The sequence below is a fragment of the Anastrepha ludens genome, chromosome 5, assembly GCF_028408465.1.
Source record: "Anastrepha ludens isolate Willacy chromosome 5, idAnaLude1.1, whole genome shotgun sequence".
In the NCBI taxonomy this organism is placed as follows: Eukaryota; Metazoa; Arthropoda; class Insecta; order Diptera; family Tephritidae; genus Anastrepha; species Anastrepha ludens.
In genome coordinates this window covers 10,359,230-10,431,318 of record NC_071501.1, presented here as the reverse complement: position 1 = coordinate 10,431,318, position 72,089 = coordinate 10,359,230, and the positions used below count along the sequence as shown (strand labels likewise).

The 72,089-nt window shown below is 38.3% G+C and overlaps 2 protein-coding genes across 2 annotated transcripts; both read right to left on the bottom strand.

The window, feature by feature from the left end:
* Nucleotides 1–386: 386 nt before the first annotated feature.
* LOC128863197 (uncharacterized) lies at nucleotides 387–1,143 on the bottom strand. The gene is made up of 2 exons (XM_054102217.1): nucleotides 1,035–1,143; nucleotides 387–926 (listed from the first exon to the last, which is right to left on the bottom strand). Exons 1-2 carry the CDS (start codon nucleotides 1,071–1,073, stop codon nucleotides 543–545), a joined length of 423 nt encoding a protein of 140 aa, XP_053958192.1. The 5' UTR covers nucleotides 1,074–1,143; the 3' UTR covers nucleotides 387–542.
* A 64,759-nt stretch (nucleotides 1,144–65,902) lies between these two features.
* On the bottom strand, nucleotides 65,903–71,111 carry LOC128863520 (laminin subunit alpha-1-like). The gene is made up of 3 exons (XM_054102726.1): nucleotides 69,196–71,111; nucleotides 66,377–66,715; nucleotides 65,903–66,278 (listed from the first exon to the last, which is right to left on the bottom strand). Exons 1-3 carry the CDS (start codon nucleotides 71,109–71,111, stop codon nucleotides 65,903–65,905), a joined length of 2,631 nt encoding a protein of 876 aa, XP_053958701.1.
* Between the last annotated feature and the right edge of the window lie 978 nt (nucleotides 71,112–72,089).

Below are 72,089 nucleotides of genomic sequence, written 5' to 3'. Positions count from 1 at the left end.
TGTCTAAATGTGCTATTTATATGACCATGTCTGAGTGTAATTAATCCCATATAAATTAACTTAGTTAGGTCTAGTCCATGCTAGTCGCCTTGGTGATTGAAATTAGTTATAGTTTTACTCAAATTTTATCTGCTGTGTTTGAAATACATTTTTGCAAAGTCCTCAAACACGCCCTGATTGTGATTTGAGGTAGTTATTAAAGGGGAAGAAGGGGTTTCTTTTGGACTTGGTCGGTAAATTCATTTCCTTGTATTAGGATTAGTCTCGGGTAGTAATCTATGAGAATATTCTTCACAAAAATTGGCAAAATTGGCAAAAATTGTTGCAAATGATTCATAGGCTACTAGCGCACATTCATGCAAATGTTTAAAAATTAACCGCTTCGATCTAATTGCTTGCGCTGTAAAATCGTTTATTTTAATACGAAAAAAAATAACTCAAAGCTGGTCCACATTTTAATTAATGATAACAATTTTTAAGTAGTTTTCGTATGGAATTTAAGAACGATAGTCACTCGTTATTAATAATCATTGTGATTATAATCATTCACCCACGTGATATTTCTTCAGATTGTCTCGAAGCCTCGAATTCAATATACACAAGTGCCCGGGAAGTCCATGTACCTCTGCCCCCTCGGGTATAGCAACACAATTTTTAATTATTTCCATATCTTCAGCATTATTTGGGTCCACGGATAAAAATGCGGCAAGTCGTTCCACATTAGGTTGTCCAGTTTTAAAGTCCCATAAACCCAATTTATCAGCCACACAATCCATATATGAGTTTACCTCTGGTACATCCGGGTACTCTAAATTTAAAATTTTTACAAAGTATTTACTGACCGTGGGGTTTTGAATCAAGCATTGTAGGCGGTTCTTTGTGAGTTCTTCAAGAGGTATTGATTTGACTTGCTCTTCGGCAAACACCTAGAAAGGAGTAAGCTTTTAAATGTCCTATTTTGCAAAAAAAAAACACACAGTATCCTTTGTTTGTTTTTCGGTTTTTAATCATGTCACTACAACAACAATACATACCAAGCCAAACAGGGCAATTAGAACAACGTAGAATTTCATATTTTACTTCGCGACTTTTACGACTGATAGCTTCTAAGTGAAATACCTCGTATTTATACTCACCGAAATCTATTATCTATCGATCTTATAAAAGAGATTAATCAATAAAGATTTAATATGTAGAGAAAAATAATCTCATTTGCACTATTCGCATGCGGTTGCATTGTGTAGCATAATAAAACATATTCACCTTTTGTGTGCCTGTGCGATAAGCTAAGTAAACAAATGCAAATATTTGTTCTAAAAGGAAAGCTCACAAGGGAAGTTAAGTAATTGACTCAAAGTCCGATTAATTTTTGTACTTGGGGGTTCAAAAATATTTTCCAGGGTTATCTGTTGGTGGTACGGGCTAGGTCTGCCTTATGCATAACGCTCATTTGCCGTAAGGGTGCCATAATCCAAAAAAACCAAAGTGCCGAGAAAAACGGATGCAAAGTTTTCAGTTTACCATGCCTTCCCAAGTAACAGTAGAGATTTATTTTCAAATTTTTACCCAGCATAAAGAAAGAAACCGTGGTCACTTTGCATACTTCTCAGAAAAATTCTATCTTTTTTGTTTTGATACGTGGTGTATGCAAACTAAATTTTTAGTATTTTGCACCTGTTTCATGTTTGCCTATTTTAAGAAATACATACATACATACTCTGATCAACTGTAATGGTCACTGTTGGATCACCCTAATGTGATCGACTAAAAAGCCCTGTAAAAACATAGTCTTTTGTAAATATACATTAAATTTAACCCTTTTGCATCATTCGATGGAATAATTCGCGAACAAAGACTTTCTCTTATCGCCAAGAGCGCAATAACCCGCAATTTTTAACAGTAATAATTTTTTTTTGGTTAAAGTTTGAGGAAAGTAAATAATTTCGGTAATCCTGTAATATTATTTTTAATTAGAACAAACAGAAAAGTCTTGCCGATGCTAGATATTTTGAGTACATCGCGCATTTTCCGCGGCAATGCAAAAGGGTTAAGTTACATACATACCTTCTGCTCATATATGAACGAGACTGATTTAATAAAACACAAACGGTTAATTATTGTTCAATTTTTATTTTATCTCCTTCAAAATAATCACCATTGGAGGCGATACACATATGCCAACGTTTTTTCCAATCATCATAGCATTTCTGGAAGGCCGATTTCGGTATGGATTTCAGTTCCTTCTTCGAATTCTCTTTTATGACTTCAATTGTCTCAAAATGTTTTCCATGGAGCGGCAACTTGAGCTTGGGAAACAGGAAAAAGTCACATGGAGCCATATCAGGCGAATACGGTGCTTGCGGAACGATATTAACATTATTTTTGTTCAAATAATCGCGAACAAGACGTGATGTGTGAGCTGGTGCATTATCGTGATGCAAGAACCATGACTTGTTGTCCCACAATTCCTTCCTTTTAAGACGAATGTTATCGCGCAAACGCTTTAAAACGACTAAATAATATTCAGCGTTAACCGATCGGCCTTGCGGAAGGAACTCCGAGTGCACCACACTTTCGTAATCGAAAAAAACAGTCAGCATAACCTTAATTTTTGAGCGACTTTGGCGTGGTTTCTTGGGTTTCGGCTCCTCCGGGGAGCGCCATTCCGATGATTGTTGGACTGTTTCGACGTCATACTTATAAACCCAAGTCTCGTCACCAGTTATAATGGCCGGATGTCCGTATCAGTCCTGGCGAGCATTTCCTTAGCGACAGTTTTGCGTTGTTCTTTCTTTGTTCAACTTGAATTTCCATCGTTAAATTCGAAAAACACACTCGAGCTTGACTTGTTTACAGTAGCACAGAAAACAAACTATGTGACATATCACGCTGAAATTTGCCATGTAAGCTTATAACAGTCCTACCAAAAAACAAAAAATTTATTTTTGCCATATGTCATCCGCGGACCGTTTTATTGATAACGTCTCGTTCATATTTGAGCAGAAGTACATACACATGCACTTACAAACATTGCATAATGATCATAATCACAATTCACAATTCTCTCTCTCACATTTGTCAACTAGTATTCGCTGATTGCTAATAAATCTCTCTCTAAATCCTCTGAAGTGTAGCGCAGTGAACGCCAACGTTCTCCGTGTAGCGGCCGTGCTTTTTGATTTTCGCGTGTTCTCGTTTGTTTTTTTCAAATTGGTATTTGTTGCTATTTTTGCAAGTCGCGTTGACTGCCTATACACCGTCGTCCGTAACCTACACAAATTTTCGCAGCAACAAGAAAATGGCTTCTTTAGGCAGTGGTTCACCGACTGTATGAACTTAAAGATCGACATTCGTTACATTATTTGCTTGCGAAGGGGAATTTTCGTTTCTTGCAAGGGGAACTTACGGGAACTCAAATATAGTTTCCTCTTGCTAAGGTAATGTGCGTTTCTTGCGCTTCTTCCAATTACACCGGTACCAAGTACCGCTGATTTTCATGCGCTATTCCTGTTAGCAGAGCGTCACAATACCAACACTAGCATCCATTCTCCGCTGCTGCTCTGCATTCGCTACTTCCGCTACGCTGCTGCCTCAGCTACCAGCTCTGCGTTTGTTACTCTCGCTTCACATTCACTGCCCTTGCACACTGTTCTGTTAAATTTTGCTAATTATTGAAGAATAAGTTTAATTTGCGACTTAGTTTTTATTTATATAATATATTTGTTTATGTTGCTGCAACAACAACAAGAACTAGAAGATTTCCGTCAGTGCCACCCAGTTTAGACCGGTGGTCTAGAAATTTCAAAAAATCGATTTTTTGATTTTTCGATATTTCAAAAGTATGGTATCTTACAAATATACTGTGAAATTTGCATGCTGAAACTCCACTTATGATATTATAGCTTCTACAGCCCACTAATTAGGTAGAGAGCGGTCCGCGCGCTCCTGTACCTCAAACTTTTAACTCATTTATCTCGAAACGACTTTCTTCGGCCTGGTGTTATCAAAAAACAAAAAAAAAACTGTTCTACCGAATAGAGTGAAATCTTAATATGGTGTTCACAACATCAATGGCTATCGCTCGCACTAGAATCATATTATTATTTCATATTTTTTTTATTAAAAAACTGAAAAAAAAAACGATTTTTAGAGTGTGAAGCGGAAAACCGAGCCATTTTGACAAATTTGTTTTTGTTATTCTAATAGCGGGACATAGCTACAGTCATACTGATTAATAATTTTTTTGGTTTTTGTGTTTCAGATAAATAAAAGAGCAAAAATGGACAGCACCGTCCAGGTCCAATTTTTCGGGAGGGTTAACTTCAGCACCACTTTTAAAATTAAAAAATTTTTTTTTTCCTTTTCTATCTAACAGAAGTTAATAAAAAGCCTAAAAATTTAAATTTCATTTTTCATTTTTTTATTCTAAAAAAAATTCGTGAGATTACCCTAAATTTTCGAGCTGTAGACCACCGGTACCTCTTTAATGAAGGAAAATGAATCGAAGTAAAATGAAATGAAACGAAATAAGTGGGATGTAATCAATGTAAATGGCAAAAAATTAATACAAATGCAATTGAATGAAGGTATATGAAAAAATTAGTCGAAACGAAATGAAATTGAATGAAGGTAAATGGGAAACATGAATCGAAATGAAATGAAATTAAACTATAAGAGATGAAATGGAATTAAGTAAATAAAGTAAAAAAATTAAGTGAAAAAAGCAAAACGAATTGAAATGCAATGGAATGAAAATAAAAGGCAAAAAATTAATCGAAATGAAATGAAAAATATGAGTTGAAAGTAAATGAAGTGCAATGGAAAGAAATTAAATGAAATGAAGTAAATTAAACGATGGCCGCCGTAGCCGAATGGGTTGGTGTGTGACTACCATTCCAAGTACGTAAATTCGAATCTCCGTGAAACATGAAAATGAAGAAAAAGATTTTTTGTAATAGTGGTCGCCCCTCGGTAGGCAATGCCAAATCCTTGCGCAGTTAATTGTTGCTCCTACACATAAAAACTATGCTGCTTTCGTTACAGCAAAAACCTCAGCTTGACACACAGTGCAATAGTTAGAGAGGTTGAACGACTTTTTGCTGCTTAGTTTCGCTCAATATATGCCAGCGTCGAATTGCTCTTCAGTTTTGATCCATCGGTAAATACATTTATGGTGCTGCTCCTCGGAACCTCCTGAAAATTGGAAGAAAGTAGAAGCCAGACTCTCGGGTGTTTTTTGCCAAATTCTGAAGGAGAAACCTGGTTCAGTTCCTTTCAGTCGCGATAGAGGATGCTATCTGATTCATGTGAAGCTTATCGCTTGCGTCGATCAGAGATCAACTGATCTTTATAAAAAAGCCATTTCGAAGTGAAATGAAATGAAAAGCGAAGTGTGGCATGGGTGAAAACTTGAGCTAATTTCAAGGCATGATATTCCGAGTTTACCAAGAGCTAGCGTCTGGTTACCAGCGGAGCCATCAGACCCTCAATGATCCTTTAAATGCTTTGCGTATGTAATCCTTAGCTTCCTATATCCTAAAAGCTAGACGACTCTAAGGGTGAGTACCGAAACGCTACTTTCCTAGTCAGCAAGGATTTGGTGGAGGCACTGACGTGATCTGACGGTGTAGTAAGCTACGGGATTTCGTCCATAACACTGAGGGTCTACAATAAGGACAGACGTCTAATTCAAAGGTCCCGGTTGGAGCTGAGATAGGCCTCACGGCGGAATCTGACTTTGATCCAAATACCGCGACAGCGCTACGAAGGGCATCTGCGGACGGCAGTATCTGTTCCTTGTTAGACAGGGCGCTTGATACTACTCGCACTGATGAGGAAGAGTTACTGGCACCAGACTCGTACGATGCTAACAAAGCGGTGGTGGAGATGAAGTCCAGTAATCATGATGCTATGGGTTCTTCAAATTAATCTTTAGCATTCAAAGGCTGCGTCCACCAACCTCATAATCCACCTGTCAAAAGATGGACATCATATTGCCTTCATTCAAGAACCATGGGTATCACATGGACTTGTGTGCGTACTAAGGACGCAGAAATATAAGCTGATGTATGCACACAACAAAGGTAACCCTAGAACGAAGGCCTAGATGGCCTAGAGCGTGTGTGCTAATAAGAAAAGGGATAAATGCTTTCATGCTCTCTAACCACAGCGACACCGATCAATTGACCATCAGCCTGGAGTCAGGAGACGAACGGCTGTGGCTAGATTAGGTTAGATTGAAGCGGTTGTCCTGTGGGAAACACTCAGGCTCATAGCCCATCGTGATGCGACGGAGATGCCAAGGAAAGCTCCCCTTATTTCTCCCAAAACCAGTGTGTGCTCTTCAAAAATTTTAGAATATCGCCTTTTCTGCAGAACTGAGATCTTCCAATTCGTAAAAAAATTATCTGCCTACTAGAATAGTAAATCTCCGTCTGGATAGAGAAGGACAATGGCACAGAAGGTGTAAGATTGTCTCTTCCGCTTCAAGACAACTTCTACAGAAGTATGCTTGTACACTAGGTCGGGTCGATTTGTGGGAAGGCAAAAAAAGCGCCCAATGCTCTGTGAAAATCATATTCTAGGGATCAAAATAAGAGACTTTGCCCAAGGAACCATACCTCTAAAACGAATTCTGATGTGCCCCAATTTGGGTCGAACTTTTTAGTTTCTTTTCCCATGTAAAGGCCAAAAATGGTGATATTTTGAAATGATTGTATGGGGAACCCAGGGGAGTTCCGGGGGTCGTGCCACTGGCATGGGTGGATCGGCCGTCCAAAGTTAGTGGGGGTCGGTCATACATTTGGACTCGATTGGAGCACTCTAAATGGGTCAAAGTGGGATTTTTCATTCCCGCCCTATTATACACCCATCCTTTGGGCGTGGCTACCTATTGGGTAGTGCCCCATTATGACTGAATTCAGTGTGTTAAGAATCTGTTTATTTTGGCTTAGCAGAGGTTCTGTGCGTTTAGTATTGAGAGTCGACCACACACAGTTGACGGGCGATTTTGCAGGTGGCTTCATTACGCCATCTTTCGTTAGCTTTCCTTATGATTTCTTCAAGGTTGAGTAGCTTTAATGTTTGTAAGTGTATGTCTATGTCATTGTCTATCTACTCATCGATCAATTTGGTGCCGAGTCTCGCTAATTCAGAAGCTCTGCAGTTACCCTCAATGTCGCGATGGCCAGTAACCCATATTATCCTTAAGCGAAATGACTCAGCCATCTCGTTAGGCGGTGTGCGGCATTACATGGCTATCTTGGGGGTTGTCGACTGATTTGTGGGAGATTTTATCGTCGCCTGAAAATGTAGCTCCCATTTCCAGATATCGCATCACTCTGTGCCAGTGTCACGGTTTTCATTATTGCCACCAGTTCACACTGAGCCACTCGGACGGATGCGGCTATCTTCCGGTTACTTCAAATTAGGACCTCAGTAGGGGCCTTTACAAGACATTGTCTCATAGGAAAACCTTTAATGAGATTAGGCGTTTATATGCACGATTTCTATCGTAGGCCTTTAGGAATGAGGTGGATTTGGAAACAATTCAACCTTTGTTTTGCAAATGCCCGGCTCTTGCCAGAAGCAGGACCCGATATTTCAGATCCTACTTCCTAATGAATATGAATGATCTATACACTTTAGGTATCAACAACCGTTTACGCTTTGTCCAAAACTCAGGCTGGTTCAATCTGGATAGGGAAATGTAGCCCAGCCCCTACGGCTCACAACGGACCCATCTTGTAGTCTAAGTGGCATCGCTGCTCCTACGTGGAATGCGGCAGTCAAACCTACCTAGTTACAAGCTTAAAAGAGCACACCAACAAAGCTTTAATTATATCAGACCGAAGGCTTAACAAACTTTTGAGAGCACAAAAATATGTTTTTCCGCATAATAAAGTGAACTGTAATGAGGGCGGTTAGTTGAAAAAACGATTTTAAGTGAATAATGCGTGGTATGAATCAACCCGATTGCTAGTAAAGCACAAATTTTCTTATAATGAATCTTAAAATTAAATTTTTTGATTATTCTTTACGGGATTATATTTCACATAAGATAAGCAACTCCATGAAGTTAAGTACCTCAAGTTTTTCTTAAAAAGTGTCTTAAACCAGCGAGCAGCTTTGAGAAATATTAATTAATTTTTATCGACTTCCTGTTTTTAGTTTTTCTATTTACAGTCCGTAAACAAGCAAACAACACACGAAATTATAAGCCAATAAAATCGAATCTACATGAAAGCAAAGAAAAAACAAAAAGATCTAAAAATTGCAATGTTTCTAATTTCCAATACGACCACATGCGGCTAATCAATTAAAAATTGTCAATAAGATTGCAATATTTTTCTCGTCTGCTTAATTAATACCAACACTGGGTGTATTTACGACTCGTAGTTAATTAACGCCACAGTCTTTTGCTTGCTGTGAAAACTTCCATGAAACAGCGTCTCAAATGTTTCTACAACAAGAAAAAATGCAAATTCATGTTATAGGATTCTCGATAATATTCAGCTAGGAAGGCTTGCGTCAACAACGATGGCTCCTGCAGCTCTAATTGCATATAAATAAATACGAGGGGCGTTCGATAGGTTGGCGACTGAAGGCACATGGTGACCTTCGCTTTACTAATCCTAGTGGTTGCGGCATTCAGAGGCAAAAAATAAATCTTTTTAATAAAAATTAACCAGATCAAGCGTCTCAGAAATTAAATCATTACGTCTTCAGTATTCTAGGCGATGGTTAAAAAATTTCCTCATAAATGAGAGTGAGAGAGAGTTCAGTGAAGACGTCTTCCGACCAACCTATTAGTAACGGCAGTATCCAAATAAGGGGTCTATTGACCGACTGCAGTTTAAATTTATGAAAAATAGTACAAGAACTGCCGGCTGCCGTAGCCGAATGGGTTGGTGCGTGATTACCATTCGGAATTCACAGAGGTCGTTGGTTCGAATCTCGGTGAAAGCAAAATTAATAAAAACATTTTTCTAATAGCGGTCGCCCCTCGGCAAACCTCCGAGTGTATTTCTGCCATGAAAAAGCTCTTCATTAAAATATCTGCCGTTCGGAGTCGGCTTGAAACTGTAGGTCCCTCCATTTGTGGAACAACATCAAGACGCACACCACAAATAGGAGGAGGAGCTCGGCCAAACACCTAACAGAAGTGTACGCGCCAATTATAATATATTTTTTTGTTTTTAGTACAAGAACTACAGATCTAAAAAGGAAGGTATCATACAAAGTTTGCAAATGAGACAGCGGATGAGTGTTATAAAAGTGGTAAAAATGCAACAACTGCAATACTGCAGAAATAAACACTGTTCACGGAGAGGATACCGTGAGTGTAAGAACTGTGCAAAAGTGGTTTTCAAAATCCCGAGTGGTAACTGCGACCCACGCGCTAGTCGTCCTGAAGTCTTTAACTCCGACGTCTTGCTCGAACTCGTGGAAGCTGAGTCAAATTCGACAGTCGATATGAAGAATGAGAGTGAATGTGTGTTCTCAACTGCTGCAACGGCTTGAAAATGAAAGTTTTTTGAACCGTATCGTTACAGGTGATGAAAAATGGATCCTTTACAATAATCCTGTTCGCAAACGCCAATGTTTAGATAAAGACGAAACACCAGAACCGACCCCTAGAGATGGCCTTCACCCCAAGAAGATTCTACTGTCTATTTGGTGGGATATGGCCGGTATTGTTTATTATGAACTTCTGGAACCAAACCAGACGATAACTGCTGATTATTATTCCCATCAGATATCAAACCTGAATGAGGCGCTTAACAAAAATCGACCGTCTTTAGTGAATAGACGCAAAGTTTTGTTTCACCACGACAACGCAAGACCTCATACCGCAGGCAAACATTAGGCAAGCTGAACGAGCTCGGATGGGAGCTAATGCCGTATCCACCATACTGTCCGGATATTGCACCTTGTGCGTATCACCTTTTCAGTGGACTTCAATCCCGTATGAGTAACAAGAACTACTCCTTAAAAGAAGCTATAAAAAGTGATATCGAAGCGTATTTTGGCTCCAAGGACAAACAATTTTTTGGGCAAGGATTTAAAAATTTGCCTAAACGTTGGGAAGACATTGAAAATAATGATGGAAAAAATATTATTGATTAATAAATACTTTAAACATTTTTTTTACTCATTTTAAAACCACCTTTAAAAAACGCACGAACTTATAGACTGACCGATACCTCCCAATGACTTCTGCAGGAGTTGCGAAGATGAAGAAGAAATTTATTCGGTACAACACCTCCACTGTGAATGCCCTGTACTTCAAAGAAGCTGTGCTAAATATCTTGGCCTGAAAAATTTGAGGCCCTGGAAAATTTACAAAACGTTTCACTGGAGGGGCTTCTTAAAAAGATCTAAGTGGTTTAAACAACTTAGTTAGCGGATGGAAATCAAATGCAGACATAACAATGGGCGTTATGACCATCGAGTATCTTGCCATGGACAAGCAACCTTGCTAACCTAACGTAACCTATACATGGGAAAGAAATAGTGCGAGTTGAGCGCAAAAGCGCTCACAACTCTCCTGAGTTGCAAAGAGTTGTCGAAATTGAACACGGTGCAAGATCCAGTGATTCAGTTGGTTAGACTAGCACTAGACGCTGTCGTTGGCTAGAAACCTCGATGGAGATAATACGGATTGATCAGGCGCATTGTCTTGATAGAAAACATCTAGCCTGTGCTTCCACCATTCGACTCAGATTTTTATTTATTATTTCACAGAGTTCAAATAGAACGTGAAGGTCTAATGAGTCTAGTGAATGTACCGGATCTAACTAGTTTAATAATTTTTTTGACATTGTTTTCGGGGTTTCCCTAAAAGGGCGGCACGGGCATGAGTCATCTTTAACGTCTGTCTGGTCATTTTAAAAGCGCAGACACCACCAAAGCATAGAGATGATTTTAAGCCTCAAACTGCAAGTCTACGGCTGTCTGATTTGTTTACAAAAGAGAGAGGTATTGTATGGGAAAGAGAAAGCTTTACGCTAAACCGCTGGCGGCCGCTGACCAAATCTTGTGCATGCAAATATATGGTATATGAAACTTGACTGAGGTAATATGAAGTAGAGTCCAAACTAGTCTTAAAGGAAAGAGAATGTTTCCATGTCAAGCGCTCCAAGTATTTTAGATATTCTCGGCAATTCTTCTTAAAATTTGATCAGTTTAAGAATACTTGGATCACTTGACATGGAATCGCTCATAGGTAAAACCAGCCGAAAAACTGTAGTAGAATTTCAAATTTCAAGGATCAACGTCTAGTGGCTACCCGTTTCCAGTTTCTAGCACAGTAAGAGAAAGAAAAAAAATTAATCCATTACATGCGCAAGAGGACTACAATGCATGGGCTCAGGCACAGCTGTGCGGAAAGGACGTGGCTAGTTGGTACGCATGGTGCTACCTTTCCAGTGTACCAGTTCTAAAGATGCCCTTTATCTTTTGTTCTCGCATTGTTCTCATTGTCAACAGGCGGAGAGAATAGAAAAAGGAGAAAGCGAAGTGCCCGCTTGATTTACCAATTTATTTGTATTTGCTCTGCCGAGAGTATTGGCAGAGTTAGCAACAATGCTTTTGAGATATTTTACCTCAAGAGTTAGCGCAGAGAGAGCGGCGTCTTTGGATTCAATCTCAGAGTGCAAAGAGCGAATTTCTGCACTAAGGCCATCTGATGTTTGTAATAGTATGCGACCATTTTCTGTGCTTAGTGCAGCTATTTCTTTGACAACAACAAGCAATGCAATTTCTTGCTTATTATTATGCAAATTTGTGCATTCATATTTCTCACTATTTAGGAAATTTTCTCTGATGGTACTCACTTTCCGCTTATCAGTGAATTTGCCAAACTCTCTAAATTTAGCAGATAAGATTTCAGAGAGGGGTAAAAAGCTTTTGCATAACGAAAGAGAATTTGGAAGTACAAGAGTTTCATCTGGGGGATACCTTTGAGAAATATTTCATGATTCTGCATCAAGAATGATAGAAAGAAGATTGCGACCATCAGAGAGTACGTGACGTCACGTTTGCTGAGTTGTGCAGTATTGCCAACCATTTGCTCTTCGCAAACCCTCAGATTTAGGGAGGTTCTAACTTTTGTTAGAGTGCTATTTTTTTTTATTATTGATTCATGTCAAACATTTTTTTAAAACTTCGTCTGGGGGGGGCGCTTTCAACCCTGCACCACACTTAATTAAAGAAGTGCACATTTTAAAAACAATTTGTCACGCAAACAAAGTTCTTTAAGTGATTCAATTAAAATTTGGTGTTTTATTTTCTTTAAATGGGCATTTTAGTGCGTTTTTATATCCAAAGCTAGGCAACACTGCAGTAGCGAGACATATATTTGACTACCGAAAGCAGAAGAACACTAACAACAACTCCAATCGCGGGCAATGCCACCAGATGTTAAAAAAAGTAAAGCTAAATAAAACTGAGTGAATTATTTAACTAATTTTTAAAAAAATTATGTATATTTTACAAAATTATAAACATTACATTTTAATTAGAACAGCCTAGAAAATTGTTATGAAGAAAGAACTAAAACTCCGAGACTAAATAACAAAGAAAATGCTAAATAAAGTTTCGAAAATGGTAATCTAGCCATACTGGAGCTAATTCAAATTCGCGGAGAGCAAAAAAACGGGACCACGATAGGCGCCACCTCATTATTCTTTCCATCATGATTTTGCATAACCTCAAATATAGCCAAATTCTGATTTTGCATATTTAAGCCGAAATATCTTAAAAACGTGACCTGGTGGTTCTATTCAGAGTTCAGATTCAGATATAAAACGTCAAAGGCCGATTTAGTACCGCAAAAAGTGTAGTCTGGTGATTGACCCAAAATTTGTGTCGGCCTGTGTTTTCTAGAGACAATCTAGGATTGAAGGCGACAATTTTAAAGAAAAAAGTAAGCAAAGACTCAAAAGCTACATATATAATAAAAATACAATATATCTCAATGAAGACAGAAAGTCCATATTCAAAAATAAAAATTATAAAATTGCAATTTCTCTCATTAACCACCTTAGGCTATGCACTTATCGGTTGCCCCTCGTAGGTGTGCGTGGAAGATTTACTTATATGTACACACATCCACACAAGCAAACATGCATACGTATGTGCGCACATACTTACATGGATGCATTCTTAGTTTTCTGCAGTTTTCGATTACAAAATTCACACGCCGATTTGATTTTAGTTGTGTTACTTGTAGCTAAATCAAGGCTTGTCTGCAGGATTTTATGCTTGTTAGCTGACATGAAGATTTTATTATGTTTCACACTTTTTATACAAACTTACAAAATAACAGTAAATACATATGCACATACGCGTACCGAAATTCACATCGCAGATTTTCGCGCATTTTTATGATATTTTACGAATTTGCATAAACTGGCATGTCATTTTTAATTGCTCAACCTCCTGCTGACAAAGTTGACAGTTGTTGGGTGCCACCATTGCTACTGATTTCAGGAGTGTAGTGGCTGTTGATACTCCACTGCGGTTGTTGCTATTTGCCACAACAACAGTTGACAATTGCAATGTTGCAATCAAAGCTTGCCTATCTGTCTGTCTGTCTGTCTGCCTGTCTACTCAGCGCTCAGCTTGTTTATGCACTGATTGAACAGCGAATAGTTATGGCGGGTTTATAATAAAAATTGTTGTGGTTAATATTTCAGCAACAATTGGTACATGGTGACCAAATGTCTGACCACAAAGTGCGTCTATGTATGTATGTAAATGTGTAAATGTGCATATGGATTTGTGTGCATAAATATCAATGAGTACAAATTTGCATGAAATATTTATGCTATGGATTTTTATTTGTGCAAATTTGTCACCGCAAATTGAAGAAAAGTGTAATAAATAAATTAATTACGGTACCATAAAAAATTCTGTTATGCGCAATAAATAATAATCCTTACCAGAATTGAAAATTGAATAATTTTCAGACAACTATGGAATGTACAAATACAGTGCAATCTCTGCTAATGGACACCTCTGTTACACGGACATTTTTTCCTATGCCAAGTCTTGGGTATCGACACAAATTACTCTCCCTTGAGCGAATACCTCTCTTGGGCGAAGGTTGAGAGTTGACTGGCAGTGAGTATCCGGAAGGAAGAAAAAATTCATCGTACTTAAATTTGTAGTATTAAAATTTTTATTTAACAAAATATTTTAACCTACCCTCCGTAAATTAGTCTCATGAAGAATTCGATATTCGACATGGTGATTGAACGAAAAGTACTCAGAAGAATTTTCGGAGCAATCAAAGAGCACGGCGAGTGGCGGATAGGATGGAACGACAAGCTAGATCAGCTGATAAAGGGCGAAAGTGTTATACGTTTCATCAAAGCGTAGCGCTTAAGATGGCTGGGTCACATTACAAGAATGGACGGCACGAGGGCGCAGAAGAAAATCGTAGAAGCCAGAGCGTTCAACACTAGAGCAAGAGGAAGGCCGAGAACAAGATGGACCGACGAACTAGAGGACGACATCAAGAAACTTTGGATAACGAACTGGAAAAAAGTCGCAAGCGTTCGAGACGTATGGAGGTCCCACGTGCAGCAGGCCAAAGCTCACAAAGAGCTGTAGAGCCAAAATATGATGATGATATGGTGATATTCGATATAAACTAAATAAGTATACTGATTTGAGACGCCGACGATTGCACGATAATGGCGTCGTGCAATGACATTGGTGGCCTATGCTCCAAGGTAAATGACTACCTCGCCTGCCTTTCTCGCTTCTTCACTGCGAGGAGCTTACAACTTTCCCCACTAAATCCACGGCGACAATCTTCACCACCTGGACAAAGGAGGTCAAGCTACAACTGAAGGTAAAAGTCGACGACACACCAATTCCGATAGTTAACAACCCCAAAATATTGGGAGTTACCTTTGACAGCTTGCTCTGCTTCTCAGCGCATACAACCGCAATTGCCACTAAGGTCCAAAATCGCAGCAAGGTCCTCAAATCGCTTGCCGGCAGCACTTGGGGAAAAGTCAAGGAAATGTTGCTGTCGAATATCAAAGCAATAGGCAGACCGGTTCTAAACTATGCTGCGCCTGTCTGGGTGCCTAGAACCAGTGATTCGCAGTGGACGAAGCTTCAGACCTGTCAAAACACTGCAATAAGGACCGCGACAGAATGTCTCTTGATGTCCCCGATACACCATCTACACGACGAGGCGCATATGCTGCCTGTGAAGGAGCATACCAAACTGCTCAGCAAGCAGTTTCTGCCAGGGTGTTACCGTTGGCCTCACCCATGCAGACAACTGCTTGAGCCTGAGCCACCTCCTAGGCATGTCAGGAGGCATTTCCTCAATTACGCGGACGAGATCCAAGACTAAACAGACATAGAGCTATTGGATCGGACAGTGTACAGACAGACCATTAACGACATTCATCGGGAGACCAATACCACCTTCTTAAGCTCCCGTCCTTCGAATGCCATTATCGGAGTACAACCACACCCCATTGCAGACGAAGAGCTCCAACTTCCCCGAGAGTCCCGCGTAACCTTGGCACTTTTACGTTCTGGATACTGTAGAAGGTTAAACTCCTACTTATCCGGAATCGACCCCGATATACTAAACATATGTCCGGCATGTGAAGGCACCCCGCAGGACACTAACCAACACTAACCACCTTTTCATATGCCCCATCAAACCCACTCATCTAACACCCCTCTCCCTCTGGACCCAATCGGTCGAAACACCTAGTTTCTTGGACCTACCGTTAGATGAGTTAGACGAAGACGACCGGTGATTACATTACACTGGCAGGGCAAAGTTACTGCTACAACAACAACAACAACTGATTTGAGATTTAGGTTGAAAAACCGCTAGTGGTCAAAAATGTCTATTGCTACTCACGGAGACTGCTCAATGGAAAGGTGTGGCAACTTTTCCAAAAATTTTGCTCGCTTAATTTTCAGTTAAGTTCTCTAAACTGAATAAAAGTCCATTTAATACGATTTCTTCATATATTTGCGGCATTCATCGGGCTTCCTATTATTAAAGTGAGAGGTGACTCTGTATTCAGAAATACAATCCCAAACTGTATAAAACGATTTTCTACGAAGCGACCACTTTGCCTACGCTGTAGTTTGCGAAAGTCATCAAGCCAAATGAGGTCACTTTTTGCTTCTTCAGAAAATATAATTTTTCATCACTCGTACCCTTCTTTTCACGGCTTTCTTTCGGTTTTTAGACTAGCATATCAATTTATGTTAAACAATTTTGAGCTATGCGAGTCGATATATTTATCGAAAATGAGGCCTTCAATTCTGTTTTAATCTCGTTTGCTTTTCTAAAACGGTCTTGAAGGCTTTTCTTTCAAATAGTCCGATCTACGCGTAGATTAGTGATATGACGATTTTTTCCGCTCCCACTAATGAAATTATAATAGCCTTTTGATATCCAAATAGGTATGTTTGCTACGGTCTACTAATTCCCAAAGCAGGTTCGCAGTTTAACTCGAAGATTGACGTTGACTCCCAGTTTAACCGAAGTCCGATACAGCTTTGGACTTAAAATCAGGGTCTGCAGTGACAGTCAAGCTGCTTTAAAGGACTTAAAAATAACCCAGGACCGTAAGTTGATGCTGAACTGCACTGCAAGGCGGGATGGACTTGAGCTTATGGCTCTTTGTGGTTACAGGCAATAAACTGGCTGATGAATTGGCGAATTGTGATTCTTTGCAGCATAGAATTGGACCGGCGCCAATATTAGAGACACGCAAAGCGGAAATTGGAAGGTAGACTAAAATATTTCAATAAAACTCATGAGAAGCGTTAGTGTGGTACTGACACCAGCAAACTATTAAAGTGTTTCCTGAAAAGGCCTGACAAAACATGGTAGCGAAATTTCTTTTCAAACAGAAGAGTATGTATTGAGCTAGGCGCTTTGATAGGACTAGACATTAGCCACCATAGACATAATCGACGAGTGTTGGTTGAAGTGGTGATTTATCTAGAACCCAACTTGCGCTTCCGCACCATTTTTTTGCCACATCCTCTTTACCAACTTGTTTAACAGTTACTTACAGCAAGACTATACCCAGTCTGTGCGGTTCAGGAACCTTATCAAGTTGCTGACATCTAAGCCTGACAGTTATTCGAGACTCTCGCACAGTGGTTTGCCAGGGTTCAAATTCTCTCCTTCCATAGGGCCAAGCATTCACAGAGGAAATGGAAAATCGTTTAAACTGTGCCAGTGTGTGTTGTGAGGGATGCCCAATTTGGCTGCTTGTTCTCTGACAGACCAAAAGCCGAAGATCTTCCTTTTGGAAAACGATGATAGCGCAAAACATTTTTTTTGCTGCTGTCCGACCCTCGCCAAACTTGAAAGGCCCATGTTTGGGCCGAATGTATTGAGAATGGACGAGCTATATTTTCTTGTTCTCGATAAATTGCTAAGACTCATAAAAGAGTCTGAAGAAAGAAAGAAGAGCAATTAATTGTACAGAATTGGCTCATTTGGAATTATCCGCCAGATTTGAACGTTATTGAGAATCTGTGGTCGGTTCTATATAAAGAACTTCGGAACTGGCCTGAAAAAGGCGTTAAAAGAGGAATGATAAAAATTTTTTTAATAAGAAATTGGTGGAATCGGTTTTAAAGACCTCCAAGCTATTGACAGAAGGGAATGCCTTACAAAATAGTACTTATTTATTACTACCTTTTTTTTGTTTTTGGTAGGAGGTTAAAATCAAAATGTCAGAAACATCATCAAAGGCGCCGTCGCACCAGTGCTATGTGGGGCATGCTCCCACTAACAATATAACATTCCTCCTCCTCGGCTGATTTCCCCCCTGGGACCGCTATAAACATTTCATCAAGGTGGAGCCGCGTTTATGTCTATTAACACAACCCAGGTACCTGCGTCCAGGTCCTTCTCTTGTGGACGTATGGAGATCTTACGTCAGCGATGGTGTCCACTCCCCCCACTGTTTTCATACGTGGTTCAGGAAATGGAACATCGGAAAATTTGCGATAGCGCAGTATTTACGAACTATCGTCTTGTCTTCTGTCTGATATTATTGTGAGTGATTGACTCAAGTGTCTGTGTTTGTCGTCATTCTATCCGGAAACTGTTCATCTCCATTTCGCAATTGCAACTGTAGCTGCTGTTGCTGGGTCTTGCGGTCCCATTCGATGAATTGGAGTCGTAGCATAATTTTTCCAGCAAACGCTCGAACCGCCACCCATTTAGCATTGGATGAGCACATGTCCTGTACGATGTCATTAGGACTAGCTAAGTGTCCCAAAACCCTTTCAAGTATTGCACGTTCTCGTGCGAAGCGATCACAATGAAAAGCCACGTGTTCCGTGCTTTCGATTGCATTAGGACAGCTTGGGCAGAATGGGCTTTCTGCCAGCTGAAAGCGGTGGAGATATTCCATAAAGCAGCCATGACCGGTGAGTATCTGCGTAAGGTAATAATCAGTTTCACCATATTTTCTTTTTACCCACTGCTCGAGATGTTATATTAATTTGTACGTCCAGCGCCCTTTCAGTGACCCTTCCCATCTTCTTTGCCACTCATACGTAGATCGCTCTCGTTCGATGGCTTTTTCTGTTGCCGTTGGTTTACCTCCTTGCTCGCTATAGAGGCGACGAAGCTCTCTTGCGTGAATATCAACTGGCAATTTTTCGGCTACAACACATATTGCATCGTCTGATACCGTTCTATATGCACATGAAACCCGTAATGCACTCCGCCTGTGTGTGCGCACCACTTCACGCATGTGAATGTTCTTGGCTTCTGCCCATACCGGTGCTGCGTTGAGTATGATTGAGTCCACGACTGTTGATAACAATTTCCTTCTTCCCCTTGTGGGCCTCCTATATTCAGTAGTATTTTTGTGAGAGCGCCCATTACCGCCGCTGCTTTGTTATTAACTGCTGCTAGATGTTGCTTGAAGCTCAATCTCGTGTCGATCATTACTCCTAGGTATTTTATTGCCTCCTTTGAGAGTATCTCGTGTCCGTGTAAGTATTATTACCTTAAAGTTTTTATTACTGTAATAGTTCAAGCAGTTTTTGGAACTGCATCATTTTGGCTGTGAGTTGCTTTTTTAGTTTGTGTCACGTTTTTTTGTAATATACATACAATAAATCGTGAAAATTGAAAATTATTTTTTCTGCATACTACAAAGTAAAATACATATATTGTATTGTAATGTAATATGTAATTTCGTCTAAAATGTGTTTCAGGTGGATTTAAAAATTTAACTGTATCATTTTGGATCTGAGGCACTGTATTTTGTCATAGTCGAGTAGAGGGCCGTCAATTTAGGTGCCCTAATGCTCTCTTCATTTTCTACGTAATTCCCAGCGTTCTCTCTATAATTTAAGTAGGCTCTGATCATTAGTCACCAGCGGGTTGTTATTCAAAATTTTTAAGTCATTCAAAATTTTTGAGGTATTCACTCCGATCTATAAGCTTTTTGCGTAAATTTCTGACACTTTTCCTGTTGGCTAGCTCTTTATCTCTGCGCACTCACATATGCACATATGTAAGTTTTTCGGCCTAACTCTGTTTTTTGCTTAGTTTAAAACAATAAAACAGAGTTGATGAAGTGCCAAGTGGCAGCTATTATAAATTCTATGCACTGACATAAACGATCGCTCGCCTCCGAAATTGCTGTGACATCCATCCGCCATACACCATTTAACGCCTCCTCAATATGCGTTTAATAAACAATGTACCCTGTAGTCAAACTTACTAGTTCAGAGCCAGCTTACTACCAGTTTGCTTTTCAGCTGTAGCAATTCGTCTTCTATCTTTTCCCCATCAACTAGTATGGTCACTTCCCACGAAATGTCAATTGTAGGCATCTAACATTTATCGAATTAGTAAGCTCATACCTACAATAGTGTTACACCAGTTAATGAACTGGTTTATAACAAAGGTTAAAAGTACTAGGCCAATTTTGACCGAAATTCACCAGTTTTGGACTAGTTGATATAGTATATAAAATTTGTTAAATGACCTATTCAAAAAATATTTTGTTATTAGTGAACATTTGGCAATGAAATTTTTGCTTAACTTGGAATTTATTTTTCAATTGAATATGATTTTATTTTTAAAAATATATTTTCTTTGCTTTATCTATTCTGAACATACATTAGAACAAATTCAAACATTCAAATAAAAAACAGCAATAAAAACAACAAACATGATAGAAAAATATTTATTTTTCACACACCTCCAATTGATCCTTTTGCAACTAGTCAAATTCTAACCACTTTCGAACTAGTATGAATTTATCTATTCTGAAACTAAATTAGAATAATATTTCTTTTTATACACCTTTAATTGATCATTTTGCAACTAGTTAAATTCTAACCACTTTCGAACTAGTATGACTTTCTCCAGGAAATACCAGCTCATACACCCAGAATGTTTGTTAAGTAGCTTGGCTCTTCACTGCAGGTTGCATACACAAGTATTTACGTTTGAGTTCTTTCGACTAAATGAATGGATGCCTTGTTGCAGTAGATAAACGAAATAAATTAACCAAAACAAATTGAATACATCGAATTGCATCATTTGTTTATTTGAAGACTCGTTCCGATACAAAATGTTAACCACCTACTGGCGAATATAAAAAGGCTTGTTTGTTAATAAATACATATTTTTATGTTTATGCTAATTTGTTAGTTTGTAGGCGTAGCGCCTCCGTTGACGAATTTTTAAGTTGTTATAAATTTTAATCTTTTCCACAAAAGTGGAAATAATGGGAATGATTGTTGATTGTTGATTGCTGCTGGTTGTTTTCACTTTTGTGACCACTGCAGCGGTAAGTTGCATTGATCTGATTAGCTTGAAAAAATGGTTGTTTAGACGAACAATAGTTGGGCTAATGATTGAAAATCGTGCGATAGCGAAAGAAGTATTGAGATAAATTAAATGTATACACTTAGTAAGGCCGGTGGAATTAATTAAAAACGTGATTAATTTGATGAGAAGAAAGAAAAGTGGGGATAACCCACACACATAAATATGATATTAATTTCAAAGCATAGAAAACATTGATAATTTCAAAAGTAGGTAACGCTTTGAGGAGAATTTTCGATTTTTCGTGCCTCTTTAATTATACGAACTTCCGTTTGTGTGCCCATGGCGAGAGAAAATTGAGATAATTTGGGACTGTATGTGTATAAGTCTGTACAAATATACGAGTGAAATTGGTTTTGAAATTTCTTTCCTCTACTATGCATCTTTACATCTACGTACATACGCATGTACACCTGTGTTCACAATAATAGCAGCGCGACATATTGCAAAGATTTGATTATTCATCTATTGTGGCGTGATAACCTCTTATAATTCGATGTAGCCGGGTGCACGCACCAAAAAATGCATCGTTATCTTGCTCATGCGTCGTTACCTTGTTTGAACTGCAAGCGAGTGCGCGGATCGAACGGCAAAGAGGCACAATCGGCTCCAACGTTCTACATCTGGCTCTCTCCTACTTGAGTGAGCATACATAAATATGTATGTATATGCGCATATGTATATGAATTCACATACTTGTATTTGCATATGCCTTCTTCCTGTCTGCATGGTAATGAACCATTTCTCTGTTGAGAATAGAACGATGATAGGAAAAGTAAGAAATGAAAGGGAGTGTTTCGAGTGTAAAGTGTCTTGAAAAAGTCAAATCGATGATGTTGCCTCTTACCGTTGTTGACTTATTAACGTCTGATGCGCAATCGAAATTGAAGATATCCTTCATGAATTTGATCAATGTTTCGTAATTGTTCACGTTTGTGTAAATGTAACTTGATCAATTCCATTGCGAGTCCATTTACCTCCTTCTCTATATTCATACAAAAGGTATATCTATGTAGAGAATGACCAAGCTTTGTCTTTGACTTCGGATATATTTAGGCAAACAATTTCAGTTCGGTTCCGGTTCGGCTTAGGCCCAAAAAACCGAACTTTGGTCGAACTTTGTCCGAATATTTCTTTCAATTTTTTTGTTAAAAATCTCTACAATTTTTAGCATTACGAATATTTTCTGAATACGAACTTGACTGAATATTTCTTTTAAATTTTTTTGTTCTAATTTTGTTTTTGATTCTTAGCATTACTATTTTTTTAATATGGATTTGACCGAATATTTATTTAACATTTTTTTGCTCAAAATTTTTTACATTTTTAGCATTTTTAATATTTTTTGAATACCGATGTACTGCTACAACAACAACAACTTACATTTTATGTTGAAAAACAAAGATCTGCTTCTTCATAGAGCTAACAGGTACGAATACAATTTTACAAATATAAGTAGAGGGTTTCCAATAACAGCTGTTATCTATCGCGATCGAGAGATGATTAACGATTTTTGATGGCCGGAATTGGATGGTATTAATCTGGACAACGTTTATTTTCAACAAGACGGCGCTATGTACCACACAATCGAAGAAACCATTGATCTTTTACGAGAAAAGTTTCCGGACCGAGTTATCTCTCTCACACTTGGCCACCGAGATCTTGTGATTTAGCACCTTGTGACCTTTTTCTTTAGGGACACGTGAAAGAGAAGGTCTACGCCAACAGCTCAGGGTCGATTCAAGACCTCAAAGATGGAGTTCGCAAGGCTATAGATGACATAGGGCAGCCACTTTGTGATTCGGTTATGGAAAATTTCATGAAAAGGATATTGTCCTGTAAGCGTGGTCGTGGTGGTCTTTTGTCTGATGTTATTTTCCACTATTAACGGCATACCTTCCTCTTTATAATGAAATAAACATCCGATCATTTATATCAAAAAAATAGCATTTTTCTTTGAATATCAAAATAACACCTCTTACACCAGTACACTACAGATACAAACCGGCAGAATTCTATCATTGAAAATAATTGTTTTCATTTATTAAAAAAAAATCAAAACCAACATTGGATGATTAATTTTGCGCCACCACGTACTACATATATACCAGTATTTTGCGAATTTCATTTTACGAGTTTTCATTAAGGGGGGAGCCTGCTTTAGAGGCTTCAAAAAATCGATTTTTTTTTTACAAAAATGTCTTCCCAAATTATCCAAGAATGTGTCCTCAAATTTTTAGAAGCAAATTCAAAATATTTTGGCAGTTACAGAAGAAATTGTGAGCAAGCGTCGAGCAGGTATTCGAGCGGATTTTTTTTATACAAAAACTTTGAAGCGCAATTTCTCGGTTTTTTATTTTTACGATTTTTCCTAATTGGCGGGAAAGATAGGGAAAAAGTTAAACCTGCTATCGAAACGAGATAACATTGATTGTATTCGGAATTAAATTCTCTTCTAGTTGAACCTAAAAAACCTTAAGAAAGTTATGATTAACCCACTTTTTAAACAATATAAAGTGAATGTGTTTTTCCAAAAAAATGATTTTTTTTTTAATTAGCGAAAAATTTTTCAATTTCTTACTATTTGTTTAATTTTCTTAGTTTAACTAGAAGCTACACTATACTAAAATAAAAAATTGTTTGGGTTTTTGGTTTCAGATGAAAATTGCGACCTGCATCACTCGAGGCGCCTAGGCAGTATGTTTGTACCAGACATAATATGACATATATTTTAATGAAAAAATTTAAGAAAACTGCTGAAATATATAACAATAAAACCAGAAAGTTTCGTTTCAATCGAATATTTCTTTCCTTCCCAAAAAAATCCACGAAGAAATCGATTTTTTGAAGCCTCTAAAGCAGGCTGCCCCCTTAACGAAAATACCGGATTTTCAAAATGTCAGTGCTTATGCCTCCAGCTTGTGTTACTTTGGCCCTTGAAAATGTTCGGCTCGATTCGGCTTGAAAAATTACATTTCTCTACATAGACATATGGCAAACTTTCGAACTTTGTACAAAATTTAAAAAAATTAAACAAATTTTTATCCAAATTTCAATTTTTTTAATGAGAATTTAAAAAAAAATTTGCTGTTGAATTTTTTTATGATTAAATGCAAGTTTGCAGAGGCTTAAAATTCACGTTCATTTTTGATGATTTTGTTTTCTGTATTTCCTGCCGTATAAGGATTTTTCGATTTTTTTTAACCCGTCTCTTAAAAATTGGAAAAAGCAGACTCTCTCTAATCGTCTTAAACTTTAGTATACGATGACCGACTTGTAAACAGAGAAATTACACCACACTCGAATTAAGATTGAAAAGATTTGGTTTTACTTTTACTAAAGTTATTAATTCCATTGCCAAAAACGTCGAAAAATATTTGTCATTTCATTTCTTTAAAAAAATCAAAAAAAAAAAAAAAAAAAAAAAAAAACACACCCCAAAAACCAAAAGCTATTACTTGTACAGGCAATACAATAAATTCCGTTTAAATTGGAAACAATAAAATTTTTGCGTAAGCATAGAAAACAACTTTAACCGACGGTCTGTTGCAGCATCATCAAAACAGTAAACAGCACTTTGCACTCGAGTGAGAACAGTTTGTTGCAATTAATACGAACGCAAGACGTCTTCACGCGCACTTGGCGCACACATCGCCACACTGAATATTTCCAAGCACATGTCGCATGTCGCATGCCACCTGCCACATGTACGTAACTTCCTCTTACCCCCTTTAGAGCTGCTTTTTGTGCTGCTTAGTGGCTTCTATTGGCACTTGCGGCAGCGTCCCATAAATTATGCATCTGGCCGACTAAGCAGCGAAAAATAGAGGTCGGGATTGCAAAAATTGCAAAGTCACACACACGCGCACGCACACATACACGCAAATAAGAAAGGAAAAAGTAAATGTCCGGATAATTACTTGATTTCTAATCGAAAGTGTCATTTGTATAGCACGTTGCCCACGCCCCATTGGCCAATTGAGCGAGTGCGTCTGCGCGTTAAATTGAAAGTTTTGAAAGTCACTGATAGGCACTCGCTTGCAACAAATTTATTGCACGCCGATAAATTACGGCCATAAAATTAGATTTTATTGAGGGAAATTGCGCGGCGCTACGCTGCGCTGTGTTGGTGATTGTGGACGCAGCCGCAGACACAGACATACATACATATATACGCGCAGTAAAAATTCAACGCGTTCGCTTGACTTTGAGACGCGCGCTTCAAGTTTGATGTGCTGTAATGAGCGCTATTGCACCATCGCCCATTGCAGTGCCAATGTTTTGTCGTAAATATCGCGCGCAAAAATGCCTAATCGCGCAGCATAAACAATCAGCAGCCGCTGCAGTGGCGCCATCTGGCGTGGACAATATACGCAGCAATTTGTTGCCAAGTGCTGTCATAAATGTCAGCATATCGGCCAGGCTATAGCGACGAGGCGATACGAAAAGTAGCTTGACAAGGCGCTGAATTGTAATTAGAAAAAAATTGCGCAGAAAATTATAAAAAAGCAATGATTTTATATTACAAACAAAGCGCAGCCTCGCACTCAGCGCATTTTAAATTATGTCAACCGTTGCATGCGTTTTTAGAGTTTTTGTTTTTGCCGCGCGCGCTTGACAGCCAACTGCGCGACAAGGACAGATAAACAGGGACGCGTGCGCAGATAAAAAGCAAAGCGCAATACGGTGAGCCATGTAAAAATTTGTCAGTTTAAACGTAAAAGGAAGTGGCTGCCAACAAGTTGTGGTCTCAGTGGCGGACATACAGGCACACACAAGCAGACGGGCAGACACAGATAGACAGGCAGGCAGATAAAACGAAAAAAGTGTAAAAATTTGTAATTTGAAGAAAGAGAAAAAGGAAGACAATAAACACATTTGAAAAGTCAGCGGAAAAATTTTGTTTAGCAGAAAGAAAAAATCCAACAACAGCGCGAATTTATTGCGTCTGCGTGATGCCGCAAAATGTCATCGTAGATCACGCAGCTGTGTCCAACAACAATTGTTGTATGTAATATTGTTGCTGCAACGTTTTTCAAAGCGCGAAGAATGCTGCTGCTACCTCTCGACCGACCAGCAATGGCTGTAATGAGGTGTGTTCGTGTGTTAGCAACAAGGCAAAGCAACAAAAGACAGCAAGCAACATGTTGACACTATTAGACGCTTCAGGCGCATTTAGCAGTGTTTTCTATCTCTGCATGCATTCACACTGCCCTACTCTGAGTGGATGTGTACATATGACATGCAATTTCAGGCAACTTTGTAAAGCCCGGGATTTCGGGTTCAAGATACAGCTGCAGTTTAGGGATGTCGGGATTTGTCGAGACTTATTCATTCACTTCAGCTTAGTTGAAAATGCGAACTGGATATTCCTAGAGTTGGGACTTATCATTCACGTCATCTTAGTGGAGAATGCGAACTGGATCATCGTGGAGTCGGGACTTATCATTCCCATCATCTTAGTTGAAAATGCGAACTGTAGCATCGTGGAGTCGGGACTTATCATTCCCATCATCTTAGTTGAAAATGCGAACTGGATCTTCGTGGAGTCGGGAATTATCATTCACGTCATCTTAGTTGAAAACGCGAACTGTATCATCGTGGAGTCGGGACTTATCATTGACGTCATCTTAGTGGAGAATGCGAACTGGATCTTCGTGGAGTCGGGACTTATCATTCACGTCATCTTAGTTGAAAATGATGATCCCGGAATTCCCGGATTTTACAACGACAATTTCGGGATTTCGAGATTTGTAGGGACGATCATTCACGTCAGCTTAGTTGATAATTCGAAATTGATCGTCGTGGAATCTATAGTAATAAAATTTTTTACATTTCCTTTTTTGGCACGTATTGAAAAAATTGTTCTGGTAAAATTTCAATATGCGAGGATGTAAGCTACCAGAGATGAAAATTTTCCAGGTTTGCTCTTTAACTATGCCGAAAAAGAAATTTGTGAGGGCAACTTCGAACAAATCTGCGCGATTATTTCACATGTATTCACGCACTCGTCCAATCAGTCGTTGTTCAGACGGCAACGACGATTATTTTTTTTCGTATAACACTGCTGCTAGTAAAATTGGTCTTAAAATCAACGAAGATAAGAAGAAATATATGATGATGTCCAGACAAAATAAACCAACATAAGGCAAACTGAAAATTGGCGATTTTTCTTGCGATTTCAAAAAGTACTCAGAAGAATTTTCGGAGCAATCAAAGATCACGGCGTGTGGCGGATAAGATGAAACGACGAGCTATATTAGATCAACTGATAAAGGGCGAAAATGTTAAACGTTTCATCAAAGCGCAGCGGTTAAGATGGCTGGGTCACATTACAAGAATGGGCGATACGAGGGCGCAGAAGAAAATCGTAGAAGCCAGAGCGTTCAACACTAGAGCAAGAGGAAGGCCGAGAACAAGATGGACCGACGAACTAGAGGACGACATCAAGAAACTTTGGATAACGAACTGAAAAAAAATTGCAAGCGTTCGAGACATATGGAGGTTCCACGTGCAGCAGGCCAAAGCTCATAAAGAGCTGTAGAGCCAAAAGATGATGATAACCAACACGAGCTCAGTTTTTTTTGTAAACGCACCCCATCAGCTGGTTCTTGCAAATTCGCTCAGAGCCGAATAACGGTCTGCTATAGATGTTTTCACCATATTTCCATTCCCATGGCAGCCGGTTCTACGTTACCGCAATGACTCGCATTTTTCCCGACCAAGGGCTGCCGCCCCAATAAACTAGTCCTGTCTAGTGTACCTTACCCGCACATTTCCCCTTTTTTCTCACACCTGAGTTGAACTTATCTCTTGAGTTTTGAGCTCTGTTGTATTAGGAGTTTTATAATACAATTTTATAACAGATATTTTTGTAATACATTTTAAACCGTTATTATCCCCTGTTATGTTTTTTTACTCTTTCCCACAAACGGAACAAAAAAGGTGCATCTATTGCAGTTAGTGGGTTGAAATGTCTCATAAAATTGATTCCTGCTGTGTTTGCTGAGCAAATCGTAAGTACACTTATGTTCAAAATAATAGCAGCATGACATATTGCACAGTTTTAAGTAGCTAGTTTTTTTATTTAACTTTTTTCGTTTTTTTGTTTTGTTTTTTTGTTTTTTATAAAAATATAGTTTATATTACAAAGTACAACAAAAACGATGTAACTAAAAGTTTCAAGCTGTGTCCAAATTTTATAAAAATTCCAGAAGAGTAAACTAGACGAATTTCAAACTTTTTAATCAGAATCTTTAGAAAAGTAGTATGCAGTCTTATAGCCCCTTGAATTTTGGTATTAGAAAGTGCAAGTTTGAAATGCCCGAAAAATCGGATGAATTTAAACATTTTTTTTTTGTTTTTTTTGCTGGCGATCATTTCCAACATTATAAGGAAAAGAATGCATAAGTCAACAAGAAAAATCATCAAAAATCAATGCAAATTTTTAGCCACTTTAATTAAATTGGTAGAAAAACAAAAATTAGTGGGCTATAAAGTTCAAAATTAAAAAAAAAATGCCTTTTCTTCTTTTTCTTGAAACAATTTTGAACTTTATAGTCAGAATTTCTAGAAAAATTCTGGGTATGCCGTTTTGTAGCCCACTAATTTTTGTTTTTGTACCAATTTTAAGTGGCTCAAAATTTGTGATTTGATTTTTTTTTTGTGATAATTTTTTGTTTTTTTGAATTTTTTAATATATTTTTTAACATTTTGTGTAAAGTGTCAAACTTGGGATTGCATGGTTTGCATTGAAGTATGAACGATATTTTCAGAAAGAAATGAAATAAAAAAGAAAGAAATAGTCAAAACTCTGCTTTATGTCGCGGTGCTATTATTGTGAACACAGGTGTATATCTAAATAAATATCGAGTTTTCTATGCTGATTTACCATAAAAATGTGCAAAAGGTGAGAATTTTGACACCGCCGGATATCTTTTACGCCTCCTTTACCAGAATCTATTGCCTTATTTATAATCTTATTAAAGTTTGAAAAAATTTAACTTTGTCGTACGGTGTAATCGTAACAGGGTGCAAATTGCATTACATTCCAACTTGGTATATATTTTTGTAGAGGGTTCGAGAAACTTGGAAAAATTACAAAAATATATATAAGAGAAGATTCGTTTAAATTTTTAGTTTTTTTAATCGTTGCAATTAAAGGGTTTTCCAATAAGAGGTGTTATTTTGATATTCAAACAAAAATTCTATTTTTTAATATAAATAATCGGATGTTTATTTCATTATAAAGAGGCAGGTATGCCGTTAATAGTGGAAAATAACATCAGGCAAATGATCACCACGGCCACGCTGACAGGACAATATCCTTTGCATGACATCTTCCATAACCGAATTGCAAAGAGGTTGCTCTATGTCCTCGATAGCCTCACGAATTCCATCTTTGATGCCTTGAATCGACCCTCGCCTGTTGGCGTAGACCTTCTCTTTCACATGGCCCCAAAGAAAAAATCACAAGGTGTTAAATCACAAGATCTCGGTGGCCAATTGTGATCACCTCTTCGATCTCCAACGAGATAACACGGTCCGGTAACTTTTCGTTGCTTGTGTGGCACGTAGCGCCGTCTTGTTGAAAATAAATGTTGTCCAGATCTATGCCATCCAATTCCGGCCCTAAAAAATCGTTAATCATCTCTCGATAGTGCTCCTACTCAAAATAACACCTGTTATTGGAAAACCCTTTAAAAAAATATTTCGGAGTTTTTTACAAGTCCCCAAGTTGGGTGGTGGTGGTGGGGGTTTATTTGTTGTTGAGTGACACAACCCATTCCCAATTATCACAAAAGATGTCATTTTGATACACTACTTGTAGAGCCGCTGATTTTATCTTTAGTCGAACCATCTTTATTTTACCATGAATCTGCCTCATGTTGCCTATTTTCTTTTTTGCAATTTTTTTCAAGTTAACCAACGAGAATTCACACAGCATTTTATGTCGTAGAGCTCCCAGACTTGGGCAATCACACAAATAGTGTAAGACTGTTTCCTTAGATTCTTTTTGATTGCAGCTTCCACATCTATCGTTTTACGTTTTTACGGAAAGAGGGTGTTTCTGGCATGATCTCGCAGAGGGCAATGGCCGGTTATGGTTGACGTGATTCTGAATATGTCTGCTCGCGGCTTTCTTAACAACTCTTCAGTTCTGGATTTGTTGAAATTGGGTCACGTTTGTTAAGTTATTTTGCAGACATCCGTATTAGTCCATCTGTCAACCGCGTGCTTCTAGAATAACGACTTGCTTCTGGAAGATCTCCCCAGTTGAAGAGTTGAATCAAAATTTGATTTGGCGTACGTAATGAGCTCATCTTAATCTGAATCCCTATTTGTTGTTGAAATAGCGAATCGAATGTGGTGAATATGTATGTTTTCAAGATGTTTATAGGATTTTCTCTAAAGCTCAAGCGGAAATTTCTGGATTTTTAAAACTTGAATTTCGATTCGAAAACAGTAACCCCGAAAGCCCTTAAGTGGGGACTTTCAACAAAAAGTAAAGATTAAAACAAAAAAAATGTTTGCTACATTGGATCGGCCATTTTGAATTTGACCATAGATATTTTGCATTTGATTACTTTGACCATAGATTTGAATCGGCACCTAAGCACTCTTCCATAATTTCTATTTTTTTAAACAATTAATTTTTATTTTCTTCTAATTTTTTTTAGTTTGCGGATCCTTTAAATTGCTAAAAAGTGATATTCGTACTGCAAACGAAAAGTATATCTAATGAGTTGTTGCATGAAAACTTTGTTAATCAAAAATTGACTTTCATTTCAAAATAATTCATATACGAGTCCCGTGTTCCAGCCTAAACCAGAATGCAATGTGAACCACGTTACTATAACCCGGTATTGGACGCCCTAGTATATACATACATACATACATACATACATATGCACATCCTCTTCACTTCCACATCATGCACTGCTGCTGATTGCTGGTTGTTGACTGTTGGCTCTTCGCACGCATGCGCACAGCTCTCGCACATCGTTTGACATTCAAATTGTTGATTCTTGCATGCCGATGTTGTTGCGCTATTCTCATTTTCTATGAATGCTTGTATGCACGTACATACATACATATTTTTTTACTGCTGCTCAAATGCAACTTTGCGTAAAATTTATTAGTAATGCGATACCTTTTGGTGATTCTTCACACAGTTTATATGTAAGACTTACTGCACTTCATGTTGAAATTCTCTATGCGCAACTTCAACTTTTTTATACTAAATTTTTTTCTCTCCTATTTATTAAAAGTATAAAGTATACATATGAATATGCGTACCTATTTATAAACTTTATATTTGCTGTCAACTCCGTTGCTTATTGCGCGGCATGAAGATTTTGTAACAAAGTTGCGCCAGTTGTTTGCTGACGCGTTTTAATTGGGCCAACTGTCCACGTCAGGTATATACTATAGAATGGCATGAAGATATTTAAGTTATTTTTACTATCATAAAATTTACGGGTAGGTTGAAATGGCTGCTTTTGGACCTTTTGAGGTACCACATGCACGCCAAACCTCCACTTCTCAACAAACCAAGGCTGGGAGTTAATGGGTCCGAGCAGCTATCGTTTATCTAATTCGTCTGCTGCGCTTCGCTGCAGTTCACTTCTGAATCCTGTAGTTAAAAATCACACAAAAAGGGTTAAGATGTCTCATCAATCACTTTTCAGAGACGTTCGGACCGCATGCTTTATCAGAGACAGGCCGATCTTGTGAAACTATATTATGATCGTAGGCGATTATCTCCGGAGGCGCTTTAAATCAAATTCTAAATCCCATCAAGTAAAATGCTTTGTAATTTTACTTAGTTCCTACTAAGGGGGTATCTACCTATATCATTTAACTATCGAAAGTCCCCCACTTCACTTATTCACTAAATTCACCAAGTGAGCTTTGCCTGCCCAAGGTCCGTAATCCAACTCTAATACTTTTTCCATTCGGAGTATACCCACTTATTTATCAATCTGGAATGCTATTACACTTATACTACACAAGGGCATTCTATGCCTGCACAAGGCTTTTTGGTAAAACATGGGGGCTCAGCCCCAGAATGACCTACTGGACATTCACTACAGTTGTTAAGCCTATAGTCACTTATGCTTCCATAGCATGGTGGTCCAAAGTTAAGCAACGAAAGGCGGCAAGCGATCTTAACAAATTGTACCGCCTCATCTGCATCGGTATAACAGGAGCAATGAAAACATGCCCAACTGACGCTTTGGGCGTGCTCCTAGGTATACCACCGCTTCCCATATTAATTGAAAAAGAAGCAAGATTGAGTGCCTTAAGACTAAAAGGCAACGCCGATCTTAAAAGTGGAGATATGAGAGGACATCTAAAGATCTTAGAAGACTTTCGACACACTCCTATACTACACAGGGTGGATACAATATCTCCCAAACCCATTCTCTACAGAAACTTCCGAATTATTATTAATGAACGAACAACTTGGAGAACTAATTCTATCAATTTCAAGCCTGGATCTCAATTATGGTTCACTGGCTTAGGAAACCTCAACACAGTAACTCTAGTCTGGATTCCGGGACATGAAGGGCATGAGGGGAATGAAATGGCTGATGACCTCGCAAAACAAGGAGCAAATATGCAACTTACTGGTCCTGAGCCTTTCTGTGGACTCACGAAAAGCCACATTAATGAATTCCTCAGGAAATGGGAAGAAAGGAAATTTGCTGCACACTGGCTAAATTGTGCCGGTCAGTGTCAAGCCAAACAATTTCTTAGTCCCAACAAAGGAATATCAGACAAGCTACTCTCACTAAACAGAGTAGATCTGCGTCTTTTAACAGGATACCTCACAGGTCACTGCAGCCTGAGGTATCATTTAAATAACATTGGTCTATCAGAGACCAATGTCTGCCGCTTTTGCGAAATGGATATAGAAAGCTCAGAACATGTGCTTTGTGAATGTCCTGCGCTGGGCAGACAAAGACTTCACCACCTTGGTGGTATCGTAGTATCTCCATGTAATCTTTGGAACAACAAACCCACAATAGTGCTAAAATTTATAAAAAGCCTTAAACTCTAGGGTTACAAAAATAGGTCTTGCACAATAGATCAACTCTGGTCGCAGTGCGTAATGGCCTTCTAATAATAATAATATACTACTAATATCCGGTCTCAAATGAACGTGGGATGAATCTACTCTTTCCAGTTCACTGCGATCTTGTTTCCTGAAAACTCCCAGTGGATTGGTACCTAACACCGAATTATTTCATTTTTCTCTGCCAGAAGCTGAAGGATAGCGTAGTTCACCTTCACTAGCTTGAACAAAAATATTCGACTATTTCTAAGTCTAAAAAATAATAATACTCGTAAATGAGCTCTTCCAATTTCAGCCTGCACACTGATACATCCGTTAACGGACAGAGGTTGATCGACTTCGCTGGGGCTCGAAACGTGGTAGTCTGATCAAAACCAGATCGATCTTGTTGCGATAGATGGCAGACACGTTTCTAGTGTTTTAGATGTACATACGATCCAAGGATGTAATATCTACAAGGGATCCTTGCCTTGTTGCACCCAAAATACGCCAGATTTCGGCGAGCCCGAAAAAACATTCGGTACGATGAAGAATGTCATGCTGCCGCGGAAAAAAGAAGTCCCGCTGCGATCAGGCGCAAAGCGAGCCATGTGAATCGCTACCAGGAACTAAAAAGGGAAGGGAGAGGTATTATTGGAATGAAAAAATGAGAGACCGAAATAGGTGAGTGTGAGGAGCTTGAGATGCTGGGCCAATAAGGAAAAGATCCGACAATTCTACCAGTAAGTTCGGCGGCATACGGAAGGTTTTAAGACCGGGGCGTTTTCCTATAAGAATAAAGACGGCCAAAATCGCATAAGCGGCTATCGTGCCAATCAAGAAGAGGAAGAACTCTTCCAAGGCAAGCCACGAGCCAATAGAGGGTTTAGCATCATATTCATTTATATAAAGGCCCCATGCTCATATTCATTTTCAGCCCATCTGTGTAGCAATATCTAGGTTCGAAAATTGACAGTCTGATCGGCAGTTTTCTGCCAAAGCGGACTTATTAGGTAATTGAGTCAGAAATTCGGCACCTTTCTAACGCAAAGATTTCCCCAGAACGCCTTTTTGGCGCCTGTTTTTAATCTCTGGTAATGTCCCGAAAAATATTCGTAGTTGCAGCTGTTTTGACGCTGCCCGAAATGCTGGGGAACAGATGTGAACGGGAGTTAATCTTAAGAAGGACTCAATCGTACTCATCATCAGGTACTTACTGTTACTCCGATTAAGAGTTAATCTTGGCTTCACGGCTTATTCATTCTAAGTGTGGCGGAATTTTTTTTAAATTGTCGGTCACCAAACTCAGTGGACATATGTTAAATAGGACGCAGGATACTTTAGAACGACATTTGCTTTTTCATGGCAGAAATACATTTGGAGGTTTGGCGTTGCCTGCCGAGTAGCACCGCCATTAGAAATAACTTTTTCTACCAAAGTTTTTCATGCCTGGGGTCTCGAAACAGGCCACTACCGAATAACACATACTGCTCTACGACCGCTTACATATACAGAATTAGTATACCTACTGAAATACCATCTCAATTTTGTGGGCAATAAAAACAATTTTTTTTTTCGGATATTCAACCTTGGCCAGGAGACGACTTAAATATTGCATATTTGACTCCTAAACAATCAGACTTCCGACAACCAAGAAACTTCAATCTTCATTGACTAGTCTGAAAATATCTTGAAGGCAGTCCAGGGCAGTTGCAATAAGAAATTCTGAGTAGTAAATGTAAAGCCTATTAGTGAAACACCACACTGGTACTGAAACCCTGAGGCTTATTCTATATTTTCACCTGCTTAAAAGGGCTAAACGGCAGTCAAAAGAAGAGATTTATACTAGTAAAGGGAAAGCCTAACACCTACAGGGAAGCTCCTCACAGTTACTGAAACTCGTACACTTATTCCACTAGTTTCGCCTGCCTAAGCCCCGTACCGGACTTCGAGGTGCACAGAGAGAGACATTTCCTAAGTTTCATTATTGGTCCAGTGAGATAACTACTACTCGATTTTACGGCATCTTAAAGCAGACAAATGCCTCTCAAGTGACCTTCCACTGCTTTGTGGATACCCCTCTGATAGTTTTAAACTCTGCTAAGTATTTTTCTCGCAATTATTTGGGTGCATTTCTTACAAAATTTGGTACTGCTTAATATAATATTTATTTCGCATAACATTCGTAAGCTTTTTAGTCACTTGTACCAAATATTTATTCTCTAACAAATGCTCAAGTATTTGCCGCGTTGACATTTTGTTGACTCTACTTAAATGACTAATGATGGGTGTTGCCATACACATTTTTTACCCCCTTTACACACCGCAATATTCATTCATTCACTAGCTGATAAATATTCCATTATGGGTTCAACGAGTGCCATGCATACATTAGGGTCAGCTACACACACAATTGTACCAATTTGTGCAAGCTGGTATGTACATATGTATGTATATACTTGTACATGTGATTGTATGCTTGCGGTGGGGAGTTAACGTTTAGTCATAAAAATTCAACAAAAACAGAAATTATTAATAGGTGTAATTTTTATACTTTTTCTAATTTTTTTCACAGGTGCATAAGTTGTTATAGAATTCATGCAGATGCGATGAAGTTTTGTCTGAATATTTTTGGGAGGATTTGATAATAAAAATAGTTATATTTTTGATGTACAAACACGACAGTCTTATAGATTTACTTTAGTACGGATGGAGAAGAGGACAGACAAGCGGCAATTAAATCATTGAATGCGCCTATACTAAGACCAAAGGTTGCACAGGAATGCCGGGCAGCCCTAAATGATATTAGCGCCATATTCCAGGTCAGCCTCATTTGGATTACGGCGCACAGAGATACTGAGGGAAATTGCAAAGTCGATGATCTAGCCAGGAAAGGTACTACTCATCAAATGCCCAGTGATAGAAGTACCACTGGGATACCTATGGCCACGAGCAAATTAATAATTAAGAAAACCATTATCCAAGAGGCCAATAGGTCAGGGAGAAATGAAGACACATTCATAACAGCTGGATTACTATGGCTACTGCTTAGCCTTTCTAGAGAGCATATCTAGAAGGTCGTGGCTTGTAAATTTTTTTTGAGAATGGTAACACAAATGACATGTCAAATGTGTTCATAATTTACTTAAAGGTTTGACATTTACGAAATGGGACGCTATACGCTTGAAAAAAATTGAGGAATATTGAAAACCTATTTCCAAAGAGGTGAGTCTTCTACTTAAACTGTAAGAAATTTGAAAAAAAAAATTCCAAAAAAAAGATTTGCCAACAAGACAGTTTGTGGATCAATTTGTTAATCGTTTTCGTGAAAGTGGATCGTTAATGGATAAAACAACACGTGAACGTGCTCCTACAGTGCGTACACCCGAAAACATTGCTGCTGTAGCCGAAAATGTGCGTGAACATCCAACAACCTCAACTCGTCATTGTTCTCAAGAGTTGAATATTTCACGCACTTCTTTGAGGAGAATTTTGCATTAAGATCTCGTACGAAGGCTTACAAAGTTCAATTGGTGCAAGAACTGAAGCCTAATGACCATCCAATGCGTTTTCGGTTCGCTCAATGGGCAGAAAATCGTTTGACCGAAGATGAGCATTTTTACCGAAAAATCATCTTTTCTGATGAAGCTCATTTTCACATCGGTTTAAGCCCGTTGTACTATTTTTTGTGAGGAGCCGTTAAGAACAAATGCTATGCGAAGCAGCCAGGTACGATTGATGCTTTAAAACACGAAATCGAAGTTGCCATTCATGAAATTGGAGCCCAAACAATTGAAAATGTGCTTAAAAATTGGGTTGATCGAATGACCTACTGTAAAGCCAGTCGTGGCAGTCATTTGAACGATATTATTTTTCATTCATAAATGACAATGTTCAATCTTCAAAATAAAAACAAAAGTTTGAAAAAGTATTGATTAGTTTTTTTTATAGCCGATTCAAAAAGCGCACCCTATATAACCGGTCATTGGCTATTTGTCAGGCATTGCTTGAGATTAGGAGTTTTCTCACATTAATATTGTAGAAGTTGTAGAGATGAGGCAGAGGAAAAAAGGTTGAGCACGTTTTTTGCAATTGTCCAGCCTTAGCTATAATCAGAGCAGGTTTTCTAGGTAAATATTTTTTAAATTCTCTTACGGAACTGTCTGGCGTGGGGATGGGACTAATTCTGCGCTTCGTACGAGCATCTAAATGATTCCACGAAGAAAAATAAATGAGGTTCCCGTGACGCACACTGGTAACACAACAGACCTGTAAGATCTAAGTGAGTTCGTCGCTCAGAGCGATTGCCACCGATTGTACAGATTCCAGATAGTAATGACCCCAGCTCAATTTCAAAACAGCGGTTGCAAAAAGTGTCGAATTAATGGCAAGTCTCACCAAATGCCTATGTGGATGCCCAAATAGCAGGGACCAGTACGCTAATAAAATTCAACAGTTGCGCTTTGTTAGAAGTTTCCTTGCCTTTCGAGTGCATCGCGGCCAGATGGATCTCGCAACCTTGGCAGTTGGTGTTGGTGAACGCGGAAACCGCTCCTTCAAGAACAGACTACAGGTGGTAAAGAGAACACTACTTAGCTCATTTTCCGGGAAACTCATCGCACGGGTCCACTGTCTAGATAATTTATCCTCCTAGCAATTTCCTGTAATTTACCTGAGACCAGCTACCCGTAGGAGGCTAAATAGAAAGCATTCAAATGAGGTCGACTAGTATCGCTGATTTGCTGTTCGAGTAAATGTTTACTTCCCGGATAGTTGCTACACAAGTGAGCAGTTAATCAGCTGTTTTTTTGATTTTGGTTACGTGCTTTTGGTACATACAATTGAACTTGAGCTCTTCAGTGCATCTCATCCATCAACCCTTTTGTCGAACTTCGAGCCATTTTTGAAAAGATTCACACCCAGATGTTGCACCCCGCCCACTCTTCTCTTGAGGGGATATGAATGGGGGAAAGTTGCGCACGGCTCGAGCGAGGGTGTGCATTGATCAGTTATCATTGAGATGAATTCGAAGTTTCTAAAGCTACTGAAGTGACGGTAGCTTATGTCACACTTATAGCCTGAGTTGTATGGGTAATGCTGCTCGAGTGACATTCCTTGGTGGGATGTAAATCTGGATCGTTCCGGTAACGTAGAACCGACTGCCGGTAGAGCGTTGTTACCTGAGTATCTTAGTCCAAGCTGCAGTTCGCGTACAGCTGCAGTCCTATTACATATTCAAGCTGGCCATTTGAATAAAAAGCGCTCAACGGCCAAGGAACTTTAGCTCGTTTTCAGATATGTTTCAATGAGGCCAAAATCAGTCTACCGACAGCTGCTTGCAGTCTCGATTTGGTTACAAAATGTGCCAGAACTCAAAAACGCCCAAGTAGTGCAAAAAAGCTAAAAGACAGCAGTCTTCGACAGATAGCAAACGCTTCCACATGGGAAATCTGTTAATAATTAAGCATCTGGGGTGTCTTCTTGTCTCAGACTAGATCTGCTAATGCATAGGAGATGCCTCTAGGCAGAGGCATATTATGTAATGAGATTTTCTGGCAGAAGAACTCTATACGTGTCAATCCACTTTTTCAATATTAGAGTGACCCTGTAACTGTGACCTGGCAGGTATACAAGTTGTGGCTACCCTAATAAGGGAAAAATAATCTAAAAAAACCAATAATTGGCGCGTACACTTATGTTAAGTGTCTGGCCGAGCTCTTTTTCCTATTTGTTGTGTACTTCTTGATGCTGTTTCGCAAATGGAAGGACCTACAGTTTTAAGCCGACTCCGAACGGCAGATATTTTTTATGAGGAGCTTTTCCATGGCAGAAATACACTCGGAGGTTTGCCATTGCCTGCCGAAGAGCGACCGTTATTAGAAATAACGTTTTCTGTTGTTTGATGTTTCATGAATGGAGACTCGAATCTACATACTCCCGAAAAAATTATCTGCAATACTTCAAAATAGCTCCAAAGTCGTGTTGAGGTTATGTTGATTATCAGCCCTACTGAAATGGTAATGGATGATCGACAAAAGAGGATTTCAGCATCTCAAGTGAACTCCATGAAAGTACATAGGAGTAGTGGTTATTAAATAAAGATACTGCTGCTGTAAAATATTTTATTTTAATTTCAAATATACTCACTCCTGAAACAGTCCATTATTCGAAAAGTTTACTCCTGCCAATAACTTCAGGACACAAATCGATTTATTTTTCACAATTTCAGCTGACTCAAAAACTACTTCTTGAAACCTGCAATAATTCAGCTTAGAAAGAAAGGATATAAAAGTCCCATGGAGCTCTAGATAGGGTGAATAATAGGACAGATGATCTAACACTGGGATGCTGTACTTGGCAAGAAAACTCTTGGAAGACAATGCGGAATGAGTAAACGCATTTATTATTTCTTCAGCGATACAAAAAACAAAAACACTCTGATGGCAGCGAAGACCATGAATGTGCTGATATGTTTACAGAAACGAGATGTTTTGCATTCGAAAGAGAAGTCTTGACGTTAAACAGCTGACGGTCGCTAGCGCATGCGCAGTTCTTCAATAGTAACTTCAAACACCTCATTAAATTGGCAAACCTTGTATATAACTGGTTGATTGAAAGAGACGACAAATTCGTAATTTTCAGTTAAAAATAACTTCCTCTTAAGTACAAATCGTAGACGAAAACAAATGTTTACTTTTTTATATTATCGAACTTTTTTCGTATATAAAAATAATTAAGTTAACTCCCCAATGACTTGACGTTACATTCCTAGTAAATAAAAAATTTAACAACTACTGCACACACCATCACGCTAGCTGCCACTGCAACCTCCAGATACTTTATCTATCCAAAAAGCAATGCAACCATGACAATGAGAATGACAACCGGCATTGCTACCGTATTGCGGCGGCGATTGTTGTAGGCTGGTCGTACGTTGGTACCATGCTAGCTATTGCCACAAACGGAAGCAACTAGGCCAATGGTAATAACAATAATAATCAACACCCACATAGCACCCGCTGAAGCAAGAAGCGCAAAACCGCAAAGCAAAAGCAACCAAAAAAAGGCAAAACAAAATTTAGAAAAAGAAAACAAAGTAAGAAAACTGACAGTGGCTTTAGAGATGTGCGAAAACGCTAGAAGTGGAAGAGTCACTAAAGTCGATGAAAAATATATACATGGAATACATTTTTGAAACTTATTTCGATAGCCTCAAATATATTTATATAATATGCCTTTAAGACTTTTTTCAATTACTCTGTGACAACTCATCTAAGAAAACATATCATCTCCTGACATTTCATAACAGAAAGGCTTTCACACTAGCAGCATCTGCAAACTATAGACGACTATTTCTAAAATTAGATTTCAGTTCAAAAAATTATCCCATTGTGTAGAGTAGTATGAGGTAGTGCAACACCGAGATTCATTCAGCACGAGATTCCATAGCAAAGGTTGAATGTCTCATGCAACTGTTTTCCTTACTTCAACGATGCCTAAACATGCGCTGGCGTTTTCCTGTTCAAACTGTTACCGAACCAGAGAATATTCCACTATTTCAAATCAACAGCAACCGTGGCAAGGTGAACGGATTGCAACTAGGTATTGGAAGGCCAATATAGCCTTCTACGCCTGTAAATCTATGTTCGGCAAAAATGGGGTCTCAAGCCACGTGTCGTACTTTGGATGTACAACTTAGTGATCCTGCCAATTTTGACATACGGTTGCCTAGTTTGGTGGGAAGCTCTTCAGAAGGGTACAACACCACTAAACTAGAGAGAGTGCAGAGAAGTGCTTGTCTGGTCATCACTGGTGCTTGTAGAACATGTCCCACTGCTGCGCTCAACGTTATTCTGCACTTACTTTCTCTAAATGAGCCAGCATTTCGGTCTCAAGATCGCTGTTGGGAGGGAGACATTAATATTTTTTCCGATAGCCAAGCTGCGATCAAGGCACTGTCGTCGCCGTATTGCAGCTATCTTCTGGTGAACTCCTGTAAGGAGGAACTCAAACATCTCGATCGAGCAGGAAATATCTCCCTTATCTGGGTTCCTGGGCACAGGAATATAGAGGGAAATGAAATTGCCAACGAGTTTGCCAGGAGGAGGTCGACAGAACCGGTTTCAGCTGTCTCCCTCGCAGAAATCGGTGTCCCTTTGTCCGTTTTTAAAGGGAAACTACACAATTTCTTTCTAAGAAAAGCGCAAGACAGATGGAGGTCTGTCTCATCGTGCGCCATTTCGAAAACAATATGGCCCCAATACGATAGAAACAGAACGCTTAAGGTGATGGGAGTCCCCCGCCATTCAATTTCCAAACTCATTGCGGTATTCACTGGTCACTGGGTGATCGGTACTCATGCGGAGAAGCTTGGAATTCTATATAACCCCTATTGCAGAAGCTGTGGGGATCCTACAGAGAAAGAGACTGTTAAACATTTTCTCTGCAAATGTCCGGCTCTGGCGGCTAGACCCTGGATATTCCTTAGCGTGCCCGTTGGGGATGACTTGAAGAAATTCTCCAGCCTAGATCCCTTTTCTCTCCTCCACTACATAAACAGCACTGGATGGCTGTAGATGGTTTTCTCTTCCCAATAATTTTTCTTTGCACAGGTAATGATCCACATTATGGTATCAAAACGGCACGTAAGTGCTACTTGAAGTGTGCCTGTGGCACTCTTGCCATTTTACCTACCCACGGTCAGAAAATCAGTCAAGGTAAATGGGAGCTTCATTTTTCCCAGAACCTCGTACAATGCTAGCTTAACTGACTTACCTTTACGGCAAACATGTTGGGCATTACTAAAATTCTCGGTAGTATGACATCGCACCTAGAGAATATCTCGAAGGTCGTGACTTGTGTCACCGGTAATTGGCTGCTAGGCACTCTTTTAGGTTATGAGGGATCTTCTCGTGAATATTGCAAAAGTTGTTGATACGAGGAAGAGGAAGACACAGTAGAACACATACTCTGTAATTGCCCACCTTTAGCTAGGAGTAGACCAAGATTGTTAGAAAATACCATTTTGACTCTCTCACGGAACTATCTGCTATTTCGAAAAACCTATCCTACGCTTCATAACAGCGTCTAAATGGTTCCATGACGGACCAACATAGTCCAAGAGATAGCTTATTCTAAACCCACAGCCACAAAAAACCAATCTAATCTAAGACATCACGCCGCCTCATTGGAAGGGAATATGTGCGTAACTACCATTCGGTAAAGTCTGGGTTCGAAACCCACTGACAAATCTCAAATTGTAGAGAAAGTTTTTCGAATAGTGGCCACGTCTCAGCACGCAATGTCGAACCTCCTAGTTTATTTCTACCATGTAAAAGCTCCCCATAAGAAAACATCTGCCATTCGGAGCCAGCATAAAACTGTCAAGATACACATCACAAATTGGACGAGCTTAGAGCTTAGCCAAACACCCAATAAAAGAAGTTTGTGGTGCGTGATCTAATACGCATTGATTCCTGATCTGTATACCCACGAACGTGGAGTAGAAAAAATAATGAGACCGTGAGAAGAAATAATGAGACGGTGGTGGGACGAGATCTTTCATAACACTGTGGCCCGTCTTCCCTGGTTTGGTTATGAATACCACTACATAGTAACTTCCTTCCATAAATTTGCTATGTTGCTAAAGGAGAAGCTGAATTTTTGCATTTTCTTTACTTAAAGTATGGAAGCTCTAAATGAGAAAAGGAACCAAACCTTTTAAAATTGATCAACCGAGGTAAAGAGCTGACTTCGTATGCAGTTCTTCATTTCTAAATTTCTCCACAATTATTAATAATTTTTATTGATAAATTGGTATGATATTAAAACTTGATTCTTAATATAAAATAAAATTTTAAAATTATTTTTTTAATTTCATATTTCAAGTTTATAAAATCCTTCAAATTTTCCAACTACACCTCTTTTGCGAGTATTACTGCAATCACCTTACTGCCATCCCTAATTCTACTCGAAAAGTGTTGTAGTAGATATTTTCATTTGATAGACAAAAGAATAGAAAGTCACTTCAGCTCTTTTGGGTGAGCACAGAGGACGTTGCCGCTATGACAAAAACAAAACAAAAAACAAGAAAACATTGCAATGCCAAACAAACAATGCCATGCAGAGAATGTGTAGCAACAAGTCAATGAAAAAAATAAAAGTCCAGCATTCCGTTTGAGTGTGTGTGAAGTGCACGAAGCCACAAGTCTTTGTTGCATCCACATACAGAGTTTTTCTTTTTGATTTTTTCACTGATTATTTGAAAAAAAGTACAATTTTTTTGTGCATCTGACCATTCTAGATGAGTAACTTGAGCAGAGTGACCAAGTTGCAAGTTCTTTGAGCTGCGGATTTCATGGTTGAGCGATATTTCAAAGTGATGGCATTTCAGCAACAATGTTGCTTGGTACAAATGTTGCCAAGTTAGCTGAGGTTACTTTTGTGAGGACGCAGACTTGTGATGGGAAGACAACTTCTTCGACTCGCTGATGGTTTATTGTGAATGCCTTGACTTGGGTTCCACACCCATTAATTGGAAGCTTCGCGTTGTAGTCAGTTCATGTATGTAACGGATGCGCCATATTTTACGTCGGTATGTAAACATTGAATAAACTCGAAGAAGAAATGTTTTTGAAACGTCAATTCAATACAATTCTGACAATGAATCACAAACAACACCGAATCGATACAAGTGGATTTGGGCTCATTATGTCTGCCAATAAATGTGGTGATCAGTTACTGATTTCTATAAGACGGTGCGCCATGCCACGCAGAAAATCAAACGGTGCAGCTTCTGCAATGAACATTTGCCGGACGTGTAGTGGCCATTCAGATCTCCAGATTTTACTTCTGCGGTCTTGTTTTTGTGGGGCTAACTTTTACAAATGTCAATCAATGGTGATGAAATTTCGGTTAGGGTGTTAATCACAGATATGGCAACCTAACCAAAAAAAAAAAGAACTCAAATCAGTTGACTTGGAGCGTCACCTGCCGATTGTTTCGGGAACTTTTTATCAAGATGGTTATGGGAAACCTATTTTGCTCTCTTATCCTAAAAGTCCTAGTTCTGAAATTTGTTATACCTAAGATTCAGAACTTTAAATATCATCTTAACTGCTTTGAGTACAAATAAAAAATCTCAACCCCCTGCACGAAGACATTGTTCGCTCAAATTATGCATTCCATCAATCTCTTTCAAAACTATTCCATAGTTACTCTCATTGAGAGAATATTAAAAACTTCCATGTTACTAACCGCAAATTTGCATCCGTTCTTCAAAACTCGCTTTCGTGGTAGATAATCAGGCTGCCAACAGGGCTCTTATCTCAACAAGGACTAACTTGAAATGTGTTAAAGAATTTCGCAGTTCTCTACATCTCTTTGACATCGTAAATATTTACTGTATCCCGGCATTTAGTAATGTTTCGGGAATGCAGACGAATGCTCAAAGAAAGGCACTCAGACAGGACTTGGGTATTCGCGTTCAATCATAAAAGTCCTTACAGCATTCAGGCTCTCACAAATTGAGGACAAACCGATACTAATAGCAGGTGGACTAAAATACTCCGAAAATTTTTTGGAACAATCAAATATCACAGCGAGTGGCATATGAGGTGGAACGACGCGCTAGACCAACTTATAAATGGCGAAAATATTATACGTTTCATCAAAGCGCACCGGTTAAGATGGCTAAGTCATATAACAAGAATGGACGGTACGACACCGCAGAAGAAAATTATAGAAGTCAAAGCGTTCAACAGTAGAGCAAGAGCAAGACCGAGAACGAAATGGGCTGGCGAACTAGAGGAAGATATCAATAAATTTGGGATAAGAAATTGGGAAAGAGTGGCAAGCGATCGAAATGTATAGATGCCCCACGAGCAGCACACTAAAGCTCTCAAAGAGCTGTAGTACCAAAATAGTTAGGATGGGCTCTGGACCAAAAAAAGTTGGCCTTCCTTCTGCAGCCATCAAAGCCACGGTTAGCTAATGGGTTACTATAATACAACCCACAAGCGAGCTTGGCTGGCTAAGAGAGGCTGCAGATGGACTAAACTGATGTTACCTGTCATGTCCGATTGACTGCCGCAAATGCCCCTGTCATTAAGCAGAAGCGACAGCAGGCAGCTGGGTTGGACTGATGACGGGCCACTTTCTGTGGGCGAAGCACATGGAAAAGGTAGGCATCTCAGACTGTATACTCTTTTCAGCTTGTGAAGAGGAGGATGAGACGGCGGCGCACTTCCTGTGCGTCAGCCCCGCCTTCACTCGAATCACTGATTTGTTAAGAAGCGACCACCTTGGCTCCTTGGCACCACAAGATCTTCTCAGATTTCTCCAGAGATCGGGTAGATTTGAAGAAAATTAAAAGGGAACCCAAGTGTAATACAATGGACTCAATTAATGTCAGAGTGTTGAACTTGATAGTTGTGCCGACAAAAAAAAAACCCAAAATATGATGATGACGATGATGATGAGAATCAGGTGGACTAATCTAGACACCTGTACGGCGTACTCTTTAGTCAACTCTTTATGAACGAAAACTACAGAGCTTGCTACGGCTGTATAGACCGAATGTATTTATGTCTTCTTACGGAAATACTACTGTGTCTCCTGACTAGTAGCTAAATGGCTTCCAGGCTTGAAGTCACGCATAAACATAGTATTTCTATGTATGATGCAGTAGAGATGGGAATGTTATAGTACACATTCATTAATTTCTGTAAGAATCGCCGCATTTCGAAGAATTCTGATAAGATTTGTGATGGAACACCTGGAGGACTTAACATAGACAGTACTCGCGTAGCATAAAATTCATTGGATTGGCTGTTTAGGTTTGCTGAAGACCCGGGACTGAGAACATAAGGGACAAAACTAGGGAAATATCTTGGCCTTTGTGGTTAGCGAGTCAACTTCTGATAACAACAATCCGTCTAATTTAATGGTATACAAAAATCTTTACACACAAATACATTTGTTGGATTGTGTTAGCAGAAAATTTCACTTAAAATTCAATTAAATTGCCTGTAAAGTATTATGCTTGACCTCTGAGTAAACTCTTAACAAGAGCAACCCGTCTAATCTAACCTAATCTACGTTGTGGCATACAAAAGTTTTACATTTATTGAACTATGTTAGCAGAAAAGTTGACCTAAGATTCAATTAAATTTTCTGTTGGATATTACAAATGAGCTCAGAGTGACCTCTTAACGAGATCAAGAACAACTAATCTATTTTGTGGTCTACAAAAATCCTCTATTTGTTGCACTGAATTACCCGAAAATTTCGCCTGAAATTCAATTCAAAAATTTCATTACAAAACTTTATTATTTCACCGTCAGAACCAAATAGTTGACTTCACAGGCTGCAGCCTACTCGTCCAGCAATGAAATGCTCAAGCTATATCCCACGAATACCAGAATGTGCAATAAAAAACATTACCGCAGTTCACTCACTTATGTTGCACATCTGTCTTTCAACACAAATCGTGTTTAGTGAGATTTAGCATTTTTAACAGACCATAACCCGGTTAAAACGCCTTAGAAATGAACAAAAGTCAAAGCTACCAAATGACAACCTAGACTGCCTTTGGCTACTCAATGAACGCCAGTCAATCAAGGAGCCAAGACGAAAAGCGCTACTGACCGACCGGGTGTTTTACGCGGAAAACTTGCCGAGCTGGCGCAGTAACGACTGTGCGCCTGTTGAGTAATAAAAATGTGTGGCTTACAAGTAAGTCGAGTAATAACAGTGTCAAAATGCATTTTCCATGATTTTGTTGATTTTGTGTTGTATGCAGGCATTATGCTTTAGTACATAATAACAATGGCACATAATAACAAACACAATAACAATAACAATGGCCAAGTTGCAATATTCGTTACTGGCCATAACACTGACAGCGGCAACAAGTTGCTAATAACTACTTTACTTTGCTACATACATACGCACATACAAGTATATGGACATATTGACATATGGATACATGTATGTAGGTGCACTTGCGCGCTCGAGTGACATGAAACCAAACAGCTTCAATGCACTTTTACAGCAAATTAGTTTAAAACGCTCCGTTTCCTATGCAATCCATGTGTCTTTATGACTCAGTGGTACACTTATCTGTACTTACAAATTGAAATAGAGGTGCATATAAATGTATGTGTATGTGTGTATGCATATGTTGCTTGCTGTTTATGTTGCGCCCGCATTGTTGGTGGAGAGTGTTGATAGTGCAGTGGCGCAGTGGTCAAATAAAATGTAAATGAGATCGGTAAATCATTTGAACGTGTGCGTGATTTTACTTATTTTGGAAAATTTAACTTTTTCGCTACTCGGATGTATGTATAGGTACAAGGTGGCGCAAAATTAATCACCCCATATTTGACACTCGCGAACTAGCCATCTGCAGTATACAAATAGGCGAGCAATGAAGTGCATAAAGGTCCAAGGAAAGATTTTCAAGGTGGCGCAAAATTAATCACCCTATCAATCACTTTTGACACTCGCGAACTAGCCAGCTGCAGTATACAAATAGGCGAGCAATGGCGTGCATAAAGGTTCAAATTAAGATTTCCATCATTAAAAATGTTGTTCTTTTTTGTTGTTTAGTAAAAGAAATTAAAATAAATTTTTTTTTTTAATTTTGCGCCACCTTGTAAAGACGCTTTGTTTATGCCGGCAAATGAACATACTAAAAAGTTTATATTAAGCAGCAACTGAAACTGGGTTGTAGCTTTTGTTCTGCATTCCTTTAATAAAATCTTTATTATACCGCAGAATTCTAAATCAAGTTACAAATTTTGAAATGCATGAAACAAGATTTTTATATAAACATAAACATTTACCTACTCATATGTACGAGGACGGTTCAATAAGTACCCGTGTTTGATGACAGAGGGCATTGCTGAGGTAAGTTGGTGATAGCATCGTTTGCTGCCATCTATCAAACGACGGCAAAACAAATTTCACACTGATGGATAGGTTAGTTTGGTTTTGGCAGCTATTCGAGTAAGACCTGTTTCATAATTTTCGGTAAGATGGAAAAAGAGCAGTATCGTTCGATAAATCGCTTTTTGATGGGGAAAAATGCGAGGAGGTAAAAGCAAAGTTGAATGCTGCATATGGGGACACTTCACCATCTATGACCACAGTTAGATATTGGTCCAACGAATTTAAACATAAGCAAACATCCGTTTTTGATGAGGGGCGACCAGGACGCCAGGCAGACGTGCCAACCGAGGAAATCTTTCAAAAAGTCCACGACATGATTCGCTGAACAACGAACAAAAGTGCGCGAAGTAATAGAGGTCATAGGTGTGTCGACCGGAAGGGCAATTAAGATTTTACATGATAAGTTGGCGATGAAAAAGTTATCGGCCCGATGGGTGCCGCAATTGCTCACAGTGGACAACAAGCGGATGCGGGTGCTAACTTCGAAGCAGTGTTTGGAGCAATTTAAATGAGATCCGAAGAAATTTTTGCGTCGGGTTGTCACTGTTAGTGGAAGCTGGATTCATCATTAAACAACAGAAACTAAGCAACAATCAAAACAATGGATTTTTCCCGGGAATCTGCTCCAAAGAAGTCTAAGGGCTTTCCCATCGGCCGGAAAGGTCATGGTGGCGATATTTTGAGGTTGCGAACGGCATCATCCTCATGGATTTTTTAGAAAAAGAAAGAACGATCACTGGACAATACTACAGTTAGTTACTGGACCGCTTGCACAAAAAATTGAACGAGACACGGCCGCATTTGGCGAAAAATAAGGTGCTGTTTCACCACGATAACTCACCTGCACTTTCATCCGGAGTTGTCGCCATCAAACTGCAAGAATTGCGTTATGAACTGCTGCCGCACCCCCGTATTCACCCGATCTGTCACCCTGCGATTTTTTCTTATTCACTAACATGAAGAAATGGCTTGCGGGAAAATAATTTTGTTCAAACGAGGAAATCATCGCCGAGACTGAAGCGTATTTTGGAGAGTTCGGCAAAGCCTACTTTTTTGAGGGGTTAAAAAATGGTCGGAACGTTGGGAGCAACTTTCTTTCTCTCAAACTCTCTTTCCAAAATAGGACTAAGTTAAGCAATAAAAAAATACAATTTTGAAAAAATGGTGTCTTCATTTCTAACTCGGGTACTTATTGATCCCCCCTCGTAGATATATACTTAGTCTTGCCATAAATTCTGTGACAAATTTTCCAATGTATACGGCGAGTAAGTTCCGTTATTTTTGTTTTTTTTCATACGCATGTCAACTTATAAATTATACTCAGTTTCGTGGCAAATTTCTCTTGCTAACAATGAAGTGGGGAGCTTAGGAAAATCACATTGCAGTGATTGTAAATATTTTATATGAGTCGGATAAAAGTACAAGTGGGATTTACGATCTGCTAAAAAAACTTAATATTTCGAGAATGTTTTTTACCTTTCCAAAACGTCTGAAGTGACAGACAGAAAAAGAAGTGGTCGTCCTCGCGTGGTTCGAACCAGTGCAACCATAAAAGCTGTTCGAGAAAGAATTTGCAGAAATTCCCTTAGAAAGCGGAAATCATGTCTATGGAAATGGATATATCGACCAAATCCATGTCAAGACTAATTAGAGATGACCTCCACATGAAAGCCTGCCGTCGCTCAACTGGTCATCTTTCGACAACGCGCTTGAAGAAAGTTAGATTCTACTTGTACAAGGAGCTTCCACGGTGACACGCGATTAAAGCCATAAAATTATTCTTTTCACAGATGAGAAAATTTTCATTGTTAAAGAAGTTTTTAATGAGTAAAAAGACAAAATCTATGCTAAAACTTCTAAAGACGCAAAGAATATTGTTCTGAGGATTCAGCATGGCGACCATCCAGTATCCGTGATGGTTTGGTGAGGAGTGTCTTGTCAAGGCGTTACGTCTTTCCATTTCCGTGAAAAAGAGGTTAAGACCGGGGCAGAGGTGTACCAGGGGGATGTCTTAGAAGGCGTGGTGAAGCAGTTGAACAGTACTCTCTTCAAAGGAGAGCGTTGGATGATCCAGAAAAATTCCGCTCCAGCCCATAAGGCAAAAACCACAAAGTAGTGGCTAAAAAACAACGTTCCTGGGTCATAGCCGCAGAGGACTGGCCGTCTGGAAGTCCAGATCTGAATCCATTGAACTACAGTTTATGGTCAGAATTGGAGAACATGACCTGTCAAAGACCTCACATAAATTTGGAGAGTCCCAAAGGGCGATCGACCAGAAGCAGACCATAATTCGCGGAAAGAAAGAGTGTTGAGTTCCATTGATACAATACCAGGTCGTGCGGTTGCTTAACTGCGCGCCAGAAGCTCTCGCGCTCACAACTTTTTCAGGTATTTGTAAATATTTACACATGGAAATTGGACTTCAAGCTTCAAAGCTGACTTGAGATGCTTATAAAAATGAGCCAGCCACGTTTTTTAACAAAAGAAATGAAGGATTATTGAATTGCAGAATTGTTAAGTTTTGAAGGCAACTGAATGATCAAAACTTATTAAACAAAAGAACACACATTTGATACCATACCAGTCGTGAATGTGTAGTTGTTTTCGATAACTTATCTTCTTATCCTTTTATTGCCTCTTCCGGTTGTCTCCCAGGTCATCATTTTGGACTCTTTGTTCTTTGTAATTTTTATTAATGACATATCTGAATGTCTCCATTTCTCTGAGTATCTTTTATATGTAGACGACTTACAATTTTTTTAAACCTTATTATGCCAATCTTCAATCAGACCTAAACAACGTCGTGACATGGTGTGATAGCAATCTTCTTCTTCTTTAACGTAGCTTTATCCTATTTTGGGTCGAATCTTCAACTAAATATTAAGGAATATTCTCCAGTGTAATTTTCCAGGTCTAAGCATTTAATCTCTACCTCATATTTTATAAAGAATTCTCGTCTAAATAGTCTTAATGCAATTACTGATATGCGAGTAGTTTTTGATCCCACTTTTCAGTTTCTAAGTGATTTCAATTTCGTCATCGCCAAATCGTATTCTACACTTGCCTTCAGTAAGCGTTTTGCTTCTGATTTTTAAAATCTTTTTAAAGTCACTATTACTTCTCTAGTTCAATCTAAGCTGAAGTATACCATCTTTATATGGAGGCCATATAGACTTGAACGCATTCAAAAGAAATTTCTTCGTTTTGCACTCGGATCTTTAAACTTCACTGGCCGAGTTCCTCCGTACAATGCAGGGTGTGAGTTACTAAATTTAAAGTCGTCAGAAAGTAAAAGAAGTATACTTTCACTCTGCTTTATTTTCGATATTACCTGTACAAGGTGAAGTCCAAAATAAACAAGACTGAGCTAAAATCGAAATGACAGGAGTTCTGTTCTGATAACTTCTGGTTTATTTATTCAAAATAGTGTCCTCTGGCCTCGATACACGCTTTTCGAACAAGCCTTTTGGATGGTCTCTACGGACGCAACACGTTTTTTTTCATGCCCAATTGCGATTTTCCGAATAGGTAGAAGTCACAGGGAGTCATATCCGGCGAATACGGCGAATTATTGATGGTTAAAATGCGATTTCAAGTCAAAAAATCAGTCACAAGAGTGGATCGATGAGATGGTGCATTATCATGCAATAAGCGCTAGCTTCTTCCTTCGCGGTATTCAGGGCGAGTTCGACGAAAGCGATGCAACAAACGCTTCAAAATGCCAAGGTAGAAAATTGCATTGACGGTTTGGCCCGTTGACACGAGCTCCATGTGGGCAATTCCATTGGAATCGTAAAAACAGCATCGACTTGATTTTTGACTTCTCCAAATGCGATTTTTGGGTGGTGGCTCGTCTGGGGCCTGCATTCGGCACTTTGACGCTTATTTTCAGGTTCGTGTTGGAAACACCACCAATGTTATAAAGGAAGTTCTCGTCTTTTCTCGCCTCTTTAATGAGATCTTTCGAATGTTGAATTCTGAGCAATTTGTGGTACTCAGTTAACTTGTGAGGAATGAAACGTGCACAGATTTTTCGTAAGCACAAATGATCAGTTAAAATGTGATAAATCGATTTGGAGATATTAAACTCCGATTCCATGAATTCCATGATTTCGGTTAATTTTTGATAAATTTACGAACAGTTTCGATGGAGTTTTCGGTGATTACTGATTTCATTGTCATTTATGCTCTCACAACCATCTCTGAAACCTGTACACCATTCATGAACTGTGGCAGTGGTAGACAATCATTGCCATACACTTTTTTCATCAATTCAAATGTTTCGGTAAACGTTTTACCGATTTTAAAACAAAATTTGATATTAGCTCTTTGTTCGAAACTCATTTTTGTACCGATGACACAAACATACTGACCCTTTAGACGCAATAATTCCGCTTCCACTGTACCAAATATCACCAGCTTTCACTGGAAGCCAGCGAGGGATGTAACTTCAAATGCACCAACTCATTAAAAAGATGGCGCAATCCAAAACATTTTTATGACGCCAGTCTTGATTATTTTGGACTTCACTTTGTACAGGGTGGGCCAAATAAGACCTACTAATGTATGAGTATAAATGGGAAAATTAACTCGCCTTTACTCCTAAAGCTCATTCATTTTCACATATCTCAAAAAGATCTTCGTGGCAATGACTTATCCTTTCTAGAGCGGGTTAGAACTGTTTATGCTTCGAAACCACTTTTGGTTGAATGAGTTTAACCAGATTTCAAGATCTTTGGCGCTCGATTTATAGCTATCTAAATATAATCTAAAACTATCAGTCAATGAATTTGTATATAGTTAGTTAGTTATGCATGAGCATAATTCTTTCAAATACTGTTATTTCTATGTAGTCTGTAAAGAACCTTGTAGTTCTAGATTTACTAAATGAGTAAGCTAATATTTTTTAATTTTTTTTCTATTAAAGGGGTTATTCTAATATTTTTCATTTCATTTCTAAATAAACAAAAAAATCTAGAACTTCTTCCTTGACCTAATATAACATTTTACTAGAGCGAAGGTTTCCCGAAAATGTTTCTTACAAACAGAATGACGACTTGCTGAAGGATGAGCAGATCAGATTTAAATTATGTATAGAAATACTACTTCATTGTTCTGCAGTTAAATATTCATAGGTAATTTAGCAGAGTCTCAACAGCACCACCACTTGCCTCACATTTCGTTGAATTAACCTTGCCGCAATTGATGAAATCCGTGCCCCACAAATATTTTTGCTGACAGCTAGCATTTTACATTTTTCAACAAGATTTACTATGTATATGTAAAAAAAAAAATCAAAAACGAAAATTTTTATTTTTTTAGAAGACACTTGATGAAACATTTCAAGTAGACAAAATAACCACTTATGATTTACTTAAGTAAACTTTTGTGAACCAAAAAGTGAGTAAATATTTTAACAAACGAGAAATTATAGTTAGCAGCTGGAAATATTTGGGATATGTGGAAATTCAGCTATATGCGTGTTCATATGTATATCTCTATATGCTCATCTAAATATATATTGTATTTACTTAAACATATGCGTGTATGAATTGCTTTAGCCTTGTTTGATTAAACATTTAAGTGTATGAGTAAACAGAAAAAATGTACATATTTCCCTTTAAAATTGTGGGCTCTAATAAACCTGATTAATTTCATGATCATCCCATTGAAGACACTTCAAAAGCTTTCAAACTCAAGTGAAAGAATCAAAATGGAAAATATACAAAAAAAGTAATAAAAGTACAATCAAAAATGAAAAATGCAAGAGCATAGCCTCGACACTGCGTCAATCAAAAAGCGAGAAAGAAATTAAAACAGCAGTGAAAGTTGCAACAGAAGGCAAAGCGCTTAAGTTGAAATAAAGCATACAATGCAAGTAATGGGTGATTCTTAAGGTGTAGAACTGATGTAACCTAATATTCCCGCAAAACTAATACGGCTATTCAAGATGACGTACACAATACTAGCAGCACCGTCAGAATTGGGAAGGAGCCTTTGATACCAAACGAGGTTTCAGACTCGCTGTCGTGTGACTTCTTCAACCTGATGCTGGAAAAGATTGTGTGAGTCGCAGAACTTACTCGCCCAGGCACAATTTTTTATAAGAGCGTACAATTGCTGGTGTATGATGTCAATATCCATCGGCCTTAACAACCCCGCTGTAAGTTCTGCCTTTTCCAAACTGGATAAAGAGGCAAAAGCTCGGGGGTCTGGTGGTGAACGAGAACAAAACGAAGTACCTCCTGTCATCAAACAATTAGGTGGCACCCTCGCGTATTGGCTCCTACGTCACTGTTGACAGTTAAGATTTCGAGGTTGTACGAAATTTTTTTTATCTAGAAACCAGCATTAACATCGTTCTTAATGTCAACCTTGAAGGGCCGATGGTCGAATGGCAAAGAAGATGGGATGAGTCCACCAAAGGCCGGTGGACTTACAAATTCATACCAAACCTTGAAGGGTTAGCGATATTGACTATGGTGTAGCACCATTGGTGTGGCGGCACATTTTGATTTACACCTCCTGACTAAAAAAAAATGTCAGCCTTGAAATCCAACAGACAATCTCGCATGCCAACAAGTGCTACTTTGGACAAAGAGGCAATTGAGTAGTAAAGTCCTCTCTCGACGATGACTACTTCAGATGAGGCGTCCCTTGGAACGTTTGACAAAAAGATTTGGCGGCAGAATTTTGGACTTTTGCTCGCTGGCGACGACGAATATCGCAGGCGATGAAACTATGAAATGTATGAGGATTACGACGCCATAGACAGAGTACAGCGAATAAATAATTCAATGCAGCACCAGCTGGTGATAGCAGCCTTCCTCTGCGTTGGAAAGATGAAGTAGAGAAGGATTTGTCTTCCTTGATGTATCCAACTGGCGCCAGTAAGCACGAGAAAGAAACGACTCCCGCGCGACAAGTTAGCATTACCTGTGCTCTTTAGGTCTATGGATGCTCATTAAATAACTAGGTTTCACTGATGAGGCCTGAAAAGTTGTTTTTTGAAGAAATTAGAAATTTAGATATTTTTTTTATTGACTTTTGCACCGATCTGCCTTGAGTCTTAGATCAGTCAAAAGCCATCAAGCTGAGTATGACAGTACATGCAAATAGAGCACTTACCGCTTATGGGGAGAATATTTACGAGTGTCGATGGGCTTAGGTGTTGAATGCGTACATTGCAAGAAAAAGTTTTGAAACAATAAACCCACAGTCTTAGGGTAACCGCAGAGTAGACGCCGACCTATGCGAGAAGTTCAGGTTGAAACTGTCACAGACTCGCGCGGCAAATGTCCAAATTAGTAAAGACAAGGATATGTCGACCCATGCCTTTGGCAACATGTAAACTTTCAATAGGCAGACACACCATTACTGTGGCAAACTCCAATTGTGAAAGGAACATGGGTCGCACTAAGAGCCTACTTAAATTAAGTAGGAAATATTTAAGAATCGTAGTAGGTGTCCTGTCTAGGATCTGCCTGATAGGAAGGCATGCCCGTAGAATAGGAGCACCATCCAATCACTGTCAGGATATACATAAAAGAGGAAGACACAGTCGAACACCTTCTATGCGGGTGCATGGCTCAGAGTAGAAGACGGTTGAGATTACTCGGTCTTGCTTTTTGGACAATATTCCGGATGTTGCGAATCTTAAATTAGCTAGTATAGCCAGCTTTTTAAAGGTCACACAATGGTTTAGAGAAGACAGAGAAGACCAAGTAGAGTAAGGATAGGATAGTTCCGGTGGAATCACAAGGGGCCTCTAACTGGCCTAGGTGCGTCCAAAGACATTCACTTCACTTAAGATAACCTATGGTAACCGAAGAGTGGACACTGACCGGAGCCGAGAGTAAAGCTGCCTAAGGCGAAAGATTCAGTTTGAAACGGGTTTTCGTCGTAGACTCGCGCTGTAACAGCGTATGTTATTCAGTCACTCCTCATAGCAAGTGGTTATTAGTTATTTTAACCTGAATAAGAGCCCTGTTCTTTGTAATAAAACAAAATTAAATGCTACTACGATCGAATTTTAGTTGAAGGCCATACAAAATGAAGTGAAATAGTAGTGAAATTATTGCCCAACACTTTTTTCTTTGAAAAAAAAAAAAAAATTCAATGCAGAGCTCGAAAAACACTCCTCATCTGTCTCTACAAAATACTCTTCATCTGCTGAATTTTCTTTAAAATACACTTAGAAAAGCGCAAAAGTAATTACAAAATGAAAGCACGCGCGATATTCAGCGATGATTCTTCTTCTTTTCGATACCAAATCTTCATCAGCGCCTATCGGTAGCAACCTTGCGCCCGACTGGGGTTTCAGGGTCTACTCTGTGGGTGCAGTTCAATATTAAAAAGAGGCTGATACTTAGTCTCTATGGCTCTAGAATCGAAATTGCGATCCAACAATACTTAATTCTATATAAAAAACTTTCAATTAATTTTTAATTTTGAAATGTACATTTACTAATAAAACACCCGCTACTTTCCTAAATGCTTATGTAAAGTATATGTGCACATGCATGAATTATATTAAAGAAATTGCGGTGGATGGCTTACAAGAAATCACCAAGTAATTTGTTACCATTTTTCTCCTTTTGACTCAAATGCTGCAACGAGAAGGCTTTTCAGAACTTTTTCTTTTGTTTGTGGCATCGGAATGGAAAGTCAAAAACTTATAACCACTTGCTCCTCCAAATATCTTTGCACTTCTAGCAGGTCAATTGGAACACGTAGCAGCATTTGACTGCAATTACAACAAAAATAAAGTAAAACTTTACTCTTCCCGACTCTTATTTTTCATGCACTTTAGTGCCAGAAAGTAAGTAAAAGAATGCTGCTGATTTGTCTCCTATAAGTACACAAGGGTGGCTCAATAAGTCTATGGGAATTAGAGCAAATGTCGTTGCCACCTCTAATTGAACAATTGGCTTGCCAAGAAATAGCTTTGCATGGAACGCACCCAAATTTTTTAACAAATCTAGAGATTAGTTTTTCTTGTGACAGTTATTTGAAACAGACGCCTGCGGGGATATCGTGAAAATGGAAAAAGTGGATTTCGTGTGCTCGTTGAAAAAAAAAACCATAACGCAATTCACATAAAGAGTTGAAAAATATTCGGTGCATTTCTTGCATTTATCAGTGGTCTCGGAGTGGTCATACCGCCGAGCGTTTTGGTCGCACAATTGAGCCAAAAAGATTCATAAAATTCATGGTATAATGGAAACGGTTCGTATATGCATGAACTTGAGGAGACAACAGGAGTGATTTCTATGTTGCATAAATATTTATTTATTTATTTATTTATTCATTTAGTAAATCTAGAAATACCAGGCTTCTTACACTCCACATAGAACTAACAGTAACAAATATTTGAAAAAATCGTCGAGTGATAAATTGAAACTATCTCATTCTAACCAAATTTGGCAAAACAGTTCTTACCGACCCTAGAAAAAGTAAATCACTGCTACGAAGTTTTTATCGAGGTTTGTGAAAATCAATGAGCTTCAAGAGTAAAGGCGAGTCAACTTTCCCATTTATAATATCGAAATCAAAGCAGAGTGAAGGTATATTTCTTTTACACCTAGCATCTTATGAAGGAATCCGATCAGTGAAGTCCAAAGATTTGAGTGCAATACGAAGAAATTTCGTTTGAATGCGTTCAAGTCTATTGATGTGGCACTGGTGATGTGGGCTCCGCGTAAAGATATGGTCCAGCTTAGATTGAACGAAAGAAGTAAATAGCGACTTTAAAGTGTATGGCTTCGAAAAATCAGAAGCATCAAGAAGGCGACTGAAGGCAAGTGTAGAATACGATTTGCGATGACGAAATTGAAATCACTTAGAAACTGAAAAGAGGAGCCAAGATTGTTCCTAAGTCAGTAATTTTATTAAGACTATTTCGACATGAGTTCTTTATAAAATATTAGGTAGAGATTAAATGCTTAGACTTGGAACATGACACATGAGAATATTTCGTAATATTTAGTAGAAGATTCGACCAGAAATAGGATAAGGCTAGGTTAAAGAAGAAGAAGATTCCTATCACACCATGCCATGACGTTGTTGAGGTCTGTAGGAAGATTAGCTTAATAAGGTTTAAAACAAATTTAAGTCGTCTGCATATAAAAGATATTCAAAGAAATGGAAACATGCAAAAATGTCATTAATAATAAAAATTACAAAGAAAAAAGAGTCTAAAATGCTGCCCTGAGGGACACCGGAAGAGGCAATAAAAGAATAAAAAGATTGGCGTATGAAACTCAATCTGCGCTATGGGTGCAGGTATTTTCCCAATTGGCAACGAAAGATTTCGTTTGACAATTTCACAAGAGTGTTTGATGATATCCGAACCCAATCCGAATGAGTGTTTACGTCATTTCGTAACTATGTATGGACGAAACATGGGCATGTTCGCATCATCGGCCTCAACAACCGCGCTGTTGGGTCTACCGTTTCCAACCTTTCAAACTGGATAAAGAAGCAAAGCGAATGGGTCTGGTGATGAACGTGGACAAAACGAAGTACCTCTTGTCATCAAAGAAACAGTCGGCGCACTCGCGTATCGGCACCCACGTCACTGTTGACAGTTATAATTTCGAGGTTGTAAAAGACTTCGTTTATCTAGGAACCAGCGCAGACATCGATAACAATGTCAGGTGTAGAAGGACTTGGCTTCACTTCGCGTTAGTTGTTAAAGGGGGAAACCGGTTTAGATCGATCAAAAAATCGATTTTTTATTGCATAAATCGTTAGTATAACTACTCAAGAATATATGGTAAAAATTTTAAAGCGAAATTCGCATTATTCCCGATTTTATGAGCACTTAAGTGACTGCCCGTCGGTTCCGCACCGTAGCGCGCGTTAGTTAAAACGACGTTTTTCTCGAAACTACTTTTTTTCAACTGGTGGGCATTCTAGCTTAAAAAGTTATCGATCAATCGTTCTAAAATTTTTCGGAATTTTTTCTTTATTCAATTCCAATTTATCTGAACCTATTTCTGGGTTTATATTATATTATTATTTAAAATATGTTTTTTAAGCAAAATAGATGAAAAATATGGTATAAAAAACTACTTTGTGTTCAAGCGCCTCAAAAGCATGAAATTTTCAATATTTTTTTACCACAATTAGGTTCATATTCTTAGGAAATATGTTGTTAGTAAAAAAAAAAATTGGAATTCCCACCAGCAAGACACTCGGATAGCGATCGTCCATGGACAGCATGCTCTAACGCCACTATCTGTCGCGGAAATAGCTTCAAAAAATTTTAAAAGTGTGACTAAAAATATAAATAAAATATCGTCTAAACTTAAACAATTTCTGATTATTCCTTCTTTGTTGAAAAAATTCTCGAAAAACAACACAGTTTTGGCCTCCTAAGCCGGTTTCTCCCCCTTAAGTTAAAACAACGGGTTTCTCGTGATAAATCGAAGACGGAGTAGACCAAGAAGGGTCTGTTGATTGAAGGGGTAGTTTATTATTATAATTTTGTTTGATACGTGCAGTGCCATTCGATGATGTTAAATGAGTTACTGATTAAAGGATCACCGCTGTGTATTTTAGCAGAGCCTTTGGTTCGATTGAAGCAACAAACGATTGAGGACTGCGTTTGATGGGAAAAGAAATCTGCTGCTCGCATGAATTAGGTTACGAGTGGCTCGCGCAACCAGCATATTCTTCAAATTTAGATCAAGTGTCTATTTACTGTTTTCGAATATTAAAGAATGGCTCAGCGGTAAAAGGTTTGGGTCAAATGAAGAGGTCGCTCATTAAAAAAATGGCTATTTTGAGGGTTTTGAAAAATCATTGTATTGGGGGAACTTAAAAAACCTGGTGAAATACTTGATAAAGCTTTGAGCTGGAAGGAGACTTAACAAGTGCTGTTTGCGTGTCTACCGCCGCCGTAGTCGAATTGCGTTGGGGTGGGTCTACCATTCGGAAGTTCGTAGGTTCGAATCTCCGTGAATGAAACAGCAAAATGATAGAATGAAACAGCAATATGATAGAAACAGTTTTTTCTAATAGCAGCCGCTCCTCGGCAGGCAATGACAATTATTTATTTTTATTTATTTCATTTAATTTTCAGCGACTTATCGGACCACCCTCGTACAAATATGCTGCTTGCTGGGTCATCCGCTTTATTCCCTAAGGTCAACGATGATGTTTTTAATGCTGCTGCTGCTGGTGCTGCTGCCGATGGAGTGATCATCTGCTTTTCATCTCACCGTAAGTTATATTTACCAAAGCACCAAATATGCATTGGGGGAAAAACAAAAACAAAAACTAAAAATTCATTTGAAGGAGTGAATACTTGAAATAGCCAAAAATACAAAAAATAAAGTACATTCCCGTGATCAATGCAATGCGCGTAATTCAAATGCAGCGGAAAAAGTTGGTGGTTTTATGTGTAGCTCTTCACAATTTTACACATGCGCATGTATGTGTGTGTGTGCTCACACATACACATTGGACTCGTACGCAAGTATTCATGCACCGTCGCATTTTCGAAAAACACTTAAGCTTAATTGCATGCATTGAATACAAGCAATCACGCGTTCACTCACGCACTCAGAAGAGCGTTGTTGTGCGCGCGGCACGGCACGAGTGCAACAGCAGACGTGCCACAACCGCTAAGCGAAATGCATACTATAATTCACTCGTGCATCACTTGTGTGTGTGTGTGTGTGTGAATATGCAGCTGGCTGTTGTGTTATGGCAAGTGCTTTGAAATGTGGCATGTGCAATACTTATGAAGTTGCAATTTGAAGAGGTGAGTAGGTTGATAATTTTAAGTATAATTTTTGAAATATGAATTGGGGTAAGCGGGGCTACGTAAGTGTATCGAATAATGTTTTTAAAGCGCTTTTAATGAAGATAGTGAGTTTTAAAGTGGACACAAAGCATAAAACAAAATGCAAAATATTGACGTCTTTATTGCTCGGGTAAGCCCAAATATGATTTACAATAAAAACTAGACTAGTGTAACTCTCGGAAAAAACGAAAACCACAGGCCACTGGAGATAACTCGTACCGGGAGTAAAAATGTTTATGAAGAGGGTAATTTCCATACAAATTTTATTAAATTTTTTATACAGGGTAATTCGAAACTACTTTTAAATTTCAAAAAGCATCAAGACGTTTTACTGAAATAAAATACTTTTTTTTACCAAAGAATACTTTTATTCTTAAGAAGTAAAAGTAAGAAATAAATAGATTATACATTAAAGAGGGTCGGTTGCCATACAAAAACGGTAGGATACAAAAGTCCACCCATGAATTTTACGTTTATATTGAGAGGATTTCGGCAACATAAATAATATTTTTGTATCCTTCTAAAAATCGCCTAAATGAATTTTTTTAATATATTTTAACTTAGTTATTTCTTATCCGATTTTTGTTTATGAAATTTTTAATAAATTTTATCTGGGTACGATAAATTGTAGAGATACAAGGTGAAGTCCAAAATAAACAAGACTGAACTAAAATAGAAACGACAGGAGCTTTGTTCTGATTATTTCGGGTTTATTTATTAAAAATAGTCCCCTCTGGCCTCGATACACTGTTTTGCGCGATCTAAAAGCTTTTCGAAAGAGTGTTTCGGATCATTGACCAGAATGCCCTTTAGGATGTCGGTACAAACCTCTTGGATGGGTTCTACAGACGCAAAACGTTCTTTCATGGCCAAATGCAAATTTCCGAATAGGTAGCAGTCACAGGCAGCCATATCAGGCGAATACGGTGAGTGAATGATGGATAAAATGCGATTTCTAGTCAAAAAATCAGTCACAAGAGTGGATCGATGAGATTGTGCATTATCATGCAATAAGCGCCAGCTTCCTTCTTCGCGGTATTCCGGGCGTATTCGATGAATGCGATGCAACAAACGTTTCAAAACGTCTTTTTGACTTCTCCAAACGGGATTTTTTGGGTTGGGTTGGCGCTCCTCTGGGCCCTGCATTCGGTACTTTGATACTTAGTTTCAGGTTCATGCTGGAAACACTCCGTTTCATCACCAGTTATAATGTTGTAAAGGAAGTTCTTGTCTTTTCTCGCCTATTTAACGAATGTTGAATTCTGAGCAATTTTTGGTCCTTAGTGAACTTGTGCGGAATGAAACGTGCGCAGACTTTTCGTAGGCCCAGATTATCAGTTAAAATGCGATAAATCGATGTTTTGGAGATATTCAACTCTGATTCCATTAATTCCAACTATGATTTCGGTTTATTTTTGATAAATTTACGAACAATTTCGATGGAGTTTTCGGTGATTACTGATTTTGGGCGGCCCGTATATTCGTTGTCAATCACAACCATTTCTGAAAAGTCTAAACCACTTATGAACTCTGGCTCGAGATAAACAATCATCGCCATCAACTTTTTTTCATCAATTCGGTAAAGTTTTACCGATTTTAAAACGAAATTTGATATTAACTCTTTGTTCGAAACTCATTTTTGTGTCGATGACACAAACATACTGACACTTTAGTCAAAATAACTTCGCTTCCACTGAACCGAATGTCATCAAGCTTTCAGTGGAAGTTTGCTAGGGATGTAACTTCCAACTCATTAAAGAGATGGCGCCATCAAAAACATTTTTATGACGCCAGTCTTATTTATTTTGAACTTCACCTTGTATAACGACGAAAAAAAATAATTCCAACACATCAGTTTGGTTTTCGAAGTAAACATTCTACAAACGACCAGGTACATAGGATCACGCACGAAATAGAAAAAGCACTCGAAAATAAAAAATGATGTTCTGGCGTATTCCTCGATGTGGCACAGGCATTCGTTAAAGTTTGTCACACAGGTTTGGTTTTTTAAATTAAAATTAATACTTCCTAAGCAATGCTACGAAATCTTGGAGTCGTACTTATCAGATCGCTATGTTCGAGTCAAGCAAGATGATGCTTATCCAAGTCTTCGACAAATAAATGCATGAGTACCTTAAGGTAGCGTTCTTGGGCCTTTTCTGTACCTTATCTTTACACATGATCTACCGTCTGATCCTAATTACGTCACAGCAACGTTTGCAGATGACACCGCCTTGATAGCAGTTGGTGAAACTGAAAACGAATCGACAGCCACATAACAAACCGCGTTAAATAAGATCTGCCAGGGGACTAATACATGGAAAATTAAACTTAACCAAACAAAATCTGTACACGTAGTTTTCACGAACACTAAAATACAACATATACTGCTATACATAGATGATCAACAGGTCCCATACTCAAACTATGCGAAGTACCTATGCCAGGTAGGTATGACACTTGACTGCAAACTTCGATGGAAAGATCATGTCAAGAAAAAGAGGCAAGAATTGGACATCAAACTCAAAAACTGGCAATGGCTCATAGGTAGCAGATCAGCTCTCACGATAGAAAACAAGCTGTTAATTTACAAGCAGATACTAAGGCCAGTATGGAGTTATGGTGCGCAGCTATGGGGGTGCGCCAGTCGAAGTACGAGAAATCAAATCCAACACTTCCAAAATAAGGTCCTTAGGTGCATTGTCAAAGCACCATGGTACTGCAGAGGTTCCGACATTGAGCGCGACCTTAAAATAAACTCCTTCAACACTGAAATCGCAAAGATTGCAGTTGCCCATAAAGAAATACTGATAAACCACATCAATGAAGAAGCACTTAATTTAATTGAAACCAACGAATTAATACGAAGGCTCAGACGCACTAAACCTAGCGATCTCATACCTCCATAGAAATGCTTTATGTCATGTAGAGTGAAAATTGTGTAATGTTATCATAATTCAGTTGCTTGTTAGTTATTTGGAAATATTTATGAACTAGTTGCAATAAAAAATTTAAAAAAAAAAAACCTTGTATATCGCTTGTGTAGACCGTTCATGACAAAAGGTATACCATTATCAAGTAAGTTATATCGAATGCTTCTTATCGCATGCGATGGACTATTACATTCAGACTCTCACAGTTAATTCGGCAAACAGTGGATTTCGCGGAATAGCAACATTTGGATATTCGATATTTTCTTATACATTTTTTGATTTTTTTGTTGTAATATTTTCAATAATTTTCGAGTTAAAACTTTGTTAACCTTGTCGTTGTTTATGTTTTTCTGCAACTTACGCATTCCGCACACGCTTAATTTTGCGCTCCGCCACCTCGATGTCTCTATTTATGTAGCTCGTTGGAGATTTGGATCCATGCGTTTTTTTTTCAAGTCTAAACGCTTTGCAATGCTTTGATTGCATTATGGCAGCGTAGTGCTTTGCTGGTTGACATATTGTAAATGAAATGGTACGCGATGAAATGTCCATGAAAAGATGATATCTCTAGTTGACCGCTTCGTATGCGATCGACAAGCGCAGGTATAGATGTTCAGTAAAGTATAAAGTACTTAAGATTCATGAAAAAAGGTTTCTTAGGGGGTACGGCTATAGTTCACCTACCCAACTATGGGTGTGAAAACGACATTGGAGCTCAAAAATATGGTAAACGAAATATGGAATTCCTCAAGAATGGAATAATGACTTTGGTTTTGAAAATTAGGGGTACACTTTTACAACTTTATTTTCAACACAGTCTAATTATGTATCATATAATGCTTGATTACTGTGGTACACAGTTTTGTTAAGTAGTGTGTAAAAATGGATAAATCTGCTTTACTTTTACTTTTGTTGTTAAAATAAGAATCAAAAATTAGTTTCAAAGTCTGTTTGCTCATCATTTTTAACTTGACGCTATAAAATAAAATACAAGTCATATATTTAGTTTTAATAATCATTGCTGTTGTTGTTGTTGTTGTTGTAGCAGCATAAACATTCCCCGTGCGTATACGAGGAATACTGCTGAAGTGACAGTCCTTGGTCGGATATAAATCCGGGTCGTTCCGGTTACGTAGAACCGACATCGTCTTCACTATCGATGTAAGAATTTACGTCACAACAACAATTCTCTCTTTTTAATTCGTTTTTTATTTGGGCCAAATCATTTACTGAAAGAAGGTGCGAACTGTTAAGAAATTCGCTCCGAAAATTTGAACAAAACAAAAAAAATTTCAAATTTTTTTGTAAATCCTAAATTTAAAAGTGTTAAATCGAACCAAAGATATTTCAATTTAAAAACTATGTACAGGATGGGCCATATAGCGTTTGCTGTTTGAACCACCTATTTTATTGAGAATGGTAACACAAATGACATGTCAAATATCTTCATAATTTACTTAAAGGTTTGACATTTACGAAATGGGACGCTATACGCTTGAACAAAATTGGGAAATATTGAAAACCTATTTCCAAAGTGGTGAGTCTTCCTCTTCTTTTCTGATTTTCACATCGGTGGCCACGTCAATAAACAAAATTGTCGGATTTGGGGCTCAGAAAATCCACTCGTTACTGTACATACCAAAATTCTCAACATTGAATAACTTTCAAAAGTATAATTTTTTTTTTCCAGTCTACTTCTTAAAAACAATTTTTCAGAAGAATTGACAACAAAGTCTAAAATACATGGATCCCTTAAGATGGAGTCGCTCAGTACTTCCAATGATTTCTTTTGTGGTAACAATATGTAATTTGTGATAGCAAAGGTAATAAATTTCATTTTTCGTGCGAGGTTGGACGTTTATATAAAATAACAGACATATAAAGTCGAGAAGCTACAATACGGATCCAATCCACTACCATGCAAAATGTCAACTGTTTCATATAATTTGATTTTCTCTTCTTTGTTTTGTTATGGTAAGGGACCTGACGTTAGACTTGTAAAAATCTTAAAAAATAAAGTAACTGTTTTGGGAAGACGCCACCTCCAGTACTCAATTCGGCTTGCCTAAATACGATATTTTAACCATTTGGTTATTTCGTGGTGAAATAAGCTAGGTGACTTTAGATTTAATGAATAAAAAATTTCAATTATCAAAAGCTTGCATATTTCTTGAGAAAGAAGTGGCATGAAGACATTCACTTGAAACTTACTAAAGAAAATATTGTTTTTTTTTACATAAATTGCTTACAAAAAATTTGAAAAATATTCACTCACCCTCACAACCATCGGATTCATTTTTGAGTCCAAAATGTCCTTCTGAGCATTCATCACACTGCAGGCCCGTTACACCTCGTTTACACTCACACTGTCCACTATCCGGATCACAATAGTCTACATCCTCAGCGCCGAGAGGATTGCAATTGCACGGCAAACACTTCAAATCGACATTCGCGTAACCCGCATCACATTCGTCACACTTTTGACCGGCGAAACGCGGTTTACACAAACACTGGCCATTGGTGCTGTCACAAAAGTCACTATCCGAGCCATCTGTGTAGCAATCACAAAGTTCACAACCCATAGAGGGGTCACCCCAGTAGCCGAGCTTGCAGCGCTCACAACGCCAGCCCTCCGTGTTGCCGCTAGAAGAGGACAAAAAAGTGAGGTTTAAAATTTTTAAATATATATAAAATGTATATACATATGTATGAGTGTTTTTATATTTGTAAATTCTACTCACTCGCAGATGATGCACTGCCCGGTGAACACATCACACGGTCCACCATCGCAATTGCACGGACGACAGTGTGAGCCCTGCACTGTTGGATTGCCAAAGAAGCCGTCGTCGCACATTTCACAATGGTCACCAGTGTAGCCGTGCGGGCATTGCGTGCAAATGTACTCGGAATTTTCCACCACACCATACAATGGGTTCAGATCCATGATACTGTACGTTTTGAGCTGACAACTGGGCGAAAAGTTGTTGCTATCGACCAACAGAGGGCAGGCACAGCGTTTGCAATCGTGTTCGGTGCCTTGCAGTGGGTTGCCGTAATAGCCAACTTTGCAGCGCTCACAACTGGTCGAATGGAAGAGAAGAAGAGTATTAATGAATGCATGTGTGGTGAGTGTGGTGAAAGATGGCGTAAATAGCAAAGATAAGAATATACCTCAACACCATACAAGGCTCTTGAGGGTGACCAGATGGTATGTAGGTATGTATAAGGTAATGGTTACAAGATGGATTGGGCATTTTTCTTATATAATATTTATATTTAGAAAATTTTTATATAAATCGAAAAATTTGTTACATTTTTTTCTTTAATTGCTAACTTATTTGTATTTTTATTCAAATATTTTTTGTACAGTTGCGTTTAAAAGAAATGAAGCAAGTTTTACCAAATATATGAAGAAAGAAATTAAAAAACAAAAATAAAATTCAAAAGAATTGAAATAGACAATATTTAAAAAAATTTCGCATTAAAATTTTTTGAATGGACTAAGGAAATTTAAAATAAATTTGGTATTTTGAAACACTTTCTAAATTATTTTGAAGTATCTTTGAAAAAAAACAATAGACAAATTTTTAAAATTATGACGAATTAATGGAAAAACTAAAATAACAAAAGTAGAAAATAAAGAAAATATTTTAAGAAATTTTCTAATGAAATAATCTTTTAAGTTTACATAAAAAAAAATTATAAATATAAAAAACATTTTTAAAATTATGACCAATTAACAATAGAAAAAAACTTAATTAAAAAACTAAAATAACAGAAGTAGAAAATAAAAAAAAAACGAAAATAAAATCAATATTTATCAATATTATTTTAATGAAATAATCTTTTGAATTTACATTTGAAAAAAATAAATATAAAAACATTTTTAAAACTATGACAAATTAATTAAGGTTGAAACTTTTTCACAATAAATTTTTTTTACAAAATATTTTTAGTTAAAATAAGAACAGTAGGAAATAAAAAAAAAGAAAATAAAAACAATATTTTCAAAAATGTTTTAAAGAAATAATCTCCTTTGAATTTACATTTGAAAAAAAAAGATATATATAAAAAACTTTTTTAAAATTATGACAAATTAATTAAGGTTGAAACTTTTTCACAAGAATTTTTTTTTTTAATTATTAGTTAAAATATGAAAAGTAGAAAATAAAAAAAAAGTTTTAATGAAAGGAAATTAGATTACAATTTTTTTAGAGAAATTTGGTGAAAAAATATTGAATATATGAAAAGCAAAAATTGTTAAAGCCCTCGCCTCATTTCAAATGGTGTTTTTTGGAAGACCCTTTAAAGGCGGGTAAAACGGAAACAAAAAAGAAAAATAAAATATTTTTTTTTTTTTATGTAAACTTAAAGTAATTTTTTTTTTGTTTTCAGTATTTTATTTTTTGATCTATAATTAAAAAATAAAAATCTTCTTTTGGGCATACCTACAAGGTTCGTTCAAAAAGTTGTCAGCTTTCAAAAAATGGTCTTCACATGGAAAATGGATAGAGATATAGCGGGTTCTACTGAACCGATTTTGATGAAATAAAATTTAAATGACGTAGAATTAATGTCGCAATCGTGCGAACTACGATTATTTGCAAAAATAATTTAAAGAACTTTTTCGGACTTTTAAAGTTAAAAAAGGATCATAAAATTATTTTTCGTCTTTCAACGTCCGCCATTTTGTAAATTTTTTTTAAGTTTGTAGTTCACACGATAATGACATTCATATTGAACAAGACCTTTTTTGTCTTTTTGATTTTAGATACCTGTGAGTACTAGACTCTGTATCCCCAGCGACATACGGTTTTTTGGAAGACCATTTTTTGCAGGCTGACAACTTTTTAAACGAATCTCGTATGGCCAAACAAAAATTTTGTTTTTTAACAATGGATCAAAATATAAAATAATGAAAACAAAAATAAAAAATATTCCGTTTTCGTTTTACACGCTTTCAAAGAAACACCCAAAAAGCACCATTTAAAATGAGACGACGCCTAAAGTAATTTTTGAAAATGAAAACATTTTAGTAATGAAACTTCGAATATATTAGTTTGTAAAGCATCCATTAACTTCATAACAAAAACGTAATGACAAATAGTAATATTTTTTTTAATTAAAAAAGCTTCAACTTTAGAAAATTAAAAAAAAAATATCGTGATTCGAAGAAGTAGTAGTTTTGAATGTAACAAAATATTGTTTTAAAAATATTTTTAAAACTACTAACAACGGGTATTATTTTTTGTAAACATAAATTTTAAAATATTGTAATTTTCGAAACAAAATGAAGGTGTTTTTGTGAAATATATTCATGTGAGGTCATCCACACGATGGCAGCGATTCTTAGTGGGAATAGACTACAATTACGTATTAGTAAAAACATTTCTTAAAAAAAAATAAAAATAGTTCTTTCTGAAAATCTTAAGATTTCAAACAAATTTGCTCAGCTTTAACTTCCAAAGTTTAACCCCACTTCACTTCTGTATTATTAAAATCCCTTCCACATTCCATCCACCTTTGTTATCTTCAACCATCACCCAAATTTTTTACTCACCGCTCGCCATAGGTGTTATGCATACAGTTGCCACAGCCGCCGCTCTGCAAGTCGCACGAGTTCGAATGCCCATTGCATGGGCAGGGAATACATTTGGCCACCAACTGATGATCTGTCGCATTCTCCCAGATACGTATAAAGCCGAAATCACAGCTCTCGCAGGAGAGTCCCGTGTAACCCGGCGGACAAGCGCATTGCTCAACACGTGTGCTCGCCTTCACCGCGCCCAACTCCGTGCCACCCGAGTAGATGATTACACGCTCCAGCGCGGTTTCCACTTGATCCGTATGATAAGTGCCGCGTACGAGCAACGCATCTAGCGCCGATAGAACAGAGAGCAGCTGGGCGCGCGTCACCGCCGAGCCATGATATTCGGTGCGGCGCAGACGCGTCTTAATATCGCGCACTGCTGACGGCACATGATACCAATCCGTTTCGTCAAGCGTAATGTTAATGGTGGCCGTTGAGCCGTGCGTATATGTTGTATCGCCATAAGCAATTTTCAAGCCATTCCGTCCAAATAGTATCACATCTGGTCCAGCTGTGGGTTTGCCAGATGTGTCGCCACGTATTGTTACCCAGCTGACTTGTATAGTGAGCCGTGCGCTATAGCTTGTCAGGCGATTGCCAAGATAGCCTTGCGGCGCCTGCCAGTAAATGGCTTCCACCTCGTTCAGATCGTACATGCCATAAACCAGGTAGTTCGTATTGGTATCCACTGTTGGCATAGCCACTTGGGAGCGCGTCATGTCCGTCACCTTCCAATCGTTCAATGTCTCGAAAGCGAGTGTTTGCAGTACTGCGCTACTGCACGACAACCCCACACCGGAACACCAGCAGGGCGCGCAACCATCTGGTTGCTCGGCGTTAAGGTCATAATAGCCCGGCAAGCATTCGCTGCAGGTGTCGCCAGCCACATGCGCCTTACATTTACATACACCCGCGCATTCCGTGTCCGGTATTGTGCCACGCACATCACACTCGCATCTACGGCACTCTTCGCCATAATAACCGCTGCTGCATTCGTCACAGCGCGCGCCTTGAAATCCTTCGCGGCAATGGCAGTCACCACTCTCTGGATCACAAGTGCCCGTTGCGCCACGTTCGCCGCATTCGCATCGTTGGCAGGGTGTGGTGAGCGTTTCATTGTGCGCGCGATAGTGACTGCTAACACAGAACTCACACTCATTGCCGGCGGTATTGTTCTGACATTGTTGGCAGATACCGCGCTCTAGAAATGCATCGTAAATGCACGATTCCGCATGGCCATTGCACTGACACAGCTCACAATCGTTCGCCTCACGCGTTGTGCCATTACGGAATGGCTTGTCCTGATAAAGTGCACAACATTCGCCGCAATCCGCACCGCAGGTATTGTGCTGACAGACGCATTGCAGCGATGATGCGAGTTGCGCGTACTCCACCTCGTCGGCGCGCTTCTCCGCCAACTCGACGGTCTTATCGGCATGGCCGTGGCAATCGAGGCGCGCACTTACGCGTATCTGCTTTAGTGAGTAGAAGGAACGTTTCTCAAGTGATTGCGCATCCAGTAGCCAATCCACGCTGTTGTCCAGATTTGCTGTTGTGTGCATACCCTGCAAGCGGATGCGTATGTAACGCGCCGTTATGAAGTTCATTAGCTCTTCTGATTGATCCATGGCACCAGGGCGATTCTTCAGTAAGGAGACGTGTAATTCACCGTTTTCTAGTGGTAGTGCTTTTGAGAATTGTGTGGTGCAAATGACTTCAGTATCATTTTCGAAAACGTATTTGCCATTTTGTCCGGCTAGGCCGTAACGTCGCTGACAGTCTGCATCACTCAGGCCGAAATATTGCCAGGGTTCGTAAGTGAAGCCGTCAAGTGATTTTTCAAGTATCCATGAAGCGGGTCTCGGTGAGTTTGCTGACTTAAGCATCACGAAAAAAACTTGATAGACCTGGAATAAAAAAAATCAATAAATGTAGAACTTATCATGAAAATTAGATTTAAAAAATTGAGTACTAAAATATTGTTTTGGAAAAACTTTTGAAATTTCCTGAGTATTTTTCAGTATATTAAGAATCTAATCTCCCGAAAATGGAATTGAAAAAAATGTATAATAAAAAAAAAAATTGTTTCAAAATGCTTTAAAATTTGGGGATACAAAAATTTGCAATAGAAAAATTAATTTCGAAAAGTTTTAAAATTTGATGGAATTATTTTATGAAATATTAAAAAGTCATTTAATGCAGATGAAACTAAAAAAAAACTTAGTAATAAGAATCATTTCGGACAATTTCTTAAAATGTGATGATAAGAGTTTTTAGAAAATTTAAAACATTAATTTCACGTATAGATATTAGCACAAAATTATTATTCAATATAAAATTATTTTGGAAAAAACTTTTAAATTAAAAAAAATTATAATAATAGGACTATGAATAAGTTCGTGCGGTTTTTTTTCGAAATTTGAAACTTTATTGACGTAAAATGGTTACAAATTTAATATTCAAAATATTGTCCATCGCTTACTACTACTTTTTCCCATCTTTCTGGCAATTCACGGATTCCCTTTGTGAAAAATTCGGTCGGTTTTGCCGCAATCCACGAATCGATCCATTTTTTGACTTCATCGTAATTACGGAAGTGCTGGTCAGCCAGGCCATGTTGCATCGATCGGAAGAGATAGTAATCGGATGGCGCAAGGTCTGGACTATACGGCGGGTGGGGTAGGACATCCCATTTGAGCGTTTCTAAGTATGTTTTGACCACTTGTGCAACATGTGGCCGAGCATTGTCATGTTGCAAAATAACTTTGTCGTGTCTATCGGCGTATTGCGGCCGTTTTTGTCGCAGTGCTCGGCTCAAACGCATCAATTGTCGTCGGTAGACATCCCCCGTAATCGTTTCATTC

What these genes read in the sequence shown, in the direction of transcription:
- LOC128863197 (XM_054102217.1), bottom strand. Translation starts at nt 1,073, where the DNA reads ATGAAATTCTACGTTGTTCTAATTGCCCTGTTTGGCTTG. An exon ending in TAATTGCCCTGTTTGGCTTG is followed by an intron (nt 927 to 1,034) that starts GTATGTATTGTT and finishes ACTCCTTTCTAG; the next exon opens with GTGTTTGCCGAAGAGCAAGT.
- LOC128863520 (XM_054102726.1), bottom strand. Translation starts at nt 71,111, where the DNA reads ATGCTTAAGTCAGCAAACTCACCGAGACCCGCTTCATGGATACTTGAA. An exon ending in CATAACACCTATGGCGAGCG is followed by an intron (nt 66,716 to 69,195) that starts GTGAGTAAAAAA and finishes CCATTCGACCAG; the next exon opens with TTGTGAGCGCTGCAAAGTTG. An exon ending in GGGCAGTGCATCATCTGCGA is followed by an intron (nt 66,279 to 66,376) that starts GTGAGTAGAATT and finishes GTCCTCTTCTAG; the next exon opens with CGGCAACACGGAGGGCTGGC.